This window comes from Pelodiscus sinensis, chromosome 19, assembly GCF_052426305.1.
Source record: "Pelodiscus sinensis isolate ZL-2025 chromosome 19, ASM5242630v1, whole genome shotgun sequence".
In the NCBI taxonomy this organism is placed as follows: Eukaryota; Metazoa; Chordata; order Testudines; family Trionychidae; genus Pelodiscus; species Pelodiscus sinensis.
In genome coordinates, this window is record NC_143070.1 from 9,584,262 (window position 1) to 9,654,679 (window position 70,418).

Genomic DNA, 70,418 nt, shown 5'->3' on the forward strand with positions numbered 1-70,418 from the left:
TAAAATGGCTGCCGCACTGAGCCAATTAGCTGTTTGGCGGCACAGCGCTGTAGTCTGGACGCTCCATGGTCAACATCAAAGGCATTTGTCGACCTCCCTGGTATGCCTCGTGGGATGAGGTTTACCGGGGAAGTCAACTAATGCCTTTGATGTCGACTGCGGAGCATCCAGACTACAGCACTGTGCCGCTAAACAGCTGATCGGCAGAGCGAGGCAGCCATTTAAATTTAAATGAAGCTGCGATTATTTAAATTGCAGCTTCATTTGGGTATAGCTAGTAAACTAATCTACATGGCTCTGGTGACAGAGCCATGTAGTCTAGACATACCCTGGGTGAAGGAGGGGTTGTGGTCTGGGATAAGGAGGTTAAATTATAGTTATCTGGCTAATCATATAGTCAATACAGCTTGTACCAACTACACAATTAGTTGATAAGGAGGCCCTGTGCAGAGCTGCAGTGGATACTAGCTCAAGCCGGGACTGAGCAGGCTGGCTCAGGCTGGCTCAGGTTCACTGCGGCTCTGCATTTTAGATGTAGGAAGAGCTGCCGGGCTCTTTAAAATGCAGAGCTGCAGTGTTCCTGAATGGTGCAGCCATGGCTTGCACTAGGTCCAGAAGCCTCTGTTCATGGTGGCCCAGGCTGACTGCTGGCAGGAGAGGCAGCAAGGGGAGGGAGGAGAATGCAAGTAGTTGAGTACTCCATTTGACTACTCTTTCACATTGCTAATCTGGCACAGGGGATTGGGGAGCAGGGTCTAGGAGGGATGTGAAGATTCTGGACGGGGGAGGAGTGTAGGAGGGGATGCAGGGACTGGGAGGGAGTTGTCACCTGGAGGAATGGGGGAGAGGATATACAAAGGGTTTGGGTGGTGGCCTGGGGCAGGTAGTTGGGAGGAGAGTGGCGGTGCCAGAGGCAGGCTCTGGCTAGGAGGCACTTACCTAGGTAGTTCCCAGCCAGCAACCCTTCAGGATCCTGAAACAGGGTCCATGCCTGTCTGCTGGGTGGGCTGCTCCACGTGGCTCTGCTCCAGCATAGGAAGGAAGAGGGAAAGGGAGGGAGGAAAGAGGCTTAATTTGCTGCACCTGTCTCCAGCAAAATTTCTCAGCTCCTACTGGATGGAATTGGCCAAGGGGAACTGAGGGATATTGCTAGGAGGCGGGGACAGCACACAAAGCTCCCTGTCTCTCCCCAGCATCCAGAGCAATTAGCAGCCAGCTCTTTACAGTGTCATGAGCTGCTGTGTAGTGAGGCTGCTGGTGAGGTGGCGACAGGCCGGATCTGGCCCGCTAACTGTCTCTTGGCCATCTGCTTTAGATCATCCCTATCTGCCAACCACCCGTGTTCTCCCCGCCCTAATGTACCCCTCCCCCAAGGGATGCAACATCGTCAGGAGTGGTCAGGCCCTCACTGCACCCCCTGCAACAGCAGGATCGCACACTTCACTCCACTACCTTGTGGCTCCTGCCACTTCAGGGAGTATGTGTGTGTGTGTGTGTGTGTGTGGCAGAGTGCAATCACAGTGGTCTGGGATGGCCCACAGGCTGTGACCCCTATTTTAGACAGTATTTAATACTAGCAGCAGTGTGTGAGCATCATCACCTTTTAAAATTGCTTTCTGATAGTTTGTACATCTCAGGGAGAAATTTTCCCTCCTTTGGTTCATGCAGTTTCGGATGTTGACTTGCCTAGTAAAAGTATAGTTTGTTATTCCACATGCTAGTACAGTGTGAAACAACAAATGTGATCTGTTCTTCTGGAATATCATTATAGTTTGTCATTCCAAGTGAAAGAATGCTGTTTATTACTTCCAATCTAACGAGGGTGTTGTATTTTAGATTCCTTTTTCCCAAGAACGTCTCCCTGGATGGTGGTTTGGAGTGTGACTCTGGTGATTCTCTTGGTGTCCATCAGCCTGACCCTTTTCCTGCTGAAATTAAGAGGTAAAGCTCTACTGGGGGGAAGGCAGTGTGATCGGAATTGAGAATTGCCCTTACGAAATGACAGCTGAGACTTGTTGATGTGTGAAAGTGACAACAGCTTAAGGTGTGAATTTAAATTGATTTTTGTGAAACCAGAACAAACTTCTGTGTGAACCCTTCCATTTCACTGGAGTTTATTCAGTTTAGTTTAAACATGTTTCTGTTTCTCTTAAAATCAGCCTAAAACTAGGTTTGTGCCAGTTTAATTAGGCTGAAAATGGAGCCTGAGGGAGTCAAGTTCCTAAGTCTTACTGAAAAACGATGTGATTGGGGCTCACAACTATCCTTGGCCCCTATGAAAACCCCTGCCTCAGAGGGTGGGTGAGGGTTAATTCTAGTATGTTCAAAAGATGACTACAACATTAATGAATGGCGTATTATTGTTGAGGTGTATGGGAGGCTGCTTCTGGGGGTGCCACTGTGCAGTCTTCCTAGTTTTTCTGTTTTATTTTTGTTTGAATGTGCACACAAATTTTCAGTCTTGGGGTTGGCAGGCTGCATTCTTGGTAGTTTTGGGTTCTGTCATTTCAGGAGGAGGGAGCTGAGCAGGAAACAGCAGAGTTTGCTCATTGTCTTGGTCTCAGGTTAGAGCCAATTCCTGAGGCATCAACGCTTGAGTTTATCTAGGAAGTAAGTGCCTTGGATCCACAGGAGCGGAGCTCTTCCCTCGCTTTTAAACAAGCGCCTCATCCCCATTTCCAAGGGGTCTCTCTTCCTTCAGAGAAGGCCTTACCGCCTCACTCCTCCTTCAATGAGCATGTGGGATCCAGCCCTCCTGTTTTCACTAGGGCTGTTAAGCATATAGAACAGATGTTTAAACAATTAACCAATAAGCCTGGATGTATCAATTAATCCTAACGACGACATACAACACCTCTGCCTTTTGCTGCCTCTGTAGCACAGGCAGTGAGGGCAGGGGGCAGCAGGTCAGCCCCTAACACAGACACACCCCGGTGAAAAGTGACTTGCGCTGGTGGACTTACCCTGTCATCAGTGCCTAGGGGGTGCACCGATGTTAAACAGTGCCCAGCAGATAGGCCAAAATGATCAGTGACTGGGGGCCAGGCGGAGGTTAATTCACCCAGAGAAGCTTTTACAGGAGCCTTTTTCTTTGTTTTTCATTCAGGTAAACTTCACACAGAGCTAGGTAAGGGCATGTTCTGTTTGGCTGCTCTCTACTGCTCCCCTTTCTGTGGTAACTCACCCTATTGGTGCTGAATTTGTCGGGTTTACTTCTCATCCTCACCTGTGTCTTTGCTTTCAGAGCAAAGGAGATCCCTCAGTGACGCAGGTAATTCCAACATGTTTAATCGATGGGAGACCTTGCTCCCTCTCACCGTGCAAAACTCAAGGAGGAAAGGGGACTGTAATATTTCCCGGGCCAAAGAACAGAGGGGCCCTGTGGTTCAAAGGAGGAAGAGAAAGGAATCAACACAACAACATGCCCTCCTGACACCTAGCTCTGCTAATGCTGTAAATGATCCTGGCTCCGAGTGACTGACCCATAGGATCCCAGTCCTATTGTCAGGTCCAGGCACAAGAGTGACCAGCCCAAGTGTTCAAACCAAGACCCCCCCCATAATTGGTCAAGTTCTACTTTTCTCCTCCCTTTTTCCTTTCTCCGTGAAACACCAACTTTCTACTGTGTTAAACCATATTTTCCACTTACTCCCTCATGGACTCACTTCCAAATCCTCTTTTTCCTCTCTCTGTCAAACACCAACTTCCTGCTGTTTTTATCCATATTTTCCATTTTTTCCTTCATGGACTCACTTCCTAACTCTGGGTATGTCTACATTATAGCACAAATTCGAACTAACTTAATCTGAATTAGTTAATTCAAACTAAGCTAATTCGAATTAGTGCATCTAGACTTAAAAACTAATTCAAATTAGCGTTTTGCTATTTCGAAATAGCATGTCCACATTGAGTGGACCCTGAACCGAAGTTAAGGTTGGCTGGAACCAGGACTTAGAGTGTGGAGCTGCTGCCTCAGGTTAGCTGAGGGCTGTGCTTAAAGGGACTCTACCCCCACCCCGGACAGACAGTTCTCAGGGTTCCCCGCTTGCTTGTCTAACTCAATGAGGGACAGCAAAGCAGTCCTGTCTTGGAGTGCCCTGAGTGCCCACTCGTCACATCACAGCACTCAGCCATCAGCCCGGCTTGCACTTGCTGCAGGCTGTCATCCAGGGGTCAGTCGAGGGACTGTCAGGATCCAGGAGACCCTGCAGGAGAGTTTCCACCCAGAGGAGCCCGCAGAGCCACCCCAGTCCTCCCCATCGGGGGTTTGTACCCCATTCCTCCCTCACCTCCTTCCACTTACCCCTCCCCAGCCCTCCTTCCTCATGTAAAAAATAAAGGACACGTGTGTTCAAAACTAGAAACAAAACCGGGTGGGAGGGGATTAACCTCTGAGGACACTGGGAAAAGGAGGTGGGAGAGGGGAAGGGAGAGGGGAGGTGGAAATCTGGGAGGAGGGAGCTGGAAGGGGGAAGCCAGGGGAAGAAGGAGGAGGGGAAGTATCAAACTATGGTACGCCATATCTTCAGTACGTTGTACAGATGTGATCTCCTCACCTCAAAAAAGATATTTTGGCCTTGGAAAGGGTTCAAAAAATGGCAACTACAATGATTAGAGGTTTGGAACAGGTCCCATATGAAGAGAGGCTAAAGAGACTGGGACTTTTCAGCTTAGAAAAGAGGAGACTGAGTGGGGATATGATAGAGGTCTCTAAAAGCATGAATGGTGTGGAGAGGGTGGATAAAGAAAAGTTCTTCATTATTTCCCATAATAGAAGGACTAGAGGACACCAAATGAAATGAATGGACAGCAGATTTAAAACTAATAAGCGAAAGTTCTTCTTCACACAGCACATAGTCAACCTGTGGAACTCCTTGCCACAGGAGGCTGTGAAGGCTAGAACTATGACAGAGTTTAAAGAGAAATTTGATAAATTCATAGAGGTTGGGTCCATGGAGTGCTATTAGCCAGGGGGTAGGAACGGTGTCCCTGGACTCTGTTTGAGGAAGGCTGGAGATGGATGGCACGAGACAAATCGCTTGATAATTGTCTTCGGTCCATCCCCTCCGGGGGTACCTGGTGTTGGCCTCAGTCGGCACACAGGATACTGGGATAGATGGACCTTTGGTCTGACCCAGTACGGCCATTCTTATGTTCTTATGTTCTAAGCTCAGGGTCGGGGGTCTCACTGGACCAACTTGATTTTCATGCAAACCTGCTCCTGGGTTCGCATGTGGCCTTTGGTGGCCAAGCTGGCAGCTATCCTGCCCTAGATGTCCGCATTCCTGTGCCTAGTGTGGAGGTCGTGAACATTGGAGACCTCCCCCCCAAACCTGGATTAGGTCCACGATCTCCGCACTAGACCAGGTGGGCACCCGCCTCTTGTGGCCCTGGGTAGGCTCCTGGGAGCCACCAGCCTGGTCCTGGGAAGAGGCGGAGGGTTGGGTGGCAGCGAGTGGCTGGCTCGTCCCCTGCCAGATGCAGGGTCAGCTGGCTGGGTGCTGGCCGGCTTGTAACTGGTACAAGCACCATAGCCAGACCATGGCCCTTTAAGGGCTCCGGGGCTGGGAGGGGGCCAGAAAAGTTTCCCTGGTTTGGCCCAGAGTGGCCACCAGGGCAAGCTGGGAAGGGCTAGCCTCCAACTAGTTCGAATTAAGTGGCTACACAGCCCTTAATTCGAACTAGGCGTTAGTCCTTGTAGAATGAGGTTTACCTAATTCGAATTAAGCGCTCCGCTAGTTCGAATTAAGTTCTATCTAGCGGTTTGTATGTGTAGCACCTATGAAAGTTAATTCGTACTAACGGCTGTTAGTTTGAATTAACTTTGTAGTATAGACATACCCTCTCTTTCTCCTCTCTCTGCCACACACCTCCTTCAGCTCAGAAAGCTCTTTGCTTGTAAACCAAAATCCCAACTTCAGACTCTGAAATCAGGGGTGATAATTCTCTTTGGCTGGCCCAGATGAGGAGCAACAGAACTTGAATTGGGGATTTGTTTAATTTTGTCATGGGCTACAGTGCTGGCCCCCACGACAGACAACGGATGTCTAAGCACCAGGATTTTAAAATGGAGGGAGGGCGGATCAGGGAAAAGATAATTGTGAATAATGTGAATGGAAGTCTCCTGGGGCTTCTTGAAATGTCAAGGTCTTTAATCCCCTTCAGAGGGAGACATTCTGTGTGTCAGGCTTGACCTTTTTCTCTCTCGCTTCTCTGTCTGCTGGTGAGTGAGTCCTTCTGCTACTGGGCTGAGACCTCAGAGATGTTCCCCGCTCAGACCCGGGTGCCTCCTGGAGGCAAGAGATTCCCTGAGTCACTGCCCAGCTGGGGCAGATTCTGTCCCTGACGCCATCAACCCTCCCCAGGGCCGAGCTCTGCCCCTCACGCTCTGATTCTCCCCCAGCCAACGTGACTCTGGATCCAGCCATGGCGCAGCATGACCTCGTCCTGTCGGAGGATGGGAAAAGCGTGAGCCGGGCAGAGACACAGCAGCTGCTGCCTGACAACGCTGAGAAATTTTACAGTAATCACTGTCTGCAGGGTGGGAACGGCTTCACCTTGGGGAGGCATCGCGGGGAGGTGGTGGTGGGAGATGGGGGGAACTGGGCTGTGGGGGTAGCCAGGAAGTCTGGGAGGAAGAAAGGACTCCCTGCAACATCACTTTCTGAGCGGGACAGTATTTTACTCTCCCTCTTGTGAGCTGGTGTGTGTAGGGCAGCCCACACAGAAGATGAAACAACTAAACAGGCAGCTCTGGGGAGTGGCGAACACTGCACCTGTGCGAGGTGGGGCCCCCTGGGCTGGGGCCAGAAACTGCTGCTCCCCCAAAACCAGACAGGAGGGACCAGGGTTCCCATTCCCATTTGGCCAGGGGCAGGTGGAACAAGGGATGGGCCATGGAGGGAGCAGGCTCCCTGACACTCCCCTGCCCTTATCTAATCACTCTCATGACAGTCATCGCTTCCGTGCTGTTTCAAGCCTTGTCCACGTGATGATGGCCCAGCACACGTACCACAAGAATTATTGGCCTGCAATTGCCTCTGTCAGTCCCCATTAGTGCACAGCTGACATGTAAAGGTGCGGCACGCACGTGCAGGGCTGTGAGCGGGGAGTCAGTCACCTGTGGGGTGTCTTAAACCAGGAGAGCCTTGTCTCTTCTGGCCAGTCAGAGCTTAGATCCAACTAAAACTGTTTGGTCCCAGTTCAGCTCCAGTCTGAAAACAGGGACGGGCTGGGCTTGCACCTTAGACTTTCCTGCAATAACGACACCGGCTTCACCGGAAACTCCAGAGCAGCAGGGCAAAGGCTGCTTGTTGCTTAGGTAACAAAAGGGGAGTTTGCACCTGGAGCATGCGCTGGAAAATACACTATTTCCAGCACAGCGGGGAGCAGTCCTCACAGAGCCAGAGGCAGGGCCTCTTAGAAATTGTCATTGCTGCCCACCAGACTGGAGCCCTGACACATCTGTGTCCGCTGCCATCAAAACTGGCTCCCTAGGAGGGCTGCTTTGGGAGGCTCCATATCTCCGTCCTGCCATGGGACTGTGAGAGGGAGGGACTGAAATCAGCCCAGCAGTCCAGGTATTTCTCTGTTTTCACTTCCCATCTTGATGAAGGCCTGGAGAGAGACACATTCCACTTCAGAGTCCAATGAGGAATAAACACAATTTCCACTGAAACCTGGAAGGGAAGGCTTGGAGTCAGGTTTGGGTTTCTGCCATCTTTTAGGATGAATTTTGCAGATGAAAAAGGCACTGGCCATGCGAGTTAGCTAGAGGAGAATGGACGACGGTTTTACAAAACCTGGGAGATGTCGAAAGGGTTCCAAAGCTTCTTTCTAAGACTCATGAGGTAGGTGAGATCCGGTCACGGGAATGCGAGCGCCATTGCTCAGTGGTATTGCCTAGTAGGCATTTATTCCTTGGGTGAATTTTCAACTATAATCCCATAAGAATCCAATAATCCCAGGACTGATTTGTTTTAGATGGTTGTTGAACTATATATTCAAAGTGAACCTGATCTGGTTTTTCCTGTCCTTGAGTTGTCATGTAACAAGCTATTCCTGTGATTTGATTCAATTATCTATCTTTGTGCTCCTATAGATCATTCAAGAAAATTGGTCCTGCTCCTGCTCTCACTGCACTGAAAGGGAGATTTGCTGTGAATTAAGTTGTTGTGAACTAGCAGATTTACCTAGTGTTGCTCAGGTTATTAAAGAAGGACTCCGAGCAAGGGGCTGCGGGTAGGGGGAGTACAGGAGTTAGGGCAGGGAGTTGTAAGGTGCGGGGGGAGGGGAGGGGCTCAGAAAATGGTGGGGATGGATGTGTTAGGACACGGAGTGGAGGTGGCCAGTGGCTTCTCCCTGGGGCCAGGCTGGCAGCAGTGAAGGCCACAAAGCCTGCCTGCTGGTTTCTCCCCAGGCTCAGCCAGAGAGTGGCATGTGCAGCTGGCGCAGGGGCAATGGACTGCACAGTTCATCTGGCAGCTGCTCCCTGGGGCAGGCCAGGTTGGCAGAAGCCATAAGAACCTAAGAACGGCCACATTGGGTCAAACCAAAGGTTCATCTAGCCCAGTGTCCTGTCTTTTGACAATGGCCTATGCCAGGTGCCCAGGAGAAGTGAACAGAGCAAGGAATTATCACGAGATCTCTCTGCTGTCACCCATTCCCAGCCTCTGACAAACAAAGGCTAGGGACCCTATTCCTAACCATCTTGACTAATAGCTATTGATGGACCTCAGCTCCATGAATTTATGTAGCTCTTTTTTGAAGCCCGTTAAAGTCCTAGTCTTCACCACATCCTCTGGCAAGGAGTTCCATAGGTTGACTGTGCGCTGAGTGAAAAAAAACTTCCTTTTGTTTGTCTTAAACCTGCTACCCATTAATTTCATATGGTGACTCCTAGCTCTTATATTATGAGAACATGTAAGTAACTTTTCCTTATTAACTTTTTCCACACCAATCATGATTTTATAGACATCTATCCTATCCCTCCTTAGTCTCCTCTTTTCTAAGCTGAAAACTCCAAGCCTTTTTCATCTCTCTTCACATAGCACCCATTCCAAACCCCAAGTCATTGTTTTGCCCTTTTCTGAACCAGAGCTGGGGTATTTGCTCACTCTGCCAACCGCTCCCTCCCCACCCCCGGTATTCATTCTGGGATATCACACCCATCCCTTTGCATCTGAAGAGAAACAGTCACATTCCTCATACATCCCATCATCCTGGTAAAGCCAAACTCTGACCTTGCTTTAAGGTAGGATCAGAGGAAGGAGCATGCCACATTTGGTGGGCCTGACTCTTATCATTTAGGAGGAGTTCTTGAATAAACAGACAGACAGACATAGAAACTCTCTATAATATGTAGCGGGTTTCTGTTTTGTAAAGTAACTTACAAACTTCTGCAAATCTAGCAGTAGGGGGAGCATCTTTCTATGTTGTCCCTGTTACTTAACAGCTCCGTTTATGGCACAGAATCATTCCCCCCGAGGAAAGCAGGAGAACAGATTTTGAAATAAGCAGTCTGTTATTTGAAATAAGGGATTTGTTAGGGTGGACGCTCCATCTATAAATTCAACCTAAGGGGGGTTATTTTGACATAAAGCCCTAGTGCAGACCAGGGCTAAGTGCCTTGCCCTGTGGATATCTTGAATATCACAGCGCTGGGGGCTGATTTACTGCACAGTGACTTGCTAGTGTAGACTTGGTCGTAATGTTAGTCAGCGTCCTGCTCACTGTGGTCAGTTTTTGTTTTCTCTTTTGTGTTGTCCAGATCAAGTTTCAGGGAAGATGAAGGTTCCCTCCACCTGCCACAGCACCAGAGCCAGTTCCCCTCTGCCTGGTTTTCTTGTTTTCTTCCTGACTTGTTATGTCCACAACATGGAATCAGGTAGGACTCTGCTCTGCGTCTGCTGTTTCTTAGAGGATTTATTTAAGCCCCTGATGTGTCTTAACAACATGCACAACTCAGAGTCAGTGGAACTTCTCACAGGGCATGTCTATACTGCACTGTTATTTTGAGACAACAAGCATTATTTCGAAATAACAATGCGAGCATCTACACAGCTACTCTGTTGTTTCGAAATAATTTCAAAATAACGGGTGTCTGATTCTGAAATCTGTAAACCTCATTCTGTGAGGAATAATGCCTTTTCTGAAATAGCTATTGCGAAATAGCCCCCTCCTCAGGGCCATTCCACTGCTGCTATTTCGAAATAGCCCCTCCTCAGGGCCATTCTAAGTTATTCCTCCCCAGTGCCTCCTGGGGCTCTAAATCTAGGTAGCACGTCTACACTAGGGCTATGTCTACACTGCAGGGTTTTTGCACAAGAAGCCTTTTGCAAAAACTTCTTGCGCAAAAGCGCATCCAGACCTCAAAGCACGTTGCAAAAGACGTGCTTTTGCGCAGGAGAGCATCCACATGGCATGGACACTCTTGTGCAAGAGAGCTCTAATGGCCGTTCATAGAATGGCCATGTAAGCGGGCTGCATCACAGGGCCACTGCACCGCTTCTCTGTGCCCTCTCTGGGGCACTTAAAGAGTCCTTCCCCAAAGTCCCTCCACAAACTTCCTTCTGCTCACCACCCTGCCAAGTCCTATGGCGTTGGGTTTGATCCTCTGTCTCCATCTCCAGGTTTTCTCGGCCTTGCCGTGATGCCTCCTCTCCCTTCTCCGGTCCAGCCGGTACCGAGCACTCCATCCACGCTTTGGGGGAAAGGGAGCCAGAGAAGAGCCAACCCTGCTCCCTTTTTCTCTTTCCTTCTCCCTCCTCCTCCCTTACGTGTCTCCCGCTCCAGTTTTAAATGCCAGCACCCTTTCCGCATGCCAGCATACTGTCTGGAGTCTTGGCTCCCCCTGGGTCCATCTGCCCGCCGGTTTGTGCCTCGTCGGCTGCATGCTTCTCCCCTGCACAGGCGTCACGCGGCCAAAATGGCAGCAGCCTGCTAGCTGTGAGCACAGAGCTGCCGGTGGTGCAAGTGCGGGGCTTGGAGCCCCCATCACAGGCTATCAGAGCACCTGTGCTTTTTCGGATAGGCTCTTTTTTCACAAGAAACCCCTGCGGAGCATCCACAAATGCCTTTTTTTGCAAGAGCTGTAGTTCAAAAAGGAGTGATGCCTCGTAGAAGGATGTTTACCTACAGTGCAAAAGCCCTCTCTTCTGTCGATTGACTGTCTATTTTCTAGCACAAAAACGCATTTGAGGTGAGGACACTTCACAGGTTTTTGCGCAAAAATGGCCATTTTTGTGCAAAAACCTTGTAGTGCAGACATAGCCTAGTGAAGATGACCTCAGGTTAGCAGTGTAGATGTGCTAATTTGAAATAAGCTATTTCAGAATAACTATTCCAGAATAGTTTACTTCAAAATAAGTGTTCAGTGTAGACGTACCCCTAGGGTGTAAACTAAATAACACAGCAAGCTCAGTGTAAGTGGGGAGATGGTCCTGCTACTGTGGGGAGCTCTCCTGGCTTCTGTACCTCCCCAGAGAAATGGGCTAGTGACAGGATCTGAGTCCTCACTCCCATGTCTTTAACCGGGGCATGTCTACACTGGGGAGTTATTTCAAAACAACTCCCCTTATTTCAAAATAACAAGGCATCCACACTCCCAAGCCTGTTATTTTGAAACAACAACGCTTGCTTGGGAAGAGGAAAAAGCTTATTTCAAAATAGTTATTTGGGGAATTATTTATTATTTGGAAATCACCTGGCTATGCAGACACAGCCCCAGTGACCTCCCTGACCTTGAGGGCTCCACTTCCTCTTTCCTGTGTGGCAGAGTCCTTGGAACCCAGCAAGGCCGGGCCCAGGGTTCCTGCAGGACTAAATCTCAGGGAGGGGCTGAGTTGTCCTCACTCCGGGTGCTGTCTCTGCACTGGGCACTTCCCTGAGCAGAGAGACATTATTAAGCAGCAATCCATTAACAAAAGAATAAGTTGAAAAATGGGGAATGTTAAAGGAAATCCCGTCACCCTGCCCCTGGCTGTGCCCCAGGGATGCCTTGGGTTGGACACTTGCTCTGGTGGTGGCCACATGCCCTCAGGCTCAAGGAGGCAGGAATCTTCTCCCTGGTATTAGCTCCCTTAGATGGGGTCCTCCTCCAATCTCACCTGCAAGTCCCATTGACTGGTGGTACCTCCTTGTGCCAGGTCTCTTCCCAGTAGCTCCAGGGAATACAAAATACAGAAAACAGGACTGGTTCTGTGTGTGCCACTGACTAAATGGACAAGATCTTCTCTCTGAGCTTTTCTCCTTCTCTCCTGGGACATTCCACAGCACAATTTAAAGTGATTGGACCTGACCGGCCTGTCACGGCCGTGGTGGGGGAGGACATCATGTTACACTGTCAGCTGGCCCCCAGGATGAGCGCTGAGAACATGGAGGTAACGTGGTTCCGGTCCCAGCTCTCCCCATTCGTCCATCGCTATAATGGAGGAAATGACCAGTACGAGCAACAGATGCCAGAATACCAGGGGAGGACAGAGCTCTTGAAAAATGGTCTGACCCAGGGGAATGTTACCTTGAAAATTCTCCATGTCAGACTCTCTGACGAGGGGCGGTACAACTGTTTTGTTCAAGATGATGACTTTTATGAAGAAGCCGTCCTGGAACTAAAGGTGGCAGGTCAGTAGCGTGTGTCTGTACGTCTCTCGGGGATGGCGCCGAGTGAGTTGAATGATTTGAGCATTTTACCCGCGGTCTGTTCCTGAGGTGGCTCACTTACTTGTACCAAATGTGGAGACAAGTGGAGAAGGTGCCCCTGGATTATGACGCCTTCTTCCTCAAGACTCACCTCTCTCTTTCACCTAACACTTTCCAGGGGTGGTAAATGGGCCAAACAGAGACACAAAACCCGATTTCCCATAGTCACATGGTTAAATCTAATGCCCAGGAATGACTCTTCATTTCCTGAGATAATTGGCCAATATGCAAATGCCCTCCTGTGGAGGGGCGATGGCCCCACACTGGCTGGGAACGGTGAATGCAGGCTGGAGGGAGCCTGGGCAGAGCCCTGGCCCATTGTGGGGAGGGGTTTGAAAGAGCCGAGCAGGGTGCAGCTTGCGGGGACATCCCTATAGAGAGAGCTGCCCCACAGAGAGAGTCAGTGAGGGCCTGGCCAAGGAGGGTGCAGGGCCTGGTTCCCTCAGAGAAGGCACCGTCAGCAGAGCAGGGCTGGGCAGGCCCAGGGGGCTAGAGAGGGAGGCTCCAGCCTGATCCCTGCCCAACGGAGGCCTTGCTACAAGGCCAGGCAAAGGGCCAGAGGGGACGTGGCCCAGGGAGCAAGAGGCAGTGGAGGGGAGCAGAGGGCAGGACAAGGCAGCTGCTAGAGGGTCCCTGGGTCAGGACTCAGAGTAACGGATGGACCTGAGTCCCTCCACCCCCCCCCCCATTCTTCTTCCACTTCCCCCCATTCTTCTTCCACTTCACCGCCAAGGCATGGCCCACACAGTCTGCATGCCCCTGAGGCAGAGGGCCTGGGCTTGGAGGCCACAGTTGGCCACAAGGGCAGTAGAGACTCAGGACTGCCGATAACCCCTGGAGGGGGATGAGAACCCATTGGAGCAGGCACTGCTGGAGGGCCGTGTCCTGCAGAGGCCACCAGGTTCCTGGAACGATGTGGGTCTGGAACATGAGTGTGGACCATAGACAGGTGAGACGCCGCTAGGAGGGGGCGCCCTGCAGAGAAAGGGCTGATTCCCCAGAGCTACCTGCAGGAGGCACCGCAGCAGTGAGAACAACACCCTTTGTAGTGGGCAGACCTGTGCAGCCTTCACTTCACTTGCAATTAGTTACATAAGGAGTCACAGCTGCGCCAGTTAGGAATACCCATTCAATAGCCTCTGGGCGCCAGACACTCCACATCTAAAATACGGATGTTAACATGCGGTAACATTCCTCATCGAGTAGTCGGTGGATTGGTTATCAACTACTTGATTAGTCGATAAGGGTAGGCAGTTACAGCGAGCAATCTGGTTTGCGTCAGGTTCTGGCGTCACTTTCCCCACTGCCGCTCCCCATTGAAAGTGCCAGGGAAGCCGATCTGCAAAGATGCTGGCTCAGTCCCTGCTCCCGCAGGTCTCTGAAGTCTGATCTTCACGCACCGGCTCCCCGGCCCTTTCTGTGTAAAGCGGCAGCGGGGAAAGTGATGCAGACTGATCAGAGACCCGCAGGAGCAGGGACTGAGCCAGAGTCTTTGTGCGCTGGCTCCCCTGTCTCTTGACATTGCAAAGCCCCAGTTGTGCATGTGTGTGTGTAACAGCTTCCATAATCGAAGAGGTGACATTTTACCTGAAGGAAAATTTGCAATACCAAGATTATTTTTCTCCATTTTTTTACAGAATCTGTTAGTGCTAAATCCAATGATCAGTTAAAGGGTTTCCTATAGTCCCAAAATGGCATGTCTGTGTGGATCTTGGGAGGGAACAATACTGAGGAGAAAGCTTTCCATCCCCTCAAGGAAATAATTTGTTTCTTGATCATCTATTTCCCTGAATCAATGGGCATTTGGGAATAAAGGGGAAGTTTAATTTCTTATTCCCTGGGCTCAGTATGTGCACACATCAACATGGATTTATACATTTGTCTCTAGCTTCAGGCTCTGCTCCTCATGTGTCGGTTGAGGATTACCAGGATGGAGGGATCCGAGTGGCGTGCCGGTCGGCTGGGTGGTACCCGGAGCCCGAGATAGTGTGGAGAGATCTCAACGGACAGGCCTTTCCTTCAGCCTCTCAGACAAATTCCCGAGAAACCAATGGACTGTATGGAGCACAAACTTCTGTCATTATAATGAAAAATTCTAATCAGAACTTGTCCTGTTTGGTCAGGAACACCCGCCTCAGCCAAGAAAAGGAATCATTATTTTATATATCAGGTCAGTGACCATCAAAAACCACTCTCTAAGCAGCAACAGAAAAAAAAAGACAACAACCTCCTAATCGGATTAAATACAGCATCTATTTAAAACAAACTTACAAATGGAAATCTTCAAGAAACCTAGTTAGCTAATGGTGTCACCTTTTTTGGTCACATAAATAATTTAGGGCTTGTCTACACTAAGATGATGTTGGCAGTTCAGCTCTACCAGCAAAACACTTCTAGTGTGGACCAATGTTTTCTCTCATTTTTTTCGGTATGTGTGCAGAATAAATGTTCTTATGTGCACTTATGGAATGTGCAGATGTGCGCTGCCAGTAGAAACACATCCTGCTGCCTGAGGGTGCTCTGTGCACTCTGCTAATCAGTTTGGTGGCATCTGAATCTCTCCTGAGTGGCCGCCCAAGCGCACAACTTACTGGGAACACTGTTTTGGACACAGCTATACAGCTGGTCCCCAACTTACGGCCACCTCGACTTACGACCATCCGCACTTATGACCGAAGCGGTCGTAAATGTGGGCACTGAGTTACGAAAGCAACCCACGCTTACGAACAGTGCGGTCGCAATGTAACTCAATGGGCTCCGAGTTACGACAATTCCGAGTTATGGCCAAGTGTTTGGTCCGTAACCCAGTTGTAACTCAGGGACCGACTGTACTGGCCAAGTTGTACTTTTGCTAGTCTATCTTATGCCAGAGTCCCAAACCGACATAACCTATACGGGCATGTAAGTGCAGGATTTCCAGGATAACTATGTCTATAGTTAGGCTTTTGTCAGAATAACTCTGTTGATAAAATATCACAACCCCAACTCACATAGCTCTGCTGTCAGAAATGTATTCTATTGTAAAGTAAACATTAGGCACTTTTGAAATTCTTGCCCATACTGTGTAGCATAATCAGGCCAGTCTAGTTACTGTATATCTCTGTCAGAAATACCTTAAGGGCACTGTGCTGGCTGAAGGATGTGGTATGTTCTATTTGCTTCCTTTGACTGAGGAGATTTTGAATGTCTCACCTGAAACCTGTAACTGTATTTGATTGAAGAGTAAAGGGAAGGTGCAGGAGACAAACAGCCAAACAACCTTCTTTTCCTGCACAGATGTATGATGGTTAGATATTCTACTGGCTGTTTAGGAGAGAAGGAATAACTCCAGGCAGATCCTTGACCCCCTTGAAGTCAATTGTTTGAGTTTGATTGAGTTCAGCGAAACCCAGATTTCAGCACCACTGTCTATGGTTTTTTAAATCCTTGACTGCAGGAGGTTCATGTCTGATGCTTTGGGAAAGGGAAGCCAAGAGAGGCCTGTAAAGTGGCCAACAATGCAGTCTGGGCAGCGAGATGGCGGCCATGGTATTTTGCTTTGATTTCATGGCAGGGAAGGGGAAGTGTTGAGGTCAGCGAGGATGAGGGGGCAGAAGTGAAGATGTGGGATGTTCCAGAATTTTGCATTGTGGGCAGAGTGAAAAGGTTTGACCTGGTGGGATTTAGACCTGAGATTAAGGAAAACCACAAATCATGAATCGTTTCCCACACAGTTGTTTGGATGAATTGTGATTATGATTCATTGATGTATTATGGGGGAAACAGTGGATCTACAAGCTGTTGTTTTCAGACAACCCTGCAGTTTCTGAGTGTTCTGTAACACCGACAGCCTTGTGCTCCCTGGCATAACACCCAGTGATCAGAGACTTTAACACTGAGTACTCGGACCTGTTACTGTTAATAGCAGCAGTTACTATGTTAGATACCTCGTATGAGATAGTAGCCCCGCTGTGCTGTGCTCTGCACAAAACCACAGACTGACAGTCAGTGCCTGCTAAAAAGAACAAGAGTCTAAATAATCAGAGCCCTAGCAAGGCTGGCCAGGAAATGGAGCCACAGAGAAGCAGTGCCGACCCAAGCCATTCTTGTGCTCCGAGCAGACATTATAATTGTGCCCTTATTCTTCATTATCTGAACTGCATGCGGCAGCTGTTGCTCAGTGGGCAGGAATCCAGTCCCAGCTGCATGCGAGGCACATGCCGGGTTGGGGGGAGGAGTGGAATGCTCTTGCCCAGGGGAGGGGGCACTCAAGGGCCTGGGCAGCCACTCCCGTCATGCCCCGAGCCCAGGAATGGCTGGAGTCATCTGCATGCGCGGCCCTGGCCCTGCCCCCACCCCACCCGGCCCAGCAGCACCACGCATTGCCCCTTACAATCAGGCACCCCAGGCTAGGGCCCAATCAGACCATAGCTTGGGTTGGCATTGCAGAGAGGGGAAAGGGCTTGTCCAAGTTCCCATGGAAGATCTCACAAGTCCCATTCCACTGCTCTGGGGACTGGAGAGCGAGCGTTGTCTCTTATTATATGCCAAGCCACGTTTACTCATACACTAACGTGCAAATGCAATGACTGTCTTGGTTGGTTTGTGGTGTTTGGTGAAGTGCTGATGGGGCCACATTCCCTCCTTTGTGTCAGACCGGTCCCACGGGGGCTGCCATACACACACTGGAGTCATCAGAGCTGGGTCCCTGTTTGCTGAGTGATGTGGGTGCCTCTGGGCTTGTGTTTTTCAGATCCCTTTTTCCCTAAAGTGAATCCCTGGATGGTGTCTCTGGGAGTGACCCTGGTGGTTTTGCTGGGCGCCTTTGCCCTGAGTGTTTATCTCTTCAAAATCAAAGGTAAATGTTGGAGCAGGAAATGCAGGGATGTTCCCAAGGGATTTCCTTCAAAGCAGCGTGCAGAGGGACAGATCTGACACTTGGCCTGGCATGATGGGAGCTTAGAACTGCCCCACCCCCGCAGTACAGGGCTGGAAATGCCACTGAGGTTCTCCTTTGTCCATGGGCTGATGGTCTGCAGTAGTGCCCTGGCTGCAGGCTCAGGGGACGACCCCCAGGACCTGACAGCAGTGCTGATGGATGGAGTGAAAAGCTCAGTCCACTGCCCTGGGCCATCCCCACCCACCTTTGCAGCGGGGCCTATTGCACCAGCTGGGCCACCTCCACCCAATGCCACAGCAAGAAGCCAGGGAGCCCAGGCTGGGACTACGGAGGTTTCATTCCCCTCACTCCCTTGTGTGGGTGAGCTGTGCCAGACACAGGCTTGTCCCAAGTGCAGCCGGCCGGGTGGTTGGCGCTTACAGACATTCAGGGAGCGATGGGATTGGAAGGAGAAGACAAGTGGGCTGTGGGGCTGGACCAGAGACCTAGATCACAGCAGGTATCTGCATCCTGCGCCATCTTCCCTCTCCCCATTCTCCGGGGTCTCTCCCATCTGGCTCTGGTCTCCCTTCCCACATGGCACTGCCAAGCCTGATTTCTATCCTAAAAATCCCTTTTTGCTCATCAAGTGCCGCGCACCCTTGTGCTGCACTAGCGCTCCCTGAGGAATAGCCAATGGGCTGGTAAATAAATGTGCTCTCTGATGAGAAAATGCATCCAGAGCAATTTGGAAAGTCTCCTCCCTCTTTCCAAACATGACATTTTGTACATGCTCAAGTCCTTTTAGCAGAGTGGAGGTGGGATGGTGTTTCTGGTTCTTTTGGAAGATTTGCTTTTCACATTTTTTAAAATGGGAGAAGCTTAAGGTCACATCTGTACTTACCAGACACTTGACACTCTGGAGGTCAATCTTCTGGTGCTTGATTTTGTGGGTATAGATGCTTAAATCAAATGCTGAGGGAAGCCCCCACCAGCACCAGGTGCTCCTCCTTTGGTGAGAACTAAGGGAAACTGATGGGAGTGTTTGCTTTTGTTGGCCTCCCGCAGTGTGGACGCCTCCAACTGTAATGTCAGTCGGCATGGTGAGCCTATGGATGAAGGGGTGTAAAAGATGTTGAAGGGCTATAAAACTGAGTGCTTGTGAGGGTCTCTCTGTGGAGTACATGAGGTGTAGGGCTGAGGTGGATAACTCCTGTTCAGTACTGGGAACAGACAGAGTGTGTGTATTTTGGGTGTACGGAAGTACCCCTGAAAGGGTGCAGAGTTCGGGTTGTAAGTTTAGGCTTGTTCCTTTCCTCTGTATTCCCTGCTCCGCCAGAGCATCACGTCTGTTGAACTGCATGATCTGGAAGGGCACAAGCTAACACCAAACTTCACTATGTGTTAGAGCTTTGGGCCCTGCCTGCCAGCCCTGACACAGTCCCATGGAACAGGCAAGAAAAGGGGAAAATTCAACCTTTTTGCCTTTGTGGGATGCATCAAAGTCTCCATCATTTTAACCATTCTAGGGCCAGTGTGAAGACTCTGCCTGTGACATGCTGGAGGGGACACGGGGGCTCTGGCTATAGCCACTCTGCCTGCGCAGGCACCGAATGGTACAGGGGGTCTCGCATTAGCCCTGCACAGCCCAGGCCAATTTCAGCCTCGTGTGTCTAACCCTTGGCAAGTGGCATTTCCAAAGCTGCCAAAGTGATGTAGGGACATTGGGATTCCTGTGCCCTAGTCACTTAGGCAGTGTTGGGAACCCCACCCTGCATGTACATCCTGGAAAGAGAACCCCCCCCCCTCCACACACACACACACAATCATCACTGATTCATTTCTCCTTGTTTTCTAGAGAAACAGGCAGCAGAACTCGGTAAGTGTCTCTTTCCATACGTGACAGTTTTGTACATGCTCATGTCCTTGGAGCAGCGTGGGGGTGATTGTGTTTCCTGGTTCTTTTGGAAGATTTGCTATTTACATTTTTTAAAATAGGGGGAGCTTAAATTCACATCTGTACTTACCAGACACTTGATGCTCTGGCGGTCGATCTTTGCCGTTTGATTTAGCAGGTCTAGTATAGACCCGTAAATCAAATGCTGAGGGCAGCCCCCACCAGCGCCAGGCTTGGCTTATACTGAGGGCTGAAAGCAATCCCTGACTCCGATTTTGTGTGGCTCAACATCAGCTGTTTTGGCTCTAACTATCTGAGAACTTACAAAGGCCTTGGGAGTTTCAGTCCAATCCTGGGTAGAAAATGGAAAGCACTTAGGCTGTGTCTAAACTGGGCCACTTATTCTGGAAAAGCAGCCGCTTTTCCGGAATAAGCTGCGAGCTGTCTACACTGGCCCCTTGAATTTACGGAAAAGCACTGACGATCTAATGTAAGAAATCAGCTGCTTTTCCAGAAAAACGATGCTGCTCCCGCTCGGGCAAAAGTCCTTTTTCCAGAAAACTGTTCCGGAAAAGGGCCAGAGTAGACAGCACAGTAGTCTTTTCCGCAAAAAAGCCCCGATCGCAAAAATGACGATCGGGTCTTTTTTCCGTAAAAGCGCGTCTACATTGGCCACGGACGCTTTTCCGGAAAAAGTGCTTTTCCGGAAAAGCATCCCGCCAATGTAGACGCTCTTTTTCCAGAAATACTTATAATGGAAAACTGATCTGTTTTAAGCATTTCTGGAAAAAAGTGCCAGTGTAGACGTAGCCTTACTGTAAAAAGGGTGTGCAAGGGCTCTGGCTGACAGCCACTCTGCCTGCGCAGGCACCGAATGGTCCAGAGGGTTTTGCATTAGCCCTGCACAGCACAAGCTAATTTCAGCCATAGTGTGTCTAACCATTGGCAGTAGGATTTCCAAAGCTGCCTAAGTGATGTAGGGACACTGGGACTTCTGTGACCTAGTCACTTACGCAGTGCTGGGAACCCCTCCCCCTCCCCCCGCCACATGTAGATCTTGGAAAGAGAAACCCCCCCACTAATCATTGATTCATTTCTCCTTGTTTTCTAGAGAAACAGGCAGCAGAACTCGGTAAGTGTCTCTTTCCATAGGTGACAGTTTTGTACATGCTCATGTCCTTGGAGCAGCGTGGGGGTGATCATGTTTCCCAGTTCTTTTGAAAGATTTGCTATTTACATTTTTTAAAATAGGGGGAGCTTAAATTCACATCTGTACTTACCAGACACTTGATGCTCTGGCGGTCGATCTTTGCCGTTTGATTTAGCAGGTCTAGTATAGACCCGTAAATCAAATGCTGAGGGCAGCCCCCACCAGCGCCAGGCTTGGCTTATACTGAGGGCTGAAAGCGATCCCTGACTCCGATTTTGTGTGGCTCAACATCAGCTGTTTTGGCTCTAACTATCTGAGAACTTACAAAGGCCTTGGGAGTTTCAGTCCAATCCTGGGTAGAAAATGGAAAGCACTTAGGCTGTGTCTAAACTGGGCCACTTATTCTGGAAAAGCAGCCGCTTTTCCGGAATAAGCTGCAAGCTGTCTACACAGGCCCCTTGAATTTACGGAAAAGCACTGACGATCTAATGTAAGAAATCAGCTGCTTTTCCGGAAAAACTATGCTGCTCCCGCTCGGGCAAAAGTCCTTTTTCCAGAAAACTGTTCCGGAAAAGGGCCAGAGTAGACAGCACAGTAGTCTTTTCCGCAAAAAAGCCCCGATCGCAAAAATGACGATCGGGTCTTTTTTCCGTAAAAGCGCGTCTACATTGGCCACGGACGCTTTTCCGGAAAAAGTGCTTTTCCGGAAAAGCATCCCGCCAATGTAGACGCTCTTTTTCCAGAAATACTTATAATGGAAAACTGATCTGTTTTAAGCATTTCCGGAAAAAAGTGCCAGTGTAGACGTAGCCTTACTGTAAAAAGGGTGTGCAAGGGCTCTGGCTGGCAGCCCCTCTGCCTGCGCAGGCACCGAATGGTCCAGAGGGTTTTGCATTAGCCCTACCCAGCACAAGCTAATTTCAGCCATAGTGTGTCTAACCATTGGCAGTAGGATTTCCAAAGCTGCCTAAGTGATGTAGGGACATTGGGACTTCTGTGCCCTAGTCACTTAGGCAGTGCTGGGAACCCCTCTCCCCCCCCCCCCCCCCCGCCACATGTAGATCTTGGAAAGAGAAACCCCCCCACTAATCATTGATTCATTTCTCCTTGTTTTCTAGAGAAACAGGCAGCAGAACTCGGTAAGTGTCTCTTTCCATAGGTGACATTTTTGTACATGCTCATGTCCTTGGAGCAGCGTGGGGGTGATCATGTTTCCCAGTTCTTTTGAAAGATTTGCTATTAACACTTTATAAAATAGGAGAGGCTTAAGGTCACATCTGTGCTTACCAGACACTTGATGCTCTGGAGCATGGGTTCCCAAACTGGGGGGCATGCCACCCTTGGGGTCCTGAAGAAATTCTGGTGGGGGGGGTGTGCTTTGCACTCCCTGTTTCCCCCCATCAATCCTTCCCCCTAAGTTTTGCTGCTATTTTTGTTTTTCAACCCTGATCAGTTCCCTTTTTTTGTTTTTTCTCAACAAGTTTTGCTGCTATTGTGGGGGGGGCGGGAAGAGAGTTTCTCAAAAATCAAAAAGGGGGCGTGATGCCGAATAGTTTGGGAACCAGTGGTGGAGGTTGATCTTCTGGCATTTGATTTAGCAAGTCTAATATAGACCCATAAATGCTGAGGGCAGCCCTCACCAGTACTAGGCATGGCTTATAATGAGCACTGGAGAGAGACAGCCCTAGAGGGCTGAAAGCGAGCTCTGACTCTGAGGTAGGGTGGCTCTACATCATCCGTTTTGGCTTTAACAGTCTGAGAACTTACCCAGACCCTGGAAGTTTCAGTAGGAAATGGAAAGCACTTAGTGTAAAAAGTGGTGGTTTTTTGGGGGAAATGTAATCTGAGCACAGCAGAAAATTCAGATGTTGCTCAGGTATTTTTCAAAAGACAGTAAATTCAATGTGTAAATGCCCATTTGGAGGTACTAGAGAATTGGGGTTCAGAGGAGTAGGGGTAATAAAGGGAAGTGGTTTGGAGCTGCAGTGAAGGGAGAAGAGGCGACAGAGAGGAGTGTAAACTGCCTGACAAACCATTTCTTAACACAGAGTGTTCAGGCTTGTTCCTTTCCTCTGTATTCCCTGCTTCTCCAGAGTGTCATGTCCACTGAACTGGATGTTCTGGAAGGGCACACGCTATCACCAGCCTTCATTTTGTGTTAGAGCTTTGGGCCCTGCCTGTCAGCCCTGACACAGACCCACGGCGCAGGCAAGAAAAGGGGAAATTCAACCTTTTTGCCTTTGAGGGATACATCAAAGTCTCCGTCATATTTCTAAACATTCTAGAGCCAGCGTAAAGACTCTGCCTGTGACGTACTGGAGGGGGTGCAGGGGCCCTGGCTCACAGCCACTCTGCCTGTACAGGCACCGAATGGTACAGAGGGTTTCACATTAGCCCAGCACAACACAGGCCAATTTCAGACATTGTCAGGGGCGGCCCTGGACTAGCTCCCAGCAACAAGTGCTCTAGGCGCCCCCACCTCCAAACCTCTCAATAATATTGTGCCACCATTTGGCACCCCATTTAACTTGTCGCCCTAGGCGACCGCCTAGTTTGCCTATATGGACTGTCCGCCCCGGCCATTGTGTGTCTAACCATTGGCGAGTATCAGAGGGGTAGCCGTGTTAGTCTAAATCGGCAAAAGCGACGAGGAGTCCTGTGGCACCTTATGGACTAACTGAAGTGTTGGAGCATAAGCTTTCGTGGGCAAAGACCCACTTCATCAGATGCATGTAGTGCAAATATCCAGAGGCAGGTATAAATATGCAGGCCACGATCAGGCTGGAGATGACGAGGTGGATCCAATCAAGGAGGATGAGACCCACTTCTAGTAGCTGATCTGGAGGTGTGAATTCCAAGAGAGGAGAAGCTGCTTCTGTAGTTAGCAAGCCATTCACAGTCTTTGTTTAATCCAGAGTTGATTGTGTCAAACTTGAAGATGAACTGTAGCTCAGCAGTTTCTCTTTGAAGTCTGGTCCAATTGCAGATCTAAAGGTAACCATCCTGCAGCAAAAAAGCTTCAGGACCAGACTTCAAAGAGAAACTGCTGAGCTACAGTTCATCTTCAAGTTTGACACAATCAACTCTGGATTAAACAAAGACTGTGAATGGCTTGCTAACTACAAAAGCAGCTTCTCTCCTCTTGGAATTCACACCTCCAGATCAGCTACTAGAAGTGGGCTTCCTCCTCCTTGATTGGATCCACCTCGTCATCTCCAGCCTGATCCTGGCCTGCATATTTATACCTGCCTCTGGATATTTGCACTATATGCATCTGATGAAGTGGGTCTTTGCCCACGAAAGCTTATGCTCCAACACTTCAGTACGTCTATAAGGTGCCACAGGACTCCTCGCCCCTTGGCAAGTAGGAGTTCCAAAGCTGCCTAAATGATGTAGGGGACATCGGGACTTCTGCGCCCTAGTCACTTAGGCAGTGTTAGAAACTCTCCCCCTCCCCCGCATGTAGATCCTGAAGAGAGACCCCCCCCCCCCACACACACACAGACACACTAATCATTGATTCGTTTCTCCTTGTTTTCTAGAAAAACAGGCAGCAGAACTCGGTAAGTGTCTCTTTCCATACGTGACAGTTTTGTACATGCTCATGTCCTTGGAGCAGTGTGGGGGTGATGGTGTTTCCTGGTTCTTTTGGAAGATTTGCTATTTACATTTTTTAAAATAGGGGGAGCTTAAATTCACATCTGTACTTACCAGACACTTGATGCTCTGGCGGTCGATCTTTGCCGTTTGATTTAGCAGGTCTAGTATAGACCCGTAAATCAAATGCTGAGGGCAGCCCCCACCAGCGCCAGGCTTGGCTTATACTGAGGGCTGAAAGCGATCCCTGACTCCGATTTTGTGTGGCTCAACATCAGCTGTTTTGGCTCTAACTATCTGAGGGTATGTCTACACTACCCCGCTAGTTCGAACTAGCGGGGTAATGTATGCATACCGCACTTGCTAATGAAGCCCGGGATTTGAATTTCCCGGGCTTCATTAGCATAAGCGGGGAGCCGCCATTTTTAAATCCCCGCTGCTTCGAACCCCGTGTAGCGCGGCTACACGGGGCTCGAACTAGGTAGTTCGGACTAGGGTCCTATTCCGAACTACCGTTACTCCTCGTGAAACGAGGTGTACCGGTAGTTCGGAATAGGCACCTTAGTCCGAACTACCTAGTTCGAGCCCCGTGTAGCCGCGCTACACGGGGTTCGAAGCAGCGGGGATTTAAAAATGGCGGCTCCCCGCTTATGCTAATGAAGCCCGGGAAATTCAAATCCCGGGCTTCATTAGCAAGTGCGGTATGCATACATTACCCCGCTAGTTCGAACTAGCGGGGTAGTGTAGACATACCCTGAGAACTTACAAAGGCCTTGGGAGTTTCAGTCCAATCCTGGGTAGAAAATGGAAAGCACTTAGGCTGTGTCTAAACTGGGCCACTTATTCTGGAAAAGCAGCCGCTTTTCCGGAATAAGCTGCGAGCTGTCTACACTGGCCCCTTGAATTTACGGAAAAGCACTGACGATCTAATGTAAGAAATCAGCTGCTTTTCCGGAAAAACGATGCTGCTCCCGCTCGGGCAAAAGTCCTTTTTCCAGAAAACTGTTCCGGAAAAGGGCCAGAGTAGACAGCACAGTAGTCTTTTCCGCAAAAAAGCCCCGATCGCAAAAATGACGATCGGGTCTTTTTTCCGTAAAAGCGCATCTACATTGGCCACGGACGCTTTTCCGGAAAAAGTGCTTTTCCGGAAAAGCATCCCGCCAATGTAGACGCTCTTTTTCCAGAAATACTTATAATGGAAAACTGATCTGTTTTAAGCATTTCCGGAAAAAAGTGCCAGTGTAGACGTAGCCTTACTGTAAAAAGGGTGTGCAAGGGCTCTGGCTGACAGCCACTCTGCCTGCGCAGGCACCGAATGGTCCAGAGGGTTTCGCATTAGCCCTGCCCAGCACAAGCTAATTTCAGCCATAGTGTGTCTAACCATTGGCAGTAGGATTTCCAAAGCTGCCTAAGTGATGTAGGGACATTGGGACTTCTGTGCCCTAGTCACTTAGGCAGTGCTGGGAACCCCTCCCCTCCCCCCCCCCCCCCCCCGCCACATGTAGATCTTGGAAAGAGAAACCCCCCCACTAATCATTGATTCATTTCTCCTTGTTTTCTAGAGAAACAGGCAGCAGAACTCGGTAAGTGTCTCTTTCCATAGGTGACATTTTTGTACATGCTCATGTCCTTGGAGCAGCGTGGGGGAGATCATGTTTCCCAGTTCTTTTGAAAGATTTGCTATTAACACTTTATAAAATAGGAGAGGCTTAAGGTCACATCTGTGCTTACCAGACACTTGATGCTCTGGAGCATGGGTTCCCAAACTGGGGGGCATGCCCCCCTGGGGGTCCTAAAGAAATTCTGGTGGGGGGGGGTGTGCTTTGCACTCCCTGTTTCCCCCATCAATCCTTCCCCCTAAGTTTTGCTGCTATTTTTGTTTTTCAACCCTGATCAGTTCCCTTTTTTTGTTTTTTCTCAACAAGTTTTGCTGCTATTGTGGGGGGGGGCAGGAAGAGAGTTTCTCAAAAATCAAAAAGGGGGCGTGATGCCGAATAGTTTGGGAACCAGTGGTGGAGGTTGATCTTCTGGCATTTGATTTAACAAGTCTAATATAGACCCATAAATGCTGAGGGCAGCCCTCACCAGTACTAGGCATGGCTTATAATGAGCACTGGAGAGAGACAGCCCTAGAGGGCTGAAAGCGAGCTCTGACTCTGAGGTAGGGTGGCTCTACATCAGCCATTTTGGCTCTAAGGGTATGTCTACACTACAGCACTAATTCGAACTAACTTAATTCAAATTAGTTAATTCGAACTAAGATAATGCGAACTAGTGCATCTAGACCTAAAAACTAGTTTGAATTAGCATTTTGCTAATTCAAACTAGCATGTTCACACTGAGTGGACCCTGAACTGGGGTTAAGGATGGCCGGAAGCAGTGCTGGCAGGGCATCAGATTAGGACTTAGAGCGTGGAGCTGCTGTCTCAGGCTAGCTGAGGGCTGTGCTTAAAGGGTCCCGACCCCACCCCGGACAGGAAGTTCTCAGGGGTTCCCCGCTCGCTTGTCTACCTCAATGAGGGACAGCAAAGCAGTCCTGGCTTGGAGTGCCCTGAGTGCCCACACTCGACACATCACAGCACTTGGCCATCAGCCTGGCTGCACTTGCCACAGGCTGCCATCCGGGTGGGGGGGGTCAATCGGGGGTCTGCAGGAGAGCTTCCACGCCGAGGAGCCCGCAGAGCCACTCCAGTCCTCCCCATCAGGGGCTCGTACCCCATTCCTCCCTCACCTCCTTCCACTTACCCCTCCCTAGCCCCCCTTCCTGATGTAAATAAAGGACACGTGTTCAAAAATAAAAACTCTCTTTATTGAACAAAACTTGAGGAGACTGGGAAAAGGAGGTGGGAAAGGGGAAGAGAGAAGGTGGGAGATGGGAGGACAACTAAAATGATGAGGGGTTTGGAACAGGTCCCATATGAAGAGAGGCTAAAGAGAGTGGGACTTTTCAGCTTAGAAAAGTGGAGATGGAGGGGGGCTATGATAGAGGTCTATAAAAGCATGAGTGGTGTGGAGAGGGTGCATAAAGAAAAGTTCTTCATTAGTTCCCATAATAGAAGGACTAGAGGACACCAAATGAAATGAATGGGTAGCAGGCTTCAAACTAATAACAGAAAGTTCTTCTTCATAAAGCAAATATTTAACCTGTGGAACTCCTCGCTGCAGGAGGCTGTGAAGGCAAGAACTAGAACAGAGTTTAAAGAAAAGTTAGATAAAGTCATGGAGGTTGGGTCCATGGAGTCGTATTAGCCAGGGGGTAGGAATGGTGTCCCTGGCCTCTGTTTGTGGAAGGCTGGAGATGGATGATACGAGACAAATGGCTTGGTCATTGTCTTCGGTCCATCCCCTCCAGGGTCTCTAGTGTTGGCCGCTGTCGGCAGAAAGGCTATTGGGCCAGATGGACCTTTGGTCTGACCCAGTATGGCCATTCTTATGTTTTTATCTTCTAAGCTCAGGGTTCAGTGTCGGGGTCTCACTCGACCACCTTGATTTTCATGCAAACTTGCTCCTGGGTGGCCAGACTGGCAGCTATCCTACCCTAGAAGGCCACTTTCCTGTGCTTAGTGCGGAGGTCGTGGACGTTGGAGGCTTCCCCCCAAACCTCAATGAGGTTCTTGATGTCCGCACTAGACCAGGCGGGCGCCCTCCTCTTGCGGCCCCGGGCAGGCTTCTGGGAGCCACCAGCCTGGTCCTGGGAAGAGGGGGAGGGCTGGGTGGCAGCGGGTGGCTGGCTCGTCCCCTGCCAGGTGCAGGGTCTGCTGGCTGGGTGCTGGCAGGCTTGCACCTGGCACAAGCACCATAGCCAGACCATGCCTCTTTAAGGGCTCTGGGGCTGGGAGGGGGGCAGACGAGTTTTTCTGGTGGTGCCCAGAGTTGCCACCAGGGCAAGCTGGGAAGGGCTCACCTCCCACTACTTCGAATTAAGTGGCTACACAGCCCTTAATTCGAACTACTGAATTCGAACTAGGTGTTAGTCCTCGTAGAATGAGGTTTACCTAGTTCGACTTAAGCGCTCCACTAGTCCGAATTAAGTTCAAACTAGCGGTTTCTATGTGTAGTGTCTATCAAAGTTAATTCGAACTAACGTCTGTTAGTTCGAATTAACTTTGTAGTGTGGACATACCCTAACAGTCTGAGAACTTACCCAGACCCTGGAAGTTTCCGTAGGAAATAGAAAGCACTTAGTGTAAAAAGTGGTGGTTTTTTGGGGGAAATGTAATCTGAGCACAGCAGAAAATTCAGATGTTGCTCATGTATTTTTCAAAAGACAGAAAATTCCATGTGTAAATGCCCATTTGGAGGTACTAGAGAACTGGGTTTCCAAAGCTGCATAAATGATGTAGGGGACATCGGGACTTCTGCGCCCTAGTCACTTAGGCAGTGTTAAAAACTCTCCCCCTCTTCACCCCCTACATATAGATCCTGGAAAGAGAAACACCCCCTCTCTCCCTCCCACTAATCATTGATTCGTTTCTCCTTGTTTTCTAGAAAAACAGGCAGCAGAACTCGGTAAGTGTCATTCTCTTTCTCCCTACGTGTAAACCCTGCTGCGTTAAGGTGTGTCCTCACCACGGGGCTGTGTTCCTGTAGGGGGTTGTTTTGTTTTTGTCATGTTTATAATACAACTTTTAAAATGAATGGTGGTTTCAGAGTAAGCATGAGAATTCTCACACCAAAAGGTCATTTGAAAGAGGATGCCGAGCTACTAAAAATTACTGACATTTGAATAGAAGTTGAGGCTTAACCTTAGTTCTGCAAATACAATAAAATAAAATGAAGTGACATGATGCAAATCATCTTTTGGTCAAGATAGATGAACATTAGTAGGGGTATGGTTTATGACTAGTAAGAAACCCTTCTCCCTCATTTTTGTGTATTTTTTAGAATAACCCCTCTAGCCACAGGATTCATGGCAGGCATCACTGATTTCAACAAGAACAGGAAGTTGCTTTAAATAGGTTTCTTGGCTCATTTGTAAGTGTGACATGTTTGCAGGTAAAGTTTGATTGTAACTTAATAAGACTAATTCCACAGGCAATGGAGATGTTTGAAATACAAAACAACCCAACAGCATGGCTCATGCAGTGTTTGTGTAGCTCTGTTTTTTTCTGATTTATTTGACATTTCTAGGGTTATGTCTAGACTACCCAAAACTTCCGAGAAAAGATATGCAAATTAGACACTCATTTTCATATCTTCTTCCGATCCCTTTTTGGAAGAGTTTTTTTGTTAAAAAAAAAAAAAAAGGCAGTCTAGATGGGAGTTTGCATGTGAAAAGCCCTTTTTTCAAAAGAACCCTATAAACCTCATTTCTTGAGGAATAAGGGTTCTTTCGAAAAACGGGGTTTTTGCGCGAAAAACCCCAGCTAGACGGCTTTTTTTTTTTTTTTTGAAAAAAAAAAACTTTTCTGAAAAAAGGATCAGAAGAAGATATGCAAATGTGCACCTAATTTGCATATATTTTTCAGAAGTCATGGTTAGTCTAGAGGTAGCATAGTAGAATTTGTAACTTCCAACTTCTGCACGGTGTTACTCTGTATGATGTTGAATCCAGTGTACGTCGCAGGGGTGGGCAAACTTTTTGACCGGATGCCACATCAGGATACAGAAATTGTAGGGTGGGCCAGGCAGGGAAGGAAACAGCCAGGCATGGCTCAGGATTTGCCCCATCTGACCCCCTGTTTTCCGGCTCCTTACTGCCCCCTAGAACTCCCCACCCTAATCCAACCCCCACTGCTCCTTGCCCCAGACCACCCACCCCCCTGGATTCCTGTCCCCTATCCAACACCCACCCACCCACCCTGCCTCATGACTGCACCACCCAGAGCATAGGAGTTGGTGGCACTACAACTGTGCTGCCCAGATTCAGCTGCCCTCACACTGCAGGGAGCCTAGGGCAGGTGGTGTGGAGAGCAGGGACTGTAGGGGAGGGGCAATAGGGGAGGAGCTGGGAGTGCAGCTCATGACAGAAGGAAGGGCTGGCAAGGCAGCTGTGGCCTATGGGCCGTGGATTGCTGTCTCTGAGATAGAGCCTGTGCTCCCATCACTTAGCTGTGTTTCTCTGCTTGGTTTCAGGTTGGAGAAGATTTGCATTCCCTACAGGAGAAGGTAACTGATGTTAATGGTTTGTCAGTGTTCAGATGTCCCCTCCCATGTGACAATGCGGCTCCTTTGCCATCACGGTGGGAGCAGGGTGAGGCCTGAGATTTCAGGGCGTCAGCACCAGCAGCTGCAGTTCAAAGATGTCATCAGGTTGCAACTCTTCTGCCAGGTGGTGCCGGCAGCAACCAGAGGCAGGTTCAGTGTCCAGGGTCCCTTTTAACAACAGCCGCACAAAGCTGGTTTGAGCCCCTCCCCGGTAACCTGGGGAAAAAAACCCTCAAGCCAGCGTAGACCCTGTGAGCCAGGGTGGGCTGGCTCGGAGCAGCAGCGGGTTTCTCTGGGCTGGGCTGCTCTGCCCTAGGAGGCAGCACGTCCCCTGCATGAGCCCTGGGCCTGAGCTTAACAAAAGACACTTGTGAAAAGGGAAGAGGAACTGAGCAGTAACCTAGGGAAACGCCACAAGACCATTGTGCAGCTGCAGCCCCTCGCATGCGCCCCACCTCTGGCCTTTTCCCCGGCCTCAGCCTTGGCAGCAACAACCCAGAGTTACTTCCCCATAGGCTTGCCCTCCTCCCATCCCTCACCGGCCCAGGAGAAGGAAAGAAGGGCAGTGGGTGATGTCTCTGCTGCTGCCTGCCCCTGCCACCCGCCCTCTGCTCCTGTCCTCTGCCTCTGCCACCCGCCCCCTGCCTCATCCTCTGCCCCTGCCACCTGCCCCCTGCCGCCATCTTCTAATCCTGCCACCCGCTATCTTGTGCCCCTGCCACCCGCCCCCTGCCGCCGCCCTCTGCCCCTGCCACCTGCCCCCTGCTGCCATTCTCTGCCCCTGCCACTTGCCCCCTGCCACTGTCCTCTGCCCCCGCCACCCGCCCCCTGCCGCCATCTTCTAACCCTGCCATCTGCCATCTTATTCCCCTGCCACTCGCCCCCTGCCGCTGTCCTCTGCCCCTGCAGAAGGGAATATCCATAACACAAAAAAAGAAAGCAGGTCCAAGCACCCGCTCTCTTTTCTTGTCCATCTACACTCCTGCCTCTGTTTTACCCTCGAAAGCTGATGTCCTAAACAATCTGTTAGGGTATGTCTACACTAGCCCTCTAGTTCGAACGAGGGAGGCTAATGTAGGCATTCGGAATTGCAAATCAAGCCTTGGATTTAAATATCCCATGATTGATTTGCATGTTCCCGGGTGATCGCTGTTTTAGAAATTGACTAGCCCAAAGTAACTGCCTGCGTCTACACGCGGCAGTGAAACAGAAATCTGATTTAAAGCCCTAACTCGAATTAGCTGGTATTCCTTCTGCAAGGAGGTTTACCAGCTAATTCGAATTAGGGGCTTTAAATCGGACTTCCGTTTCACTACCGCGTGTAGATGCGGGCAGTTTCTTTGGGCTAGTGATTTTCTAAAATGGCAACCAGCCGGGAACATGCAAATCAAGCATGGGATATTTAAATCCCGGGCTTGATTTGCAATTCTGAATGCCTACATTAGCCTACCTTATTCGAAGTAGGGGGCTAGTGTAGACATACCCTCAGTCTCTCAGGTGCCACAGGATTCTGCATTCCCCCCTCCCCCATATGTTGGGGGGAATACCCTGGGTGTTCCCCGTGAGCCCAGGGCACAGGCAAAATACAAGGGCAACAAGAGGGGTCACATGCCCCCCTACATAGTGGGAGGGAGGGGAAAGGGGCTGGCCTGTGGCCACTGGGGGAACTGGGGGGAGGGCTTGGTGGGTCAGCAGGGATCTGGCCTCCCCACACTAACCAGCAGTAGTGGGGGAAGCAGAGGGATGGGGCCAGGGGAGAGAGTGAGCCGGGGTCACTTTGCTCTGTCTCTCCCTCCTGCTGCTGTTGAATGGGTGGGGGGGGGGGGCGAAGGTGTAGACTCCCACTGCTGCTACTGGTCCCTCCCCAGTGCTGCTATTCCCCTGGGGCTGCCTCAGTTGGGATAAGAGGCAGGGCAGGGACAGTGCAGGGAGGGGGCAGAGCAGTGGCAGGTGGAGGCGCAGCCAGTGCTGGAGGGGGGTTGTCGCAGCCCTTCCATTGGGCTGGGGGGAGGACACATGGCCAGTGGCCTCCAAGTCCCCCCCATACCAGTCACCTCTGCAGGGCCCCTGATCCCCACCAGGGACAGATGGTGCCTGAGGGGAAGATTGAGTCTCAGGTTGGGGTCAGTAAATCTCTTCGCTCTGTCACTGGCCGGTGGGATGAACCTCAGGAGTGAAGGCTGAGACCTCAGGGCTGCTCCCCACTCAGAGCCGGGCGCCCCTGGAGGCAGGAGAGTCCCTGAGTCACTGCCCAGCTGGGGCAGACTCTGTCCCTGGCGCCATCGACCCTCCCCAGGGCCGAGCTCTGCCCCTCACGCTCTGATTCTCCCCTAGCCAATGTGACTCTGGATCCAGACACGGCGCATCCCCAGCTCGTCCTGTCGGAGGATGGGAAATGTGTGAGATGGGAACAGAAACGGCAGCCAATTCCTGACACCCTGGAGAGATTTGACTGTTGGGAATGTGTTCTAGGCTGTGAGGGCTTCACCTCCGGGAGACATTACTGGGAGGTGGAGGTGGGGGATGGGCCATACTGGGGTATGGGGGTGGCCAGAGAGTCTGCAAGCAGAAAGGGAGGGATCAGCCTGAGCCCCAAGGGTGGGTTCTGGGCTGTGCGATGGTGGTGGGATCAGTTCCAGGCTCTCACTGACCCTGTGACCCTCCTGCCCCTGAGCCGCCCCAGCAGGATCCGGGTTTGTCTGGACTGTGACCAGGGGCAGGTGACATTTATCGATGCTGGAACCGAGGCCCCGATCTTCACTTTCCCGCCGGGCTCCCTCCCTGGGGAGAGAATCCGACCCTGGCTCTGGGTGGAGTGGGACACAGACACCCGGCTCCGACTGTGTCCCTGACACCAGCCCCTCTGGCCTCACACACCCCAATCTCTGTGACTCTGAGGGTACGTCTACACTACAGCGCTAGTTCGAACTAACTTAGTTCGAATTAGTTAATTCGAACTAAGCTAGTTCGAACTAGCGCATCTAGAACTAAAAACTAGTTCGAACTAGCGTTTTGCTAGTTCGAACTAGCGCGTCCACACTGATTGGACGCAGGGGGGCATTTAAGGGCAGCTGAAACCGGTTCTGGCAGGGCATCAGGTCAGCAGTTGCTTTGTGTGGCTGCTGTCTGAGGCTATCTGAGGCTCGTGCTTAAAGGGACCCCCCCTGGACAGCCGGTTCTCAGCTTTTCCTGCTTGCTTGCCAACCTCGCCGAGGGACAGCAAAGCGTCGGTCTCTGTGCCCGTCTGTGTCGGTGCTTCCCTTCGGGGGGGCCGCCGCAGGTGGCAACATGGAGCCACGGCTCGCCCTGCACCTTCTGGTGCACGTTCTGGACTTGCTGCTGCAAGCCTGCCAGCAATGGCTCGAGGCTGCCTGGCACCACCTGGGGAACGTCAGCCCCCTGCCTCTCCGCCTGGCCGCCCTGGGGGCCGTGGAGGAGCCGCGGCGGCGCCCCGGCACCGGCGTGCCCCGCCGCATCTGGCGTCTGGACACCAGCAGCGACTGGTGGGACCGCATCGTCCTGGAGCACTGGGACGACCGACAGTGGACCCAGAACTTTAGGATGAGGAGGGACACCTTCCTGGAGCTCTGCGAGTGGCTCGCCCCTGCCCTGCAAAGAAGGGACACTCGCATGAGGCCCGCCATCCCCCTCCAGAAGCGGGTGGCCATCGCCCTCTGGAAGCTCTCCACGCCGGACAGCTACCGATCCGTCGGGAACCAGTTCGGCGTGGGGAGATCCACTGTCGGAGCAGTGCTCATGCAGGTACTGCGCTCGTCAGCCACCGAGCCGGGGGGGAGGGGGCTGCGAGGAGGGGATGGGCCGCCCCAGGGACAAAGGGGGGGGGCGGGAGCAGGCGAAGGCGCCCCGCACCGGAGGGGTCGGGCTGTCCCGGCCGTACTACACGCCGCCAGGGGTGTTGCTTCCGGGAGTGGGGCGCGGGGCACTGCCAGGGCATGAATGCTCCCAGCCACCCGGGCGCCCCACTGATTGACGCTTTGCTGTGTCTCTCTCCGCAGGTGGTCAAGGCCATCAACCGGGTGCTGCTCCGCAGGGTGGTCCGCCTCGCCGACCCGGACGCCGTCATCCGGGGATTTGGCGCCCTCGGCTTCCCCAACTGCGGGGGGGCCATCGACGGGACGCACATCCCCATCCGTGCCCCGGAACACCAGGCGTCCCGGTACGTGAACCGCAAGGGGTACTTCTCCGTCATCCTGCAGGCCGTGTGTGACCACCGGGGACAGTTCACGGACATAAATGTGGGCTGGTCCGGCAAAGCACACGACGCCCGGGTGTACCGGAACTCCTCCGTGTGCCAGCGGCTGCAGGACGGGACCTTCTTCCCCGACCGCCACATCAGGGTCGGGGACGTGGACATGCCCGTCTGCCTGGTGGGGGATGCCGCCTACCCACTGCAGCCGTGGCTCATGAAGCCCTACACGGGGCACCTCAATCCCTCCCGCCAGGCCTTCAATAACAGGCTGAGCAGGGCCCGCATCGTGGTGGAGGGGGCCTTCGGGCGACTGAAAGCCCGCTTTCGATGCCTCCTCACCCGTCTGGACCTGGCCGAGCACAACATCCCTCCCGTGGTGGCGGCATGTTGTGTGCTCCACAATTTGTGTGAGCGGAAGGGGGAGGCTTTCTTGCCAGCCTGGATGGCTGAGGCTGACCGCATGGCTGGACACTACGGTCAGCCCCGCACCGCCGCCGTCCGGGAAGCCCAGCGGGGGGCCATCCGGATCCGGGAAGCCCTGCGGGAGAGCTTCCAGGTGGAGGAGGAGGAGGACTGACCTCTCCCTGAATGCCCCACCGGGGCCTTCTTCCACCCTACCCCCCCCTTCCCCTTTCCCCTCCCTATCTACTGTCCAATAAAGACACCTGTTTTTCAAACAAAAACGTCTGTTTATTTCAGAGAACTGGGGTGGGGGAGGGAGGAATGAAGGTGGGAGAAGGGAGGGGGAAACCTGGGACGAGGGAGCTGGAAGGGGAGGGGAGGGAAGGGAGGAAGGGAAAGGAAAGCTCAGGGGTGGGAGTCTGGGTGCCTCTCCCGTCTCGCCACACTGCGGGTCCGGGGGCGTCGGTGGGGAATGGTTGTGGAGGGGGGGGCAGAGAGGACAGGGGGTGTGGAGGAAGCAGGAGCGGAAGCAGGAGGAGCAGGAGGAGCAGGGGGAGCAGGGGGAGCAGGAGCGGAAGCAGGAGTGGGAGCAGGGGGAGCAAGAGGGGGAGCAAGAGGGGGAGCAGGGGGAGGAGGAAATGGAAAGCGGTCTAGCAGGCTCTGGAGGTGGCCTCGCAGGGCACGGCCCTGCTCCTCCAGGGCCTCCAGACTCCTCTGGCGCAGCCTGAGGTCCTCCTGGACCCAGTGGTCCTGGAGACGGAGCTGTCGGTCCAGGAACCGGAGGTGCCGCCTCTGGTAGTCCTCCTGGTTCCTGGCTGTCCTGCTTGCCCGGGCGCGGGCGGCTGCTGCAGGCGGTGTGGTGCGCCCTGCAGTCCCCGGTGCTGCAGCTGTGGTGCAAGAAGACCAGCGGTCAATTACCCCAGGGGCCCAGGTGTGTGAAACCCAGCTCCCCTCTGCAAGGCCAGGGCCCCTGCAGGATCCCCAGCTGCTGCTCCGTAGTGGGCAAGGCCCAGGCGCACGGTCCCGGGGCTCCCTCTCGCCCCAGCCCCCCGTACACATAAGGGGAACACGAGGGTACTCACAGGTGGATGCCTCCCCGGCCTCTGATGATGCAGGCGAGCGGCTCTGTGGGGTGCCTCGGGGGTCCCGGGTCCTGGGAAGGCTGGCAGCAGGCTCCTGGCTCTCAGAGCCCTCTTCCTCCTCCTCGGTGTCCAGGAGCGGTCCCTCTGCCCCGGGGTCAATCACGTCCCGGGGGGCAGGGACGGCATGAGGCCCCAGGATGCGGTCCAGGGCATGGAAGTGGGGGCAGGCCTCCGGGTCAGCCCCTGGCAGGCAGGCCCGGGAGTAGGACTGCCGCAAGTCTTTAATCTTGCAGCGCACCTGCTCCCGGCTGCGCTGGTGGCCCCTGGCGGCCAGGCTGGCAGCCATGCGTCCATAGACGGCCGCGTTCCGGTGGCTAGTGCGGAGATCGTGGACATTTGAGGCTTCCCCCCAAACCTCGATGAGGTCCACGATCTCCGCACTTGACCAGGCGGGCGCCCGCCTTTTGCGCCCCCGGGCAGGCTCCCGGGAGCCGCCAGGCTGGTCGTGGGGAGCAGTGGAGGGCTGGGAGCCCTCGGATGGCTGGCTCATCCTGTGGCAGGTGCAGGCTGTGCAGGCACGGGTGCTGGCAGCCTTGCAACTGGCACAAAGTGAGTAGCCAGCCCGTGGCCCTTTAAGGGCTCCGGGGCCGGGAGGGGGGCAATAGAGTTTCCCTGGTGTTGGCCAGAGTGGCCACCAGGGAAACCTGGGAAGCCTTAGCCTCCCACTAGTTCGAACTAAAGGGCTACACAGCCCTTAGTTCGAACTAGCTAGTTCGAACTAGGCGTTAGTCCTCGTAAAATGAGGTTTACCTAGTTCGAACTAAGCGCTCCGTTAGTTCGAATTAAGTTCGAACTAACGGAGCGCTAGTGTAGCGCCTAGGAAAGTTAGTTCGAACTAACGTCCGTTAGTTCGAACTAACTTTCTAGTGTAGACATACCCTGAAGGACGCCCCTGTACCCAGCCCCTGGCTCCTCCTCTGTGACCCCAGAAGTTCTTCCCCCTCCCTCCCTGCAGCTCCACTTACGGGAGGGGGAAGGACCCTACTGCAGCCCCAGGAGCAGACAGGCCCTGAAGGGCAGAGGTGGGGGCTGGGCAGGGGACCGGCAGAAAACAATAGGACAGAATAAAGGGAAGGTCCTACAGAAATGGCGAGAAATAGAAAAGTGACAGGCCGGGCTCTTTGGCTGGGAAACTACCACAGAGGAAGCCCATAGAGGAAGCCTCCCAAGAGGACCAAGTGGGGGATGCTGCTGCCTGTGCCTCATGAAAGCCCTATGGGCCCCAGGTTTATCCCCTCCCAAGGCAGGGCTAGCTGTTCCCAGCCGGCTGCTCCAAGGGAGGCAGCTCAGTGAAGGGGCTGGTGTCCGAGGGGTGAGCTCTGGGGGCCATGGGGAAAGATCCAGACTCCTTTGGGCTGACACTGGAAGTCTCCGCATGCTGACAGCGAGAACGGGGCCGGCACGGGCAGAAAAGGGAAGGCTCAGCACAGTTCTGCTGCCCTTTGCCCATCCAGTAAAGCGACACCCCTGCCAGGAACTCGTCACTACCCATGTACTCAGTACTACGGTGATTTGTACCCAGCACCAGCCCAGGTGGATCGCTGGGCAGCACAGCTGTGCGGTACCACGGCAGGGGGTGTGTGCAAACACAGCCTGGGCCTGAAGCCTTCCTCCTCCCCAGCTGGCTATTGGGGCAGAGCTCGCTCAGACCCTGCAAACCCACCGAAACAGCCTGGAGCATGACACCTCCCTACACGTCAATGGCTCAGAAACCCACCATGGGTGCTTGTGCCCTGCTCTCATTTCTCCCTGTTTCCTGCCCCCTCTCCCATTTCGGCCCTTCCCTGCCCAGCAGCCCTGCTGTGCCCACACTGACTCCTGTGGGCAATCGCCCAGACACAGGGTGGGGGACATGGGGAGGCCTTCCAGAGAGGCAGGTCGTGTGTTACGCAGTGTGTGCGACCCCATGGGGCTGTGCTTCTCTGACAGAACTTGGGGCCCGCTGGGCTGTAACATGCTCTGGTTTGGGCCACGCTGAGGGAACAACCCAGTTTGGAAGCACAGTAAAGATCCGTGTCCACGTGTGGGGCCGTGTCTGTGTTGGCAAATGGGAGGTCGGGGATGAGAGGCTGCCGAGATTTGCTGCCCCCATCAGGAAGAGAGGGGCGCACACGGGAGGGGGATGGGCCCCTTCCCAGGGCTGCAGAAGGAAGGGAGGGAAGGGCCTGGACTCCTCACAGAGACGGTTTGCCCCAAATTTCTGTGCCAATTCCCCTATCTACTGGGTATTTCTCTGCCCCGAGAACTCCCAGGCCACGTCCAGGCTTGTGCTGCGCCTCGGGGGCTAGAGCAGCTTGAGTGTTAGGTGGCACCCGGCCTGTCTTGTGAGCTCACTGGCAGGGCCCAGGAACTGCCAGGCCGTGCTGGCCCGTCTCTGTGACTGCCTTGCACTCTGGGGTCTCAGCTTTCGCTGTGTGTTCGCCTGCGCCTCCAGCCACCTGGTTGTGACAAACACCTGAAAGCGATGCCCACGGGGAGTGTTGCAGGGAGCTGTGAGACCTGCCCCATCCCTTAGCGAGGGTAAGCTCAGCACCCTAGGGTTGCCAGATAGTTTCACAAAAAATACCGGACATGGCAGGGAAAAAATTTGATTGAACGAAAAAAACACCCCCGTGGGGACCAAAGTTGTTGAGCAAAAAGAGAAAAAAACAACCGCACCAAAAAAAAAGTTATTACACCTTTAAATCTGCACGCTCCCCTCGTCCCCACCAAGTGCAGCAGGGGAAGAATGTCCCAAGTGGCCTTCCATCCAAGAAAAAAAAATCTGTTTTTTTTACCAGATGGAAGCTGCAAACACTGGACACCTGGCAACCCTACAGGGCCCAGGGATGAGCATTTAAATAGCAATCATTAACGTCGATTCCGTTCCCTGTGTGAGCGCAGAGGGAGAGATATAGCCCAACCCCACTCCCTGCCTGCGCTGCCTGCACCCTCTTCCACAGGCAGGTGCTGAGGGGAAGATGCTGTCCTGCATTGTTTCCCCAGAGAAGAAGAGCCAGGCCCAGAGAGCCCAGGGGTGTTTTCTCATCCCCCACAGGAAGCCCCTTGGAGCCTGTCAGCAACACCAGCCTGTTTCCAACATGCACTGTCCCCTGGGACAGGCCCTGCTGTGTCCTCTCAGTGACTCACACAGGCGGAGCTTTCAAGAGTCCAGACACCCTCTGTCCTCTCCCTGGGTTGGCCCCTGCACGGTTAGGGCTGTCTACACAGCAGGGCTAAGCTGGAAAACCTCTGCACAACTTGAGCTATGCAAATTGATAGAGTTGCCAGATGGTTTCAACAAAAATACTGGACACACTTGACATCACAGTCAACATTCCAACTTACTTCTAAAATACCCAACATTTCTATTTTCTCAATTTGTTTCCCTAACACAAAGCTCAAATACTGGACTGTCCGGCTCAAAACTGAACACCTGGCAACCCTATTAATTGCGCAGCTGAAGTTGAAATAGTGTATTTCAAATTTGGAAGCACCTACACTGCACTTACTATGAGACAGAGCTCTCTGCCCCAACTTCCCTTACACCTCGTGCGAGGAAGGCTACAGAAGTCGGAGTAGCCACCCTCCAGCTCGACAGGATTTCGACCACTTGTCACAATAACGGCTTGTGTGTAGACGCGGGCAATGTGATCTCGGAATAATGTCCGTTATGCCAGAATAACGTTGCCGGGCAGACAGCGCCTCAGGAAGTATTTTTGCTGGCTGCAAAGGCTGCTTCTCCTCCTGTCTCCCATCAGCCCCAGCTGTCTCCCTGGCTCGAGGGGCTGCCTGGGCAGGAGAGCCTTGTTGTGTGGGGTGAATGACTCACAGGGTGCAGAGGTGAAGGGAACCCAGGGTGGCTCCTGCCCAGCTGCAGTTACCAGTGTCTGTTCCTCCAGAGCGAGTGTCCCCTGGGCCTCGCCGATCTCCAGCCACATCGCAGCTCCGCCCTGTGCGGCTAATGGGGCTGCCCTGGCACCAGGCCTTGAGCTGCTGCAGAGGGAGGCCCCAAGAGAGCCTGGGCAGGCAGAGGAGAGAAGAGTGTGGGACTGGACCCTGCCTAGCTCTAGGCAGAGCCATCCCATCCCTGGGGCAGTTTGGGGCAGCCAGTCTGGGCCTTTTGCTTGGGGGTGGGGGAGAGACATGAGACCCAGGGAGACCTGGGAAATTACCCTGGGTACCTGCAAGGGGGAGCCAGGCCTGGTCGCTCCACTTCCTGCTGCCATGGTGAGTGCGGGGGGCCAATTCCACTGCCAGCCCCAGCGCTCCCCCTCTGTCCCCAGTAAACACTCTCAGGGTATGTCTACACTACAGCGCTAATTCGAACTCACTTAGTTCGAATTAGTTAATTCAAACTAAAATAATTCGAATTAGTGCATCCAGACTTAAAAACTAGTTTGAATTAGCGTTTTGCTAATTCGAACTAGCATGTCCACACTGAGTGGACCCTGAACAGAGGTTAAGGATGGCCGGAAGCAGTGCCGGCAGGGCATCAGCTTAGGACTTAGAGCGTGAAGCTGCTGTCTCAGGCTAGCCAAGGGCTGCGCTTAAAGGGTCCCGACCCCCACCCCGGACAGAAAGTTCTCAGGGGTTCCCCGCTTGCAAAGCAGTTCTGGCTTGGAGTGCCCAAAGTGCCCACACTCGGCACATCACAGCACTTGGCCATCAGCCCGGCTGCACTTGCCGCAGGCTGCCATCCGGGGGGGGTGACAATTGGGGGGCTGAAGCAAATAGTCAGCCTGTGGAACTCCTTGCTGCAGGAGGCTGTGAAGGCTACAACTAGAACAGAGTTTAAAAAGAAGTTAGATCAATTCATGGAGGTTGGGTCCATGAAGTGCTATTAGCCAGGGAGTAGAAATGGTGTCCCTGGCCTCTGTTCGTGGAAGGCTGGAGATGGCTGGCACGAGACAAATGGCTTGGTCATTGTCTTTGGTTCATCCCCTCCAGGGTACCTAGTGTTGGCCGCTGTCGGCAGACAGGCTACTGGGCTAGATGGACCTTTGGTCTGACCCAGTACGGCCATTCTAAGTTCAGGGTCGGGGGTCTCACTGGACCACCCTGATTTTCATGCAAACCTGCTCCTGAGTGGCCAGGCTGGCAGCTCTCCTGCCCTAGATGGCCACTTTCCTGTGCCTAGTGTGGAGGTTGTGGATGAGGTCCACGATGTCTGCACTAGTCCAGGCGGGCGCCTGCCTCTTGCGGCCCCGGTCAGGCTCCCAGGAGCCGCCAGCCTGGTCCTGGGAAGAGGCGGAGAGCTGGGTGGCAGCGGGTGGCTGGCTCGTGCCATGCCAGGTGCAGAGTCTGCTGGCTGGGTGCTGGCAGGCTTGCACCTGGCATAGGCACTGTAGCCAGCCCGTGGCCCTTTAAGAGCTCCGGGGCCGGGAGGGGGACAGAAGAGTTTCCCTGGTTTGGTCCAGAGTGGCCACCAGGGAAAGCTGGGGAGGGCTAGCCTCCCACTAGTTCGAATTAAGTGGCTACACAGCCCTTAATTCGAACTACTTAATTCGAACTAGGTGTTAGTCCTCGTAGAATGAGGTTTGCCTAGTTCGAATTAAGCGCTCTGCTAGTTTGAATTAAGTTCGAACTAGTGGTTTGTATGTGTAGCGCCGCCTATCAAAGTTAATTCGAACTAACGTCTGTTAGTTCGAATTAACTTTGTAGTGTAGACATACCACCAGGGCTTGTGGGAAGGGGTGAATGGGAGTGGGAGGGGGCATGTGAGGAGCAGGGTGGGGCAGAGCAGGGTTTAGGGGAAGGGGAAGGGGGGGCAGGGCAGGTTGGGAAGAGGCAGGGCTGGACCTGCAGGGAGAGGAGCTGTACCCAGACTCGCAGCCCCCAGAGTTAGGTCCTGACCTGGAATGTGGAACAGCCACATTCCTGCCCTGGCTCCTTGATCTCACTGGCAGGAGGAACGGTTCAGGGGCTCCCCAGCTGTTTCCTCTCTGGCCTGTGCATGAGGACGTGACACCTGGGCTAACACATGGGGCGGAGATGCCCTGAGTGGCTGCAAGAGGCAGGGCTCCTGCTCAGAGCCGGGATCTCTGCTCCCACAGTTCCTGTGGGGTGGCTGGGACAAGCGGCTGCCTCCTTGCAGGCGGGTCCTTGCGTGCATGCAGGAGAACGCTGGGCATGGTGCTCACCCCTGCCGAACAGGGCAGATGATGGCTGTCTCCCACTGCCCTGCAGGAGAAACTCCAGGGGCCCTGGTCCTGCTGAGGGAGGCGCCGGTGAAGGCCCTGGCTCTTACATCTGAAGAGAAGATGAAGACCACGGTGTGGCAGGCGGGTGTCTGGGTTTCTCTCTCCCAGCCCTTCCCCCAGCAGGGCCCCAGAGATTTGGGGGCATGAAGTTCCTGGATGAGGCTGCAAGCCTGCTCTGGGCGCTTGTCCCGTGATACAGGCCTGGTGCCGGCATGATCAGGCTGTGTCTCTGGGGGGTCTCAGCACAGCCGCCTCCTGGCTCTGGTCCAGTGGTGCAGACTCACCCCCAGCCTCTCCCCTGGGGCAAATTCTCCACAGTGGGAGCAGGTTGTCAAAGAACAAGCATCACCCGCATCCTGCTGGGATGGCTCCCTCAGGTGTGTGTGCACCCGGCCCTGGCACCCAAATCCCCCCCAGACACCCCGTGCGGCCCCCTGTACATCACTCCTCTGCCCTCACTTTCTCCACTATGGAACTGTCCCTGTGAACTCGGATCCAAAACAAACCCTCCATGGTACAGAGAACCAGGAGTCCGGACTCCTTGTTTCTGGGGAAACAACTGACCCGGCTCCCTGGCAGGAACTTTCTGGTGCATTTCCCAAGGAAGTAACTATCCTCACACCCCTCATTCAGATCTGATCCTCCCTGCTTCTCAGGTGCCCATTTTCTCTCTGTTCTTCCTTCTCCAGAGGGAAGTGCTGGCCCAGGGGAGACGACTGGGGCTGGATTTAACAAGCTGCACTCGCTGAGGAGGGCGGAGGAACAGCTGCTTCTGCAGAGGCTGGTGGAGGAGCAGAGGGAGACTCTGCAGACTCCCACGGCTGGGTGGGGTTCATGGCCAGGGGAGTTAATGGCTGAGGTGGGGGGATTATGGGGGGCAATGAATGGCTGGAAGGGGCTAGTGGCTGAGAGGGGGGATAAAGGCTGAGTTGGGGGAGTGACAGGACTGGGTCGTTAGCTGCCAGGTGGGAGGATAATTGAGAAGAGGTGGTTACAGTCCAGGAAGGTTAGTGATTGCAGTGGGGAGGTTGAGTACAGGGAGGATTGATGACTGTGTTGGGGGGGTTAACAGTGGGGGAGTTAATAGCTGAGGTGGGCTGTTAGCAGTGGTTAGTGGCTGGGGTTTGTTTGTGGAGGGATGTTAGTGCCGCTTTTGGACTTGCTGCTGCAAGCCTGCCAGCAATCGCTGGAGGCTGCCTGACACCACCTGGGGTACATCAGCCCCCTACCTCTCCGCCTGGCCTCCCTGGGGGCCGTGGAGGAGCCGCAGCAGTGCCCGGATGCCAGCGTGCCCCACTGTAACTGGTGTCTGGACACCAGCAGCGACTGGTGGGACAGCATCATCCTGGAGCTCTGGGGAGACAGACAGTGGACCCAGAACTTCAGGATGAAGAGGGACACCTTCCTGGAGCTCTGCGATTGGCTCGTCCCTGCTCTGCGGCAACAGGACACTCGCATGAGGCCTGCCATCCCCCTCCAGAAGCGTGTGGCCATCGCCCTCTAGAAGCTCTCCATGCCGGACAGCTACCGATCCGTCGGGAACCAGTTCAGTGTGGGGAGATCCACCGTCGGAGCAGTGCTCATGGAGGTACAGCACTCACCGGCCACTGGGCCAGGGGCAAGGGGGGCTGCAAGGAGGGGATGGGTCACCCCCGGGAAAATGGGGGGGAGGAGGCGAAAGTGCCCCGCACAGGAGGGTTTGGTCTGTCCCGTCCGTACTACACGCCACCTGGGGGGGTTGCTTCTGGGAATGGGGCGCAGGGCAGTGCCAGGGCACGAACACTCCCAGCCACCCGGGCGCCCCAGTGATTTGTGGTTTGTTGTGTCCCTCTGCAGGTGGTCAAGGCCAACAACCTGGTGCTGCTCCGCAGGGTGACCCACCTCGCCGACCCGGACACCGTCATCCGGGGTTCAACACCCTCGGCTTCCCCAACTGCGGGGGGGCCATCGACGGGATGTACATCCCCATCCGTGCCCTGGAACACCAGGCCTCCCAGTACATGAACCGCAAGGGATACTTCTCCGTGCTCCCCCAGTCATGTGCGACCACTGGGGCCAGTTCACGGACATTAATGTAGGCTGGTCCGGCAAGGTACATGATGCACGGGTGTACCGGAACTCCTCCATGCGCCAGAGGCTGCAGGCCGGGATCTTCTTCCCCAACCGCCACATCAGGGTCGGGGACGTGGACATGCCAGTGTGCCTGGTGGGGGATGTGGCCTACTCCCTACAGCCGTGGCTGATGAAGCCGTATATGGGGCACCTCAACACCTCCCGCCAGGCCTTCAATGCCAGGCTGACCAGAGCCCGCATAGTAGTGGAGGGGGCCTTCAGACAATTAAAAGCATGATTTAGGTGCCTCCTCACCTGCCTTGACCTCGCCAAGCACAATATCCCTCCCGTGGTGGCAGCATGTTGCGTGCTGCACAATTTGTGTGAGAGGCAAGGGGGAGGCTTTCCTGCCAGCCTGGATGGCTGAGGCTGAGCACACAGCTGGCCACTACGCTCAGCCCCGCACTGCCGCCGTTTGGGAAGCCCAGCGGGGGACCGTCCGGATCCGGGCAGCCCTGCGGGAGAGCTTCCAGGTGGAGAAGAACTGAACTCTCCCTGCATGCCCCACTGGGGCCTTCTTCCACCCTCCCCCCCTTCCCCTTCCTAACTCCCCTTCGTAATGTCAAATAAAGACACCTGTTTTACAACAAAAATCTCTTTTTAATTTACATAACTGGGGTGTGGGGAGGGAGAAGTGAGGGTGGGAGAGGGGAGGGGAAACCTGGGAGGAGGGAGCTGGAAAGGAGTGAAAGGGGAGGAAGGGAAGGGAAAGCTCAGGCTTGGGGGTCCTGCTGGCTCTCCCATCTCGCAGCAATGAGGGTGCAGGGGCATCGGGGAGGAATGGGTGTGGAGGGTGGGGCAGGAGGGATGTGGGGTGCGGAGGAAGCAGGAGGGGGAGGAGAGGTGGGAGGAGGAGCGAGAGCTGGGACAGCCGCAGGGGTCAGTGCAGGAGGAGGCAGGAACCTGTCCACCAGGGTCTGGAGGTGGCCTCTGAGGGCATGACCCTGCTCCTCCAGCACCTCCAAACTCCGCTGGAGCAGCCGAAGGTCCTCCCGGACCCAGTGCCCCTGGTTGTGGAGCGGCTGCTCCATGAACCGGAGGTGCTGCTGCAGGTAGTCCTCCTTGTTCCTGGCGCGCCTGCTGGCCTGGGCGCTGGTGGCTGTTGCAGTCCCAGGTGCTGTGGCTGTGGTGAAACAAGAGCAGCGGTCAATTCTCCCTGGGGACAAGGTGGGTGAAACCCAGCCCCCCTCTGCAAGGCCAGGGCCCCTGCATGACACCCAGCTGCTGCTCCATGTTGGGCAAGGCTCAGGCGCATGGTCCCTGGGCTGCCTATTCCCCCACCCCTCCCGTACACATAAGGGGAGCATGATGGTACTCACATGCAGAGCCCTCCCCGGCCTCAGACAACACAGGCGATGTGCTCTGTGGGATGCCTCGGGGGTCCTGGGTCCTGGGCAGGCTCCCTGAAGGCTCCTCGCTCTCTGCGTCCTCCTCCTCCTCCTCCTCCGTGTCCGGGACGGGACTGGGCATGGACGGCGTGAGCCCCCAGGATGCGGTCCAGGGCCTCAAAGAGGGGGCAGGCCTCCGGGTTGGCCCCTGTCTGTCAGGCCCGGGAGTAGGCCTGCCGCAGGTCCTTGATCTTGCTGCGGACCTGCTCCCGGGTCCGCAGGTGGCCTCTGGCAGCCAGGCTGTCAGCCATGCAGCTGGAGACATCTGCGTTCCTGTGGCTAGTGCAGAGATCGTGGACTTTGGAGACTTCCCCCCAAACCTCGATCTCCGCACTTGACCAGGAGGGCACCCACCTCTTGCAGCCCCGGGAAGGCTCCTGTGAGCCACCAGCCTGATCCTGGGAAGAGGCAGAGGACTGGGTGGCAGCGGGTGGCTGTCTCACAGGGTCTGCTGGCTGGGTGCTGGCAGGCTTGCACCTGGCACAAACACTGAAGACAGACCGTGGCCCTCTAAGGGCTCCGGGGCCAGAAAGGGGGCAGAAGAGTTTTCCTGGTTTGGCCAGAGTGGCCACCAGGGCAAGCTGGGAAGGATTCGCCTCCCACTAGTTTGAATTAAATGGCTACACAGCCCTTAATTCAAACCACTTAATTCGAACTAGGCGTTAGTCCTCGTGGAATGAGGTTTACCTAGTTCGAATTAAGCGCTTCTCTAGTTTGAACTTAATTTGTAGTTTGTATGTGTAGCGCATATTAAAGTTAATTCAAACTAACGGCTGTTAGTTCGAATTAACTTTGTAGTGTAGACATACCCTAACTGAGGGAACCCATCTGGGTGCAAGGCTGCGGAGTCACATAGGGTATATCTACACTACAGTGCTAATTCGAACTAACTTAGTTTGAATTAGTTAATTCGAACTAAGGTAATTCGAACTAGCGCAGCTAGATTTAAAAACTAGTTCGAATTTGCGTTTTGCTAATTCAAACTAGCGCGTCCACACTGATTGGACGCAGGGTTGCATTTAAGGGCAGCTGAAAACGGTTCCGGCAGGGCATCAGGTCAGTAGTTGCTTTGTGTGGCTGCTGTCTGAGGCTATCTGAGGCTCGTGCTTAAAGGGACTCCCCTGGACAGCCAGTTCTCAGCTTTTCCTGCTTGCTTGCCTACCTCACTGAGGGACAGCAAAGCATTTGTCTCTGTGCCCGTCTGTGTCAGTGCCTCCCTTCGGGGATGCCACCGCAGGTGGCAACATGGAGCCAGAGCTCGCCCTGCACCTTCTGGTGCAGTTTGTGGACTTGCTGCTGCAAGCCTGCCAGCTATGGCTGGAGGCTGCCTGGCACCACCTGGGGAACGTCAGCCCCCTGCCTCTCTGCCTGGCCGCCCTGGGGACCATGGAAGACCCGCGGCGGCACCCGGGCGCCGGCATGCCCCGCCGCATCTGGCATCTGGACACCAGCAGCGACTGGTGGGACCGCATCATCCTGGAGCGCTGGGAAGACTGACAGTGGACCCAGAACTTCAGGATGAAGAGGGACACCTTCCTGGAGCTCTGCGAGTGGCTTGACCCTGCCCTGCGCAGAAGGGACACTCGCATGAGACCCGCCATCCCCCTCCAGAAGCGTGTGGCCATCGCCCTCTGGAAGCTCTCCACGCCGGACAGCTACCGATCCATTGGGAACCAGTTTGGCGTGGGGAGATCCACCGTCAGAGCGGTGCTCATAGAGGTACGGCAATCACTGGCCACTGGGTCGGCGGGGAGGGAGGCTGCAAAGAGGGGATGGGCCACGCCAGGGAAAAAGTGGGGGCGGGAGGAGGCGAAAGCACCCCACACCGGAGGGGTCGGTCTGTCCCGGCCATATTACACACCGCCCAGGGGTTGCTTCCAGGAGTGGGGCGCAGGGCAGTGCCAGGGCACGAACACTCCCAGCCACCCGGGCACCCCACTGATTCGCGCTTTGCTGTGTCTGTCTGCAGGTGGCCAAGGCCAACAATTGCTGCTCCGCAGGGTGGTCCGCCTCGCCGACCCGGACGCCGTCATCCGGGGGTTCGGCGCCCTCGGCTTCCCGAACTGCAGGGGGGCCATCGACGGGATGCACATCCCCATCCGTGCCCCGGAACACCAGGCATCCCAATACATGAACCGCAAGGGATACTTCTCCATGATCCTGCAGGCCGTGTGTGACCACCGGGGCCAGTTCACGGACATTAATGTGGGCTGGTCCGGCAAAGCACATGACGCACGGGTGTACTGGAACTCCTCCGTGTGCCAGTGGCTGCAGGCCGGGACCTTCTTTCCCGACCGCCACATCAGGGTCGGGGATGTGGACGTGCCCGTGTGTCTGGTGGGGGATGCCGCCTACCCCCTACAGCCCTGGCTCATGAAGCCGTACACGGGACACCTCAATCCCTCCCGCCAGGCCTTCAATGCCAGGCTCACCAGGGCCCGCATCGTCATCGAGGGGGTCTTCGGATGATTGAAAGCCTGCTTTCGATGCCTCCTCACGCATCTCAACCTCGCTGAGCACAACATCCCTCCCATGTTGGCAGCATGTTGTGTGCTGCACAATTTGTGCGAGAGAAAGGGGGAGGCTTTCCTACCACCCTGGATGGCTGAGGCTGAGCGCATGGCTGGCTACTACAGTCAGCCCCGCACCGCTGCTGTCCAGGAAGCCCAGCAGGGGGCTGTACGGATCTGGGAAGCCCTGCGGGAGAGCTTCCTGGTGGAGGAGGAGGAGGACTGAACTCTCCCTGCATGCCCCACTGGGGCCTTCTTCCACCTTCCCCCCCTTCCCCTTTCCCCTCCCTACCTATTGTAAAATAAAGACACCTGTGTTGGCAACAAAAATCTTTTTGTTTTACATAACTGGGGTGAAGGGATGGAGGAGTGAGGGTGGGAGAGGGGTGGGGGAAACCTGTGAGGAGGGAGCTGGAAGGGGAGGAAAGGGAGGAAGGGAAGGGAAAACTCAGGGGTGGGGTCCGGCTGCCTCTCCCATCTCACAGCACTGCGGGTGTGGGGACCTCGGGGACGAATGGTTGTGGAGGGAGGGGCAGGAGGGACGGGGGATGCGGAGGAAGCAGGAGCAGGAGCAGGAGCAAGGGCAGCAGGGGCAGGAGGGGGAGTGAAAGCTGGGGCAGCCACAGGAGCCGGAGCAGGAGGAGGCAGGAACCTATCCACCAGGGTCTTGAGGTGACCTCTGACGGCATGGCCCTGCTCTTCCAGCGCCTCCAAGGTCCGCTGGCGCAGCAGAAGGTCCTCCTGGACCCAGTGGTCCTGGGTGCAGAGCTGGTGTTCCAGGAAGCGGAGGTGACGCCGCTGGTACTCCTCCTCATTCCTGGCTCTCCTTCTGGCCCGGGTGCGGCTGGCTGTTGCAGGCGGGGTGGTGCACCCTGCAGTCCCAGGTGCTGCAGCTGTGGTGAAACAAGAGCAGTGGTCAATTATCCGTGGGGCCCAGGTGGGTGAAACCCAGCCCCCCTCTTCAAGGCCAGGGCCCCTGCATGACACCCATCTGCTGCTCCATGGTGGGCAAGGCACAGGTGCACGGTCCCTGGGCTCCCTCTCCCCCCACCCCACCATTCACATAAGGGGAGCATAATGGTACTCACATGTGGAGGCCTCCCCGGCCTCTGACCACACAGGCGATCTGCTCTGTGGGCTACCTCGGGGGTCCTGGGTCCTGGGCAGGCTGCCGGCAGACTCCTGGCTCTCGGCGTCCTCCTCCTCCTCTGTGTCAGGGAGTGGTCCCTCTGCCCCGGGGTCGATCACCACCCTGGGGCAGGGACGGCGTGAGCCCCCAGGATGTGGTCCAGAGCCTGAAAGTGGGGGCAGGGCTCCGGGTCGGCCCCTGTCTACCAGGCCCGGGAGTAGGACTGCCGCAGGTCCTTTATTTTGCAGCGGACCTGCTCCCGGCTGCACTGGTGGCCTCTGGTGGCCAGGCTGGCGGCCAGGCTGGCAGCCATGCGGCCGTAGACGGCCGCGTTCCTGTGGCTAGTGTGGAGATCGTAGCCATTGGAGGCTTCCCCCCAAACCTTGATGAGGTCCATGATCTCCGCACTAGACCAAGCGGGGGCCCCCCTCTTGCGGCCCCGGGCAGGCTCCTGTGAGCTGCCAGCCTGGTCCCAGGAAGAGGGGGAGGGCTGGGGGGCATCGGGTGGCTGACTCATGGCGTGGCAGGTGCAGAGTCTGCTGGCTGGGTGCTGGCAGGCTTGCAACTGGCACAAACACTGTAGCCAGCCCGTGCCCCTTTAAGGGCTCTGGGGCCAGGAGGGGGGCAGTAGAGTTTGCCTGGTGTTGGCCAGAGTGGCCACCAGGGCAAGCTGGGGAGGGCTAGCCTCCCACTAGTTCGAATTAAGTGGCTACACAGTCCTTAATTCGAACTAGTTAGTTCGAACTAGGCGTTAGTCCTCGTGGAATGAGGTTTACCTAGTTCAAACTAAACGCTCCGCTAGTTCGAATTAAGTTCGAACTAGCGGATCGCTAGTGTAGCACCTATCAAAGTTAATTCGAACTAACGGCTGTTAGTTCGAATTAACTTTTTAGTATAGACATACCCTAATTCGGAAATGAAATAATGCACAAAGAAATTGAACATTTAAAAAGGCTCCACAACTTATTTTTACAGTATTCAAGTGTTTTTCTTGGCAAGCCAAGAACACCAAGCAAACAAGGAAAGGTCACAAAGGACACCCACAACAAAAGAAAAACCTCACTATGGTGCTCACCACTAAATCTGTGCCTGTTTATGTATAATGTAGTCATTCTGCTGTCTCTTAGGATCCATACAGTGCGGTTCATAAGGCAGGAGCAAAGTGTCTGCACAAGTTTCTGTCAAAGCTTGAGAAGATTGATGTGTAACATCACTGCATGTGATGACCATCGTCCCCGCACTTTGTGTTGTTGCATGTGCTCTCCCCATCCTATTAGGGAGGCCTGTGTGGTAATTTGTACTGATGATTCGAGCTACGGGAAGGGAACTCGGATGACGAGGATGTGGTGTGAAGTCCACCATTGCAGGGAATCTAGTGCATGTGCTAGAATGACAACTTGCTTCCCAGTAGGATGTCAGGAAGGCTGTAGACGGACGTCAGTCAATGTTGCATCGCGTAGAAATGGAGACACACATACTGGACAACATACATAGTGGCTGCCATGTGTCCTAACAATTAAAGACATGTATGTATGGTCAATGATGGGTTCACGATGAGGGAAGTCGCTAAGTCCCAAGGTTCACTGAATCATTGGGTTGGTAAGTATTATTGAAGCAAAAGACTTCTTCGTGATTAGGCAGCTAACAAAAAGCTTTATTGATCAATAAGGCACAAAGTGAGTCAAACATGACCCCAGCAGAGCCGGACCCAGTAAGGCTGGCTAATACAAATCAATCCTAGTACTTTATACTCTTAACCAAACAAGTCTGACGTCAGGGCATCCAATGACAAAAATCATCAATTAAACTCAGAAGAGAAAGTTGTTATCAGCAAGAAGAAGAGGAAGGTAGCAGGGAGTGAGAGCTTCCTCTCAAACAGCACAATTAACACATTTCAATAGCTCATCCTTCTGGCCTTTTTCACATGGGCTGTGTCTACACTGGCATCCTTTTCCGGAAAAGGGATGCAGATGAGACACTTCGGAATTGCAAATGCAGCGGAGATTTAAATTTTCCCTGCAACTTTTGCATGAACATGGCTGCCGCTTTTTTCCGGCTCGGGGCTTTGCCGGAAAAAAGCGCCAGTCTAGACAGGGATCTTTCGGAAAATAAAGCCTTTTTCGGAAGATCCCTTATTCCTCTTAAAATCAGGAATAAGGGATCTTCCGGAAAAGGCTTTATTTTCCGAAAGATCCCTGTCTAGACTGGCGCTTTTCTCCGGCAAAGCCCCGAGCCAGAAAAAAGCGGCAGCCATGTTCATGCAAATGCTGCGGGGAAATTTTAAATCCCCGGGGCATTTGCAATTCCGACTGGTCTCATTAGCATCCCTTTTCCGGAAAAGGGTGCCAATGTAGACACAGCCATAGGCTGTGTCTAGACTGGCAAGTTTTTCAGGAAAATCAGCTGCTTTTCTGAAAAAACTTGCCAGCTGTCTACACTGGCTGCTAGAATTTCCGCAAAAGCACTGACTTCCTACTATAAGAAATCAGTGCTTCTTGCGGAAATACTATGCTGCTCCCATTCAGGCAAAAGTCTCTTTTGCGCAAAGCTTTTGTGCAAAAGGGCCAGTGTAGACAGCTCAGATTTGTTTTCCGCAAAAAAGCCCCGATCCCAAAAATGGTGATTGGGACTTTTTTGAGGAAAATCACATCTAGATTGGCCACGGATGCTTTTTCACAAAAAGTGCTTTTGCAGAAAAAAATCCATGCCAATCTAGACACTCTTTTCCGCAAATGACTCATAGACTTTAAGGTCAGAAGGGACCATTATGATCATCTAGTCTGACCCCCTGCACATTGCAGGCCACAGAATCTCACCCATCCCTCCCAAAATAATCCTCTCACCTATATCTCAGATATTGAAGCCTTCAAATACTTTGAAGACCCCAAGATGCAGAGAATCCTCTAGCTGTGATCTGTGCCCCATGCTACAGAGGAAGGCGAAAAACCTCCAGGGCCTCTGCCAATCTACCCTGGAGGAAAATTCCTTCCCGACCCCAAATATGGCGATCAGCTAAACCCTGAGCATGTGGGCAAGACTCACCAGCCAGACACCCAGAAAGTTCTCTAATAATTCCTAGCATCCCTCCAGTGACCTATTTCCCACTGATAATGAATGGTCAATTAGTTACCAAGAACATGTTATCTCATCAAACCATCCCCTTCATAAACCCATCTAGTTTAATCTTGAAGCCAGATAGATCTTTTGCCCCCACTACTTCCCTTGGAAGGCCGTTCCAGAACCTCACTCCTCTAATGGTTAGAAACCTTCATCTAATCTCAAGTCTAAACTTCCTACTAACCAGTTTATATCCATTTGTTCTTGTGTCCACATTGGTATTAAGCTTAAATAATTCCTCTCCCTCCCTGGTCTTTATCCCTCTAATATATTTAAAGAGTGCAATCATGTCCCCCCTCAGCCTTCTTTTGGTTAAGGTAAACATGCTAAGCTCCTTGAGTCTCCCTTCATAAGACAGGTTTTCCATTCCTCAGATCATCCTGGTGGCCCTTCTTTGTACCAGTTCCAGTTTGAATTCATCCTTCTTAAACATGGGAGACCAGAACTGCACACAGTATTCCAAATGGGGTCTCACCAATGCCTTGTATAATGGTACTAACACCTCCTTATCCCTACTGGAAATACCTCGCCTAATACATCCCAAGATCATATTTGCCTTTTTCACGGCCATGTCACAATGGCGGCTCATAGTCATTCTATAATCAACCAGGACTCCGAGGTCCTTCTCCTCCTCTGTTACTTCCAACTGATGTGCCCCCAGCTTATAACTAAAATTCTTGTTATTAATCCCTAAATGCATAACCTTACACTTCTCACTATTAAATTTCATCCTATTACTATCACTCCAATTTACAAGATCATCCAGATCTTCCTGTATGATATCCCGATCCTTTTCTGAATTGGCAATAGCTCCCAACTTTGTGTCATCTGCAAATTTTATTAGGACACTTCCACTTTTGGTGCCAAGATCAGCAACAAAAAGATTAAATAAAATTGGCCCCAACACTGATCCCTGAGGAACTCCGCTAGTAACCTTCCTCCAGCCTGACAGTTCACCTTTCAATATGACCCGCTGTAGTCTCCCCTTTAACCAGTTGCTTATCCACTTCTCAACTTTCATATTAATCCCTATCATTTCCAATTTAACCAATAATTTCCCATGTGGTACTGTATCAAATGCCTTACTAAAGTCGAGGTAGTTTAGATCCACTGCATTTCCTTTATCTAAAAAATCTGTTACTTTCTCAAAAAAGGAGATCAGGTTGGTTTGGCACGATCTACCTTTTGTAAAACCATGTTGTAATTTGTCCCAATTGTCGTTGGCCTCAATGTCCCTAACTACTTTCTCCTTCAAAACTTTTTCCAGGATCTTACATACTACAGATGTCAAACTAACAAGCCTATAGTTACCTGGGTCTGCTTCCTGGGGCTGCAGTAGAGTCCTTCCACCTCCCTTCTAGGGAACTGCGAGGGAGGAGGAGGAGCTTTCACGGATCATAGAGATCCATATGTGTTCTTGATCTTATAACTCACTTGGTTAGGTCATATGTGTTCTTGATCTTATAACTCACTTGGTTAGGTCCAATAATGGTATCAGCAGAATGAATATGTGGACAAAGCTGGCAACGGGGTTTGTTGCAAGGGAAGGTACCAGGGTTGGTATTAGTGTGGTATGTCCTGTGGTGGTTGGTAAGAATCATCTTGAGGTTAGGTGGTTGAGTATGGATACCATACTCAAAGAGGCTCTGGGAGACAGGCCCATAGTCTCCTATAGACAACCACCTAACCTCAAGATGATTCTTACCAACCACCACAGGACATACCACACTAATACCAACCCTGGTACCTTCCCTTGCAACAAACCCCGTTGCCAGCTTTGTCCACATATTCATTCTGCTGATACCATTATTGACCCTAACCAAGTGAGTTATAAGATCAAGAACACATATTCCTGCGCATCCAGAAATATAATCTATGCTATCATGTGCCGAAAGTGTCCGTCTGCTATGTACATTGGACAAACATCTCAGACACTTCGCCAAAGGATTAATGCCCACAAAACAGATATCAGACAAGTTCACAAAGAGAAAACAGTTTCTTGCCATTTTAACCAGAAAGGACACTCTCTCAATGACTTGACCACCTGCATTCTGCTACAAAGACCTTTTACATCTGCACTTGAAAGGGAATCCTCTGAACTGTCATTCATGTTAAAATTCGACACTTGCCAACAAGGACTTAACAAACATTTGAACTATCTCACCCATTACCAAGACAGTTTCCCCAATTATCACCTCTAATACCATTAACTCACAAACATCCCACTCTCCCTACCTCTAATATCATCAATTCACAGACACTTACCTTCCTTCCTTCCCCCCCCCCCCCCCCCCCGCATCCCCCTCCTGTTCTGCAATGTGATTTGTCCTTTTCATATTTGTTCATTTTTTTAATTGTATCCTTTGGTATATATGGTTGTGACTACTTTCTTCCACTATTTGATCTGAGGAAGTGGGTCTGGCCCACGAAAGCTCATCGCCTAATAAACCATCTTGTTAGTCTTTAAAGTGCTACATTGTCCTGCATTTTGCTTCAACTACCCCAGACTAACACGGCTACATTTCTATCACTATGAGATGAAGGCATCCCTAAAGTCTCGGGGGCCCAGGACCACCTGACCAGCAGGTATATGGTTGGGTCTCCCATTAGAGTGGAGCACAGAGCCCCACTTTATATCCCTGGTCACATAGACGCTTCTCTTGTAATTAAAATGCCAATTAAGTTGGAACGTCTTTGTGACACCCATTCCCACAGGGGGTCCAAAGCTTAATTTGCACCTGTGAGGTGGAGGTAACTAAATCATTAGAGCCAGACCTTCTTTTCTGATGGGACGGCAGATTCCTCTTCTGGGATGGTGTGTAAGCATATCAATTACTGGTACCAGCCAAGGGCAGCCTGCTGGCCCAATTGCCACTGTTATCTGGTTCCTGTCTAGCATCCAGGGTCATAGTTATTCCAGCATCTCTGGAGGCCCTGGAGCCTTTGAAGACAGAGTTTTGCTCTCAAGGTTTCTCTCTCCCAAGGATGTCAGATGGAGGAGGGAAGAGAGAGGAGGGGGGGTTTCTGTCTGGCTACACCCCCACAGGGCAGGTATTTCTGTGGAGCCTGGGGGGGCCCAGCACCAAGCACATTGAATGTCAATGGGAGCTGACACTCAGGCCTGGTCTGCACTGGGGGTTTGGGTTGGACTGAGCTCCATGAGGTTGATTTTCCACCTGAAACTAAAGGGGCTGAGCCAGTCACATCAAAAGACAAAGGAAGCAAAGGGATGGTTTGGAGCAGCCCTGCCAACATGCTGCTTCTGTGAGCAGCTGCATGGGACCGTTGGGGGGACCCAACCAGCTTCCCCAGCCAGCCCCCGGATTCCTCCCATGACACTCGGGCAGCAACTTGGAGAACAGAGAAGGGGGGGGGGGAACGGGCAGAATGGTCAGCAGGTGAATGAATCACAGAGAGCCAAGAATTTGTTATAACTTTAGAGACGTCTAAAGTCCCCCTAGGACATCTCATTGCCAGGTGCTGATCCCGGGGAGGGCACTTCTGGTGGGTTTGTCTTGCTAAAAGGGAGTTAAGACAATCGGTTGTGAACTGCTTGTTAATATATCTGGAGATGGAGCAGAACCTTCCCCCCACATCCTCATGAAGATCTCTCAGGGGAACTCTTTGATCCTTCTTGCAAAGTTTCTGGGGAGGCTGCCTTATTCTGCCCTCCATGGTAAGAATCCTTCCCTCGCCAAGTCAGCATTTCTAACTCTCCCATTCTGATTTTCCGGTTACACACTATTTCCCCCTTTGAGTTTACCTCTTAATCTGAACAGAAATCAAGCCAGGCAGATGAATACCAACAAAATCACGAAGGTCATGCTCCAGCCCACCATCCAGGGAGAGGCTCTTGGGAAAAAGGAGTCTGAAACACAAAGCCCCACTAGGTTGGAAATAGTTGCAACAGGCAGCCTTGTAGGAAAATACTTCACATTAGACTCTGTGTGAAAGAGATGTGGGAAAATTGTTTCCTGGAATATAAAAACTGGCAGAAATCAATTGTAAAACCAGTTTCTGCTCATCCACTTTTGATAGTATTTAATACCCTGTTTAATACCCATCACATGCTACCAGTCCTAGTCCTTCCTCCCCCATTGCTTTCTCTCAGTCATCACATCACCTTTATGAACGTTGCTTGATGCTTCCCCTGGCAGGGCCTTCTTTTCATTTGCTCACTAATTTGCTGAACTCAAACCATCGGGGCAGAAGGGTCCCTGTGGGGTGTCTGTCTCAGACTGAGCATTTTGGAAAAGTGTCAGTCAGAATGAGCCAACTCTTGCTGAGACAGGGGTGAGGGAATAATGCATTGGTAGGGTTTGGTGAAAGGCTCATGGCTGGGGCAGAAGGGTGGGGTGCAGGGTACTTACCAGTGGCAGCTTCTTTTTGGCAAATGGGTTGGGAAGCAGATAGCCCAGGAGAGACCCTGCTGCCCTCTGCTTGTTTGTGGGCACCACCTCTTGCATCTCCCATTGCTCAGGATTCCTGGCCAAAGGGAGCTGCGGGAGCAGATTCTGCAAGCGAGGGCAGTGCAGAGATAGAGCTTCCCACGGCACATGCAGCAACATGGCTTCAGCCCAGTGGAGGGGAGGGCAGCTGGCAGAGCTACACGTTCCCCCTAAGCCCCCCAGTCAGGGCCAGATAACACTTAGAGGCTTTAGAGGCTGCAGCCCAGGACCCCAGGTTATGTGGCCCACAAAAACCCCTGCACTTTAGCTGGGCTGGAGATCTTTGGAAAGCCCCTCCCCTCCCCTCAGTTGCCCCTGCTCTCTGGTGTCCCTGCAGCGCACTTTTATGCATTAACATATTTGGATGTCCTGTAAATGTAATGGTCACCCTGAATTGTCTGCATTTAAAATGCTTGTTTCTGGGATAACTACAAAATCCCTGGAGTATATTTTATCCAACATTGCGTCCTCTTCCTTCACTTCATCTGAAAGGGTACGTCTACACTACAGCGCTAGTTCGAACTAACTTAGTTCGAATTAGTTAATTCGAACTAAGCTAATTCGAACTAACGTGTCTAGAACTAAAAACTAGTTTGAATTAGCGTTTTGCTAATTCGAACTAGCAAGTCCACATTGAGTGGACTCTGAACAGGGCTTAAGGATGGCCAGAAGCAGTGCCGGCAGGGCATCAGAGGAGGACTTAGAGCGTGGAGATGCTGTCTCAGGCTAGCCGAGGGCTGCGCTTAAAGGGTCCCGACCCCCACCCCGGACACACAGTTCTAAGGGGTGCCCCGCTTGCAAAGCAGTCCTGGATTGGATTGCCCGGAGTACCCACACTGGGCACATCACACCACTCGGCCATCAGCCCGGCTGCACTTGCCGCAGGCTGCCATCTGGGGAGAGGAGGCAATTGGGGGGCTGCAGGAGAGCTTCCACCCCCAGAAGCCCACAGAGCCAGCCCAGTCCTCCCCATCGGGGGCTTGTACCCCATTCCTCCCTCACCTCCTTCCACTTACCCTTCCCTAGCCCCCCTTCTTATTGATGTACAAAATAAAGATAATGTTTCTTCCAACATTGACTCTGTCTTTATTGAACAAAACTGGGGGAGACTGGGAAAAGGAGGTGGGAGAGGGGAAGAGAAAGGCTGGGAGAGGGGAGGGCAACTAACATGATCAGGGGTTGGGAACAGGTCCCAGATGAAGAAAGGCTACAGAGACTGGGACTGTTCAGCTTAGAAAAGAGGAGACGGAGGGGGGACAGGATAGAGGTCTCTAAAAGCAGGGGTTGGGTGGAGAGGGTGCATTCAGAAAAGTTCTTCCTGAGTTCCCCTAAAGAAGGACTAGAGGACACCAAAGGAAAGGAATGGGTAGCAGGCTTGAAACTAGTAAGAGAAAGTTGTTGTTCTTCAGAAAGCAAATAGTTAACCTGTGGAACTCCTTGCTGCAGGAGGCTGTGAAGGCTGGAACTAGAACAGAGTTTAAAGGGAAGTGAGATCAAGTCATGGAGGTTGGCTCCATGGAGTAGTCTTAGCCAGGGGGTAGGAGTGGTGTCCCTGCCCAAAGTTTGTGGAAGGCTGGAGAGGGATGGCACGAGACAAATGGCTTGGTCACTGTCTTCGGTCCATCCCCTCCAGGGTCCCTAGGGTTGGCCGCTGTCGGCAGACAGGCTACTGGGCTAGATGGACCTTTGGTCTGACCCAGGACGGCCATTGTAAGCTCAGGGCTCAGGGTCGGGGGGTCTCAGTGGACCCCCTTGATTTTCATGCACACCTGCTCCTGGGTGGCCAGGCTGGCAGCTCTCCTGCCCTAGCCGGCCACTTTCCTGTGCCTAGTGCGGAGATCGTGGACAAGGTCCACGATGTCTGCACTAGCCCAGAAAGGTGCCCGCCTCTTGCGGTCCAGGGCAAGCTGCCGGGAGCCGCCAGCCTGGTCCCGGGAAGAGGGGGAGGGCTGGGGGACATCTGGTGGCTGGCTCGAGCCGTGCCAGGTGCAGGGTCTGCTGGCTGGGTGCTGGCAGGCTTGCACCTGGCACGGGCACCGTAGCCAGCCCGTGCCCCTTTAAGGGGTCCGGGGCCGGGAGGGGGGCATAGAGTTTCCCTGGTGTTGGCCTGAGTGGCCACCAGGGAAAGCTGGGGAGGGCTAGCCTCCCACTAGTTCGAATTAAGGGGCCACACACCCCTTAATTCGAACTAGTAAGTTCGAACTAGGCTTAATCCTCGTAAAATGAGGTTTACCTAGTTCGAACTAAGCGCTCCGTTAGTTCGAATTAAGTTCGAACTAGCGGAGCACTAGTGTAGCGCCTAGGAAAGTTAGTTCGAACTAACGTCCGTTAGTTCGAACTAACTCTGTAGTGTAGACATACCCAAATATAGTTGTTGTGAGGGGGTTTGCACACTGGGATTTCGTACGATTTAGCAACCTGATTTTTTCTTCTTGCCAGTATGACAGAGAGGGGTTTTGGTTGTAACTGACCTGCTACATAGAAAGTTACTGATTTCCTTTCTGCCTCCAAGTGTGTGTTCCTCATAGAACAGGACAAATTCTTGTTTGAATTTTCTCTTATAACAATAGAATTTTTTATTTCCAAGAAACCACCTTCTTTTTCGGACTTTGTTTCAGTCGAAGAGGATAAAGGCTGCCCGTTGGGATCTCTCCACAGCACCTGGGGCTGTGGGTACCATCCGGCCGACTGACACACCACTCCAATCCCTCCATCCTGGTGACCCTCAACAGAGATGTGAGGTGCGGAGCCTAAAGCTGGAATGAGTCAGTGTTAAATGAAATGAGCCTACAGCAGAGTGTATAAACATTCACATTTCCAATAAAATGATTGAACGCACTTTATTGCTTATGTTCATGGAAAGAAGAAACTTGACTTAATGAAATTGTCACAGCCCAGAAGGCTGTGGCTGTACGAAAAGACCCTGGTGGCAACATTTGAGAAATGCTGCACTACACTAAGATTTTTTGGCTGCTTTAAATGCACTTGAGCTGAGGAAATACAGTCCTCATGATACGGTCTCACATGATATTCTTATTGATAAACTAGGCAAATATAACTTAGATAGGGCCACGATAAGGTGTACAGCTAGTTCGGATTAGGAAGCCTAATCTGAACTAGCTAGCCCATGCCACGTGTAGCCGCGCGGCACGGGGTTCGAACTAGCCGGCTTTTAAAAATGGCGGCACCGGCTTTATGCTAATGAAGCCCGGGAAATTCAAATCCCGGGCTTCATTAGCAAGTTCGGTATGCATACATTACCCCCCTAGTTCAAACTAGGGGGTAGTGTAGACGTACCCTGAGTTCTATTAACCACACTGTGTAAATTGTATAATCTTGTGTTGTATAATAGTGTTGTATTTAGGCCAAGTATAAGTGTTAGAAATAGAAATCCAGGAGTTGTTATGTTCTAGAGGTAGATCAATGACTGACTCCACCAGCTGCCCTAAAATAAACATAGAAGGACTGGCTGTGGGCAGAGTTTTTATTATTATTATATTGGCTTTGTTTTTGTTGTTGTTGTTTTTTTTGCTTGCATGCTGTGCTGCCTTAAGCAAATTAAAGATAGTGATTTGATATAATCAAATTATAATCACAAAGTTTGTAATCAGTTAAATGCAGTTTGGTTCAGTTTTTCCCTCCTGTAAAAGCATTAGGCATTTGCTTGTTTAAAACTCATTTTTAAAGTCATTTGATTTTGATAAAAGAACCATTCTATTTAATAAAAAAATCATTTGTTTCACCAACATCCAGTAGTTTTCATTGGAGTAGTTGGCTTTAACCATTGGGGCTCCCACCACATCACCGAACCAAGTTGTGACAAATACTTGACTTGAAAATAATAAAGAAAACTGCTGTATCCAACTTAATAATTTGCTCTCTTTAGTCAACAAAACACATGGGTATCACATTAACTCTAGGCATGCAGGCGATTGGGCATTTCTGCCTTAGATATTTGCATAGAATCTAATTTAAAGACCTATGATTATGAGGATGCCTAGGGTCTATAAAGACTTTAATCTGCTCCTGGTGCAGGGGATCAGGTACACCCGTGGGAGGTGGGAAAACTCATGTCCAGTCCTGCTGTTTGGGTGGCTATTTAATTACTTGACAGATTGGATAAACAATTAACGATTAATTAGAAGGGGAGATTAGTCCTTGAGTATCCTACCTCTGTTAACCACGGAATGAAAGAGTTTCCCCTTCTCTCTCTGGCATTAAGATGAACTAATGTAATGACTGTTTTGAGGACTCCACAGGCTCCTAAATTTTGGACTGAGGTGTGGAGTTAGGTACCTAGCTACTTTTGTGGGTCTGGGTCCAAGAGCCTTCTAAAAAGAGATGACAGAGCCATGTTTCTGACCTGTGACCTTCAGTTCCAGTACAGGTTCTTTATGAAAGTCACCATCCTGAACAGAGCAGTGGTACTGTACTTCATCAGAGGGCCTGACATTGATAATTTCCAAGTCAACAATCCCATTCATGATGTCATCTTTCAAAAGCTCCGTCCTGCCGTGATACTCAGGCATCTGCTGCCCAAACTCATCCTCCCCGTACCGGTACAGGTGCACGAAGGAAGTGAACTCACGTCGGAACCATCTCACCTCCATGTTCTCCGCACTCATGCTGGGGGACAGGTGACAGGGTAACACGATGTCCTCCCCCACCACGGTTGTGACAGGATGATCAGGTCCATTCACTGTGAACTGGGCTGGGAAATGCACCAGGGAGTAGAGAAGACAAAACAAATAAACAAAAGGGAATTTAATAGAAAGTGAATGAGTTAGTCACACAAGGTTCTAATTTGCATATTTCACACCAGCACATTTACCCAGTGATACTTGGGGCCTTAAGGAGGGGCTCAAGGCTGGGGGCTGGAGGTGTGTGTTGAGGGTGCAGGAGTCAGGGGTGGCACAAGTGAGGAGGGGCTGTGGGCAGGGCACTGTGTGTGTGTGTGTGTGTGTGTGTGTGTGTGTGTGTGTGTGTGTGTGTGTGTAGTGGGGGTGGGCAGGGAAGGCAGAGGGCTGAACCCTCCTCCCCAGAGATTTGTACCAGGGCTGCTTACTGTTCCCCCTCCTGTCCCTGCCAGGGAGCAAGACCAAAGCACACAGCTCGTCTTCTTCCCCCTCTCACTCCCCAGACAGAGTGAGAAATGCAGCAAACTGGGCACTTTCCCCTCACTCCCTGATGAAGGGGAACAGCCAGCAAAGTCCTTGTTAAATCTGGAGGGGAATGGCGCATCGCCCGGCCTGCTTGGGGTGGGACTGTCACTCGTGGTTTGTATTTAAGAGCCTCTCTGTGTTGTTTTCCCAAACTAACCCCACGTCACTTCCCGCCCTTTGATTAAAAGTGTCTTTTCCACACTCAGTGCGTGGTGAGAGGGAGGGGGGAAAGCACTGCTCCAAGAGGCACCCTAAATTCAACTCCTAACAAAGTTTCACATGGCTTATAACAATGATTGTTTGTTTGCACTGTAGCTGATACACTGAGCTACAGTGTGAGTTGGTGCTATTTCTTGTTCCGGTTTGTATAAACTAGTGACTCAGGGAAATTGAATAGATCAAAGCAAATAAATAAATCAATACTGTAAGAAGCAGAAGCAGCCACGGACATTCCTACCTGATCCCAGCTTGTGCACGTAACACGTGAGGAAGAAAGTGATGAAATGAGGTAGACAGGGTCTCGCTCTGGAGCTGTGACAGACGGAAAGAATTTTCATCTCACCCTGAGATGATCCAGAGGATGGGAGAGGAGAGAGAAAACAACAACAAAAAGCAATGTATTGAGTGAAAGTGACCATGAAATCATAGAGTTCACAATTCTAAGGAAGGGTAGAAGGGAGAACAGCAAAATAGAGACAATGGATTTCGGGAAGGCGGATTTTGGTAAGCTCAGAGAGCTGATAGACAAGGTCCCATTGGAATCAAGACTGAGGGGAAAAACAACTGAGGAGAGTTGGCAGTTTTTCAAAGGGACATTGTTAAGGGCCCAAAAGCAAGCTATTCTGCTGCATCGGAAAGATAGAAAATATGGCAAAAGAACACCTTGGCTTAACCCCAAGATCTTGCATGATCTAAAAATAAAAAAGGAGTCTCATAAAAAAATGGAAAATAGGACAAATTACAAAGGCAAAAAACACAGGAATGTAGGGACAAGATTAGAAAGGCAAAGGCACAAAATGAGCTCAAACTAGCTACGGGAATAAAGGGAAAAAAGAAGACTTTTTATGAATACATTAGAAGCAAGAGGAAGACCAAGGACAGGGTAGGCCCACTGGTCAGTGAGGAGGGAGAAACAGTAACAGGAAACTTGGAAATGGCAGAGATGCTTAATGATTTCTTTGTTTCAGTCTTCACCGAGAAGTCTGAAGGAATGCCTAACACAGTGAATGCTAGTGGGAAAAAAAGAACAAGTTAAAAATCACCTAGAAAAGTTAGATGCCTGCAAGTCACCAGGGCCTGATGAAATGCATCCTAGAATACTCAAGGGCTACGTCTACACTGGCACCTTTTTCCAGACATGCTTAAAATGGAACAGTTTTCCGTTATAACTATTTCCGGAAAAAGAGCGTCTACATTGGCAGAATGCTTTTCCGGAAAAGCCCTTTTTCCAGAAAAGCATTCGTGGCCAATGTAGACGTGCTTTTCCGGAAAAGAGCCCCGATCGTCATTTTCATGATCGGGGCTTTTTTCCGGAAAAGACTACTGTGCTGTCTACACTGGCCCTTTTCCGGAACAGTTTTCCGGAAAAAGGACTTTTGCCCAAGCGGGAGCAGCATAGTTTTTCCGGAAAAGCAGCTGATTTCTTACAGTAGATCGTCAGTGCTTTTCCGGAAATTCAAGGGGCCAGTGTAGACAGCTCGCAGCTTTTCCGGAATAAGTGGCCCAGTGTAGACACAGCCAAGAAGCTGATAGAGGAAGTATTTGAGCCTCTAGCTATCATCTTTGGAAAATCATGGGAGACAGGAGAGATTCCAGAAGACTGGAAAAGGGCAAATATAGTGCCCATTTATAAAAGGAAAATAAGAACAACCCAGGAAACTACAGACCAGTTAATTTAACTTCTGTGCCAGGGAAGATAATGGAGCAAGTAATTAAGGAAATCCTCTGTAAACACTTGGAAGGTGGCGAGGTGATAGGGAACAGCCAGCATGGATTTGTAAAGAATAAATCATGTCAAACCAATCTGAGAGCTTTCTTTGATAGGATAACAAGTCTTGTGGATAAGGGCGAAGCGGTGGATGTGGTATACATAGACTTTAGTAAGGCGTTTGATATGGTCTCACATGATATTCCTATCAATAAACTAGGCAAATACAACTTAGATGGGGCTACTATAAGGTGGGTGCATAACTGGCTGGATAAACATTCTCAGAGAGTAGTAATTAATGGTTCACAATCCTGCTGGAAAGGTATAACAAGTGTGGTTCCACAGGGTTCTGTTTTGGGACCGGCTCTGTTCAATATCTTCATCAACGATTTAGATATTGGCATAGAAAGTACGCTTATTAAGTTTGCAGATGATACCAAGCTGGGAGAGGTTGCGACTGCTCTGGAGGATAGGGTCATAATTCAAAATGATCTGGACAAATTGGAGAAATGGTCTGAGGTAAACAGGATGAAGTTTAATAAATACAAATGCAAAGTGCTCCACTTAGGAAGGAACAATCAGTTTCACACATAGGGTATGTCTACACTGCAAAGTTATTTTGAAATCATAGAATAATAGGACTGGAAGGGACCTCAAGAGGTCATCGAGTCCAGCCCCCCGCCCTCAAGGCAGGACCAAGCTCCGTCTACACAATCCCTGACAGATGTCTATCTAACCTGTTCTTAAATATCTCCAGAGAGGGAGATTCCACCACCTTGGCAATTTATTCCAATATTTGACCACCCTGACAGTTAGGAATTTTTTCCTAATGTCCAATCTAAACCTCCCCTGCTGCACTTTAAGCCCATTACTCCTTGTCCTGTCCTCAGAAACCAAGAGGAACAAATTTTCTCCTTCCTCCTTGTGACACCCTTTTAGATATTTGAAAACCGCTATCATGTCCCCCCTTAATCTTCTTTTTTCCAAACTAAACAAGCCTAGTTCATGAAGCCTGGCTTCATAGGTCATGTTCGCTAAACCTTTAATCATTCTTGTCGCTCTTCTCTGTACCCTTTCCAATTTCTCCACATCTTTCTTGAAATGTGGCGCCCAGAACTGGACACAGTACTCCAGCTGAGGCCTAACTAGTGCAGAGTAGAGCGGCAGAATGACTTCACGAGTTTTGCTTACAACACACCTGTTGATACAACCTAGAATCATATTTGCTTTTTTTGCAACAGCATCACACTGTTGACTCATATTCAACTTGTGGTCCACTATGACCCCTAGATCCCTTTCTGCCATGCTCCTTCCTAGACAGTCGCTTCCCATCTTGTATGTATGGAACTGATTGTTCCTTCCTAAGTGGAGCACTTTGCATTTCTCTTTATTAAACCTCATCCTGTTTACCTCTGACCATTTCTCTAACTTACTAAGGACATTTTGAATTATGTCCCTATCCTCCAAAGAAGTCGCAACCCCACCCAGTTTGGTATCATCTGCAAACTTAATAAGCGTACTCTCTATCCCAATATCTACATCATTGATGAAGATATTGAACAGTACGGGTCCCAAAACAGACCCTTGAGGAACTCCACTTGTTATCCCTTTCCAGCAGGATTTAGAACCGTTAACAACAACTCTCTGACTACGGTTATCCAGCCAATTATGCACCCACCTTATCGTGGCCCTATCTAAGTTATATTTGCCTAGTTTATCAATAAGAATATCATGCGAGACCGCATCAAATGCCTTACTAAAGTCTAGGTATATGACATCCACCGCTTCTCCATTATTATAACAGCCATTATTTCGAATTAACTTTAATTGCATCTATACATGCAAACCACTATTTCGAAATATATTTGAAATAGCGGAGCACTTAATTCGAATTTGGTAAACCTTATTCTGCGAGGAGTAATGTCAAATTCGAAATAGCTATTTTGAATTAAGTGCTGTGTAGACACTTAATTCGAAAATGGGAGGGCTCCAGCCCTTCCCAGGGAGCTCTGGTGGCCACTCTGGACACAACCAGGAAAACTTATTCTCCTCTCCTCCAGCCCCGGAGACATTAAAGGGGTAGACCCTGGCCACAGTAACTGTGCCAGCTCCAAGCCTTCCAGCCCAGAGCCAGCAGTGGCCACTGGGGCCCCTGACCCAGTAGCTCCAAAACACGAGCCAGCAAGCCACTGGCAGCCAGCCCTCCACTGCTCCCCAGGAGCAGTCTGCCAGCTCCCAGGAATCTGACAGGGGCTGGAGAAGGCGGGCACCTTCCTGGCCCAGGGTGGAGATCATGGATCTTATTCAGGTTTGGGGGGGATGCCCCCAACATCCATGATCTCCGCGCTAGATGGAAGAACATGGCCGTCTATGGCAGGACAGCTGCCAGCCTGGCCACCAAAGGCCATGTGTGAACCCAGGAGCAGGTTTGCATGAAAATCAAGTTGGTCCAGTGAGACCCCCCAATCCTGAGCCCTGGGATTCCCCTCCTCCTTCTTCCCCTTGCTTCCCCCTTCCAGCTCCCTCCTCCCAGGTTTTCCCCTCCCCTCTCCCACCCACTCTCTTCCCCTCTCCTACCTCCTTTTCCCAGTCTCCCCAGATGTTCATCCCCCTCCACCCGAGCTTTGTTTAATAAACCCAGTTTCTATTTTTGCATATACGTGTCTTTTATTTGACATCAGGAAGGGGGGCTGGGGAGGGGTAAGTGGAAGGACATGAGGGAGGAATGGGGCATGAGCCCCCAGTGGGGAGGACCAGGGAGGCTCTGAGGGCGCCTCGGGGTTGATGCTGTCCCTCAGGGCCTCCTGGATCCTTACATTCCCCCCCCCCCGATGGACGTCCTGGATGGCATCCTGCAGCAAGTGCATCTGGGCTGATGGGAACGACCCCACAAGATGCACCGGCATGCCCAGGGGCAACTCTGACTCCATGTGGCCGAGTGCTGTGATGTCCCGGGTGCGGGCACTCAGGGCACTCCAAGACAGGACTGCTTTGCTGTCCCTCATCGAGGTAGACAAACAAATGGGGAACCCTGAGAACTGTCTGTCCGGGGTGAGGGTAGGGTCCCTTTAAGCATGGAGCTCAGTTAGCCTCAGGCAGCAGCCCTACACACTAAATCGTAACCTGATGCACTGCCGGCACTGGTTCCGGCTAGCCTTAACTTTGGTTCAGGGTTCACTAGTTTTTGTGTATAGATGCATTATTTTGAATTAGCTTAATTCAAATTATTTCAAATTAAGTTAATTCGAAATAGCGCTGTAGTGTAGACATACCCATACAGAATGGGAAGCAACTGTCTAGGAAGGCAGAAAGGTATCTAGGGGTTATAGTGGACCACAAGCTGAATATGAGTCAGCAGTGTAATGCTGTTGCAAAAAAAGCAAACATGATTCTGGGCTGCATTAACAGGTGTGTTGTGAGCAAAACACGAGAAGTCATTCTTCCGCTCTACTCTGCTCTGGTTGGGCCTCAGTTGGAGTATTGTGTCCAGTTCTGGGCACCGCATTTCAAGAAAGATGTGGAGAAATTGGAGAGGGTCCAGAGAAGAGCAACAAGAATGATTAAAGGTCTAGAGAACATGACCTATGAAGGAAGGTTGAAAGAATTGGGTTTGTTTAGTTTAGAAAAGAGAAGACTGAGGGGGGACATGATAGACATTTTCAGGCATGTAAAAGGGTGTCATAAGAAGGAAGGAGAAAACTTGTTCATCTTGGTCTCTGGGGATAGAACAAGAAGCAATGGGCTTAAACTGAAGCAAGGGAGGTTTAGGCTGGACATTATGAAAACATTCCTAACTGTCAGGGTAGTTAAACACTGGAATGAATTGCCCGGGGAGGTTGTGGAATCCCCATCTCTGGAGATATTTAAAGTAGGTTAGATAAATGTCTATCAGGGATGGTCTAGACAGTATTTGGTCCTGCCATGGGGGTAGGTGACTGGACTCGATGACCTCTCGAGTCCCTTCCATTCCTAGGCTACGTCTACACTGGCATGAATTTCCGGAAAAACGGAATACTATTCCGTTTTAAGATTTTCCAGAAAAGGGGCGTCTACATTGGCAGGCTGCTTTTCCGGAAAAGCCCTTTTTCCAGAAAAGCATCCGTGGCCAATGTAAACGTGCTTTTCCGGAAAAGAGCCCCGAGCGTCATTTTTGCGATCGGGGCTTTTTTCCAGAAAAGACTACTGGGCTGTCTACACTGGCCCTTTTCCGGAACAATGTTCCGGAATAAGGACTTATGCCCAAGCGGGAGCAGAATAGTTTTTCCGGAATAGCGGCTGATTTTGTACAGTAGAGCATCGTTGCTTTTCCGGAAATTCAAGGGCCAGTGTAGACAGCTCGCAGCTTATTCCGGAAAAGTGGCTGATTTTCCGGAATAAGTGGCCCAGTGTAGACACAGCCTCTAGTGTTCTATGATTCTATGAGTGTAACAGTCACAGTGATTTCAGACAACCTGGGCACAGAGAACACCAACAGTTCTGAGCAGGATACATTCCAGTCCAAGCAGAAGGAGGCCTGATATGCAACTTAGGTGCATTTCTCTGCTTCTGCAAAAGGCAGTCACTTTGGATGCTGTATCCAATCAACTCCAGCATTTCATGGAAAGCTCTTCACACCAGGGGGCAGAACCCCTTTTGTTTTAGGAGAACTCAGAAAACCAGACAGTGAGAATGGGGCACACATGGGATCCTAGTGACTGATAAGCAGAGCAGTCCATTTTGATCCAGTCTTCAATTGTCAATAGATAAAGCACCAGCTGACACCTGCAACACACCCCTTCCACCGGGCCACCAGCCCACCTCACCTTCTCAGCTCTGTGTATTGTCCTTCTGGCGGTTAACATGTGGATACCCTGAATGGATAGTCTCCCAGACGAAAAAAAATCACTGAAAAAACCCTCAATAACAGAGATAAAGTTGATGTGTGGACTCCAGCATCAGGACTGGTGTGGCTGTTGGAACACTTGGCGTATCTGTTGTGTAAATAAAAACATTGACACCAGCAATCGATCTGATCGAAATTGCCAATTTTCAAATGGGAACAAGGGTGAAAGACCCCAAATACCCAGAGGGGGCCGTGTGCTGCCCAATATAAAAGCCAAGAAGGCCTAAATGAAGAATGAAAAACTTCTCAAAGGAGAGTAAGGTGAGAGTTGGGGTTTTCCAGAGAGGACGAGCAGATGTCTGGAGTCTGGAAGTTCTGATCTGATAACACTGTAACTGGTTAAAAACATGTTATAATGATTTTTCAATAAAAATGAGTTTTGGAAAAGCATTAACATTAATTTTCTTATGAGTTGAATGTTTCTATTTTTTCTTGAGGATCATTTCAATAACAAAATAGACATTTCTCATTGATTCAAAATGGGAATCAATCTAGCCCAAGAAACTGAAAATATTTTATTGACTCCCTTCCTTATTCTTGCTAGGGGAAAACCTTCCTGAAAATTGAAATACATAGATTATAGATTTATTTCCATAATATTTTATTAAAATATAAAAGTCTATAAAATATTTCAAACAAAATAAAAATATATATTTTTTTATTTTAGACCATGAATTCTATGTGTTGACTAGCTTCAGCCCTAGAGGAGATTTCCTCAGGGCATCTTCCCTCCAATGCCTGCTCACACAGTAGGAGATATATTTGTCGATTAGCATACAAAATGCTTCTTTTTTAAATTACATTGTGGCAGGGTCAGGCCAGGGAGCTGCTGCAGAGAGGGAAAAAGGCACCCAAAAGGAAAAAAAACCTGTAAGTAGAAGCAGAGAACTGCAGGCCAGTGAGATGCAGCTGGGAGGGAGCTGGCTCAGGCAGATTGGGGCCAGCTGACTTCTCTGCTGGCTGACTAAGGGCCTTTAAAAGCCTCAGCAGTTGGAAGCTGGAGAGGTGTGTGAGAGGATGAAAGGGAGGTGGTGGAGAGAGAGAGAGGAAGAAGTTTGAGAGAACAGTCTGTAACAGTGTTAGGTAGAGGCAGCTAAGGAGGGAGTCTGAGGAGGTGTGGCCGGGCTCCCAACCACGGAGACCTGCTGCAAAATGCAACTCTGGGGTTAGGAGTGAGAGGCCTGTCCGGTGGTGGCTTGGATAAGAGGGGTACTTGCCACACGTAGTGTCAGGAGTAGGATATTCAGCTTTGAGGCCTCACAGTGACCCTAAATCAAGCCAAGTTGACCCCTCGTAAGAGAGAAGCACCTATGGAGGACCTGGTAAAAGCACTGGTGCAAGCCACGGCTGCCCAACAGGAGGCTACCCGGATGTAAGTGGCTGCCCAGCAGGAGTCAGCATGGCTCCAACAAGAAACCAACCAGTTGTTGATGAGCCAGGTGACCTAGGACAGAGCCAC

At 51.6% G+C, this 70,418-nt stretch overlaps 1 protein-coding gene across 5 annotated transcripts; it reads left to right on the plus strand.

Annotated features, from left to right (window-relative positions):
- Positions 1-1,862: 1,862 nt before the first annotated feature.
- LOC149522156 (butyrophilin subfamily 1 member A1-like) lies at positions 1,863-33,242 on the plus strand. Of its 5 annotated transcripts, XM_089770474.1 has the most exons (7): positions 9,787-9,886; positions 12,274-12,621; positions 14,588-14,869; positions 17,432-17,542; positions 28,503-28,517; positions 30,277-30,309; positions 32,683-33,242. In XM_089770474.1, exons 1-7 carry the CDS (start codon positions 9,787-9,789, stop codon positions 33,198-33,200), a joined length of 1,407 nt encoding a protein of 468 aa, XP_089626600.1. In that variant the 3' UTR covers positions 33,201-33,242. The 5 variants fall into 5 exon arrangements, with proteins under 5 accessions (XP_089626602.1, XP_089626600.1, XP_089626598.1 ...); XM_089770472.1 differs by lacking the exons at positions 28,503-28,517; positions 30,277-30,309 and adding an exon at positions 18,753-18,777 and having other exon boundaries at positions 32,645-33,242; XM_089770473.1 differs by lacking the exons at positions 28,503-28,517; positions 30,277-30,309 and adding an exon at positions 27,207-27,210 and having other exon boundaries at positions 32,645-33,242.
- The last annotated feature ends 37,176 nt before the right edge of the window (positions 33,243-70,418 follow it).

Bases quoted from the DNA above. Each gene is read 5' to 3' on its own strand.
- LOC149522156 (XM_089770472.1), top strand. From the start codon at position 9,787: ATGAAGGTTCCCTCCACCTGCCACAGCACCAGAGCCAGTTCCCCTCTG. The intron at 14,870-17,431 runs GTCAGTGACCAT...TGTGTTTTTCAG, and splicing joins ATCATTATTTTATATATCAG to ATCCCTTTTTCCCTAAAGTG. The intron at 18,778-32,644 runs GTACTGGGAACA...GACCCTCCCCAG, and splicing joins AGGTGGATAACTCCTGTTCA to GGCCGAGCTCTGCCCCTCAC.